Source organism: Callorhinus ursinus, unplaced genomic scaffold, assembly GCF_003265705.2.
Source record: "Callorhinus ursinus isolate GAN/ISIS: 27379988/994484 unplaced genomic scaffold, GSC_fseal_2.0 scaffold75, whole genome shotgun sequence".
NCBI classification, from domain to species: domain Eukaryota; kingdom Metazoa; phylum Chordata; class Mammalia; order Carnivora; family Otariidae; genus Callorhinus; species Callorhinus ursinus.
Window position 1 is genome coordinate 1,378,294 of NW_027397137.1, and position 65,826 is coordinate 1,444,119.

The 65,826-nt window shown below is 45.2% G+C and overlaps 2 protein-coding genes across 4 annotated transcripts; both read left to right on the forward strand.

Annotated features, from left to right (window-relative positions):
* The first annotated feature begins 3,041 nt into the window (after positions 1-3,041).
* On the forward strand, positions 3,042-43,722 carry IGSF5 (immunoglobulin superfamily member 5). Of its 3 annotated transcripts, XM_025863576.2 has the most exons (9): positions 3,069-3,446; positions 6,757-6,835; positions 12,858-13,175; positions 17,856-18,155; positions 27,486-27,626; positions 30,457-30,481; positions 34,144-34,244; positions 35,750-35,823; positions 42,705-43,722. In XM_025863576.2, the coding sequence occupies exons 2-9, from the start codon at positions 6,778-6,780 to the stop codon at positions 42,798-42,800; spliced, it is 1,113 nt and encodes a 370-aa protein (XP_025719361.1). In that variant the 5' UTR covers positions 3,069-3,446; positions 6,757-6,777; the 3' UTR covers positions 42,801-43,722. The 3 variants fall into 3 exon arrangements, with proteins under 3 accessions (XP_073743151.1, XP_073743152.1, XP_025719361.1); XM_073887050.1 differs by lacking the exon at positions 30,457-30,481 and having other exon boundaries at positions 3,042-3,446; positions 27,486-27,651; XM_073887051.1 differs by lacking the exon at positions 27,486-27,626 and having other exon boundaries at positions 3,042-3,446.
* LOC112816827 (small ribosomal subunit protein eS27-like) lies at positions 39,601-40,091 on the forward strand. Its single transcript, XM_025863577.2, has one exon. It carries the CDS (start codon positions 39,665-39,667, stop codon positions 39,917-39,919), a length of 255 nt encoding a protein of 84 aa, XP_025719362.1. The 5' UTR covers positions 39,601-39,664; the 3' UTR covers positions 39,920-40,091.
* Positions 43,723-65,826: the final 22,104 nt, after the last annotated feature.

A 65,826-nucleotide genomic window follows, 5' to 3' on the forward strand; every position in this document is an offset into this window, starting at 1 on the left:
CAACCTCGGGCCCACAGACTGACGTTGCATGGGGACCGTTCACTTCCTACGTCCTGTTCTGCCTAATGAGTTGTACGGCCCGTCTCCTGCTTTGCTTTGGGTGACCTGCCAGAAGCCAAGTTCAACACATGGTGAGATGTCACTGAGTTTGGAATCTTGAACCCGCCCCATCAGCATGTTAATCTTGAGGACTGCGTAAAGCCGGCGTTGGGAAAGACACACCTTGTGTGTGCTCCTTCATAGTGTGCTCAAGACACCCCACGATCTTCTTTGCTCATTTCAAAGTTTTTTTTTTTTTTTTTTAACCACTTTTTCTGACATTCCTTTTTATATGTGAAGATAAAAACCCAGTTCTTGACTGTAGTCTTTGGTCTGGACCCTGCCTCTCTTCTGGGCTCAAGGAAGGACCTCCGCACCCCCCAACTCTTACCCCTTTGCATTCAGGCCCCACTAGGCTCTCCAGCTTCCGCAGGCTTGCGGGCCTCTGGCCACCTGCTGCGGGGACGCCCCTTCCCCTCCGCTCCAGGAGGCAGTCCTCCCCAACTCCACCTTCCTACCCAGTGATCTAACATGCCCACCCCCACCTGAGCTCAAACGCCATTTCCCCAGGGAAACCCCCTCCCAGCCCCTGCACCTTCATTAAAGCTTTCTTTAGAGCCTTTACCACAATTTGAATTTGAGTGTGAATGTTTTACGTAAATCTGAACTTTGTGATTTTCAAATAGCATAGGCTAAAAATATTGGTAAATCTGTCTTTATGCTTAAACTTTGAAATAATGCAAACTTCCCAAAGTCCCTCCTCTCTCCCCTGCAAAAAAAGTCCCTCGGGGCGTGCACAGCTTCATAGCTGTGTTTCCAGTGAGCTGTAAACTGGGTTTCCACTCTGGGTGGCTGTGCCCAGGGTCAGCTGCAAGGGCCCCGCATTTGGGTTACTCAGCACTGAGTTTCCCCTGCCTGTACGCATGCTGCCCATATTAATAAACTCTCATTATTCACTTGTTTTTCTCTTGTTGATCCGTCTTTCGTCAGTTTAATTTTCAGGGCCCAAGCCACAAAACCAAGGGGGATATAGGAAACATTTCCCCCCTCTCCTGCACACTTATTGTTATCAAAATTTAAAATTTCTAGAAGCTCTTAACAATATTCTCCAGTGGTCATGCTGAGGCTAAGACTGTGCTCTGAAGGCCAGTCCTCACGACGCCTGGTGCTGACAGAGACTCTAAATATTAGGACTGAACTGAGGACATTTTAAAAAGTATATCAGGGAATAAATCAGCTACACTGGCCTTGGGTTTTCATGTTGCAGGGTTCTTGTCTCCGAGTCGAAGAATGAATCTCGAGGACAATAGGGTGAAGTGAAGTGAAAGTTTACCAAGTGAAGGTGAGAACAGAGGAGGAAAGCTCTCTAGAGTGAAAGGTGTCCTGAGTGGGTTGCCACTGAGGGCCTTTATGGTGGGTCTTTTCTAGAAAACTGACCAGGGAACTTAAATTTTGACATCATCACTGGTAGATGTCATCCCTGGAGGCACCATGTCTACTTCTATGAAGTTACTTGGTAACTTTCAGTGGTCAATTTGTAACTATCATGAAAATATCTGTCTATATCATTTAAGACAAACAAGTGGTCTCCTTATGTCCCCTTCTCTCTGGTTTTGTACGCCTCAGCATTGCCACATCCGGATTTCTGGGAGCCTGGTCACATAGCCCCCTGTGGGAGTCTAGTCAGGGGAATCAGGGGCCTCCTATCTCTCCCTGCCTATATCTTAACCTTTTCCTTAGTCATTCATTTTTGTGGCTCATTGTTCTGGAATTATTTGAGTTTTGAATTATGCTTGGCCTTTAGGGACATAGCTCATAAATAAAACACTACAACCCTGGGTATATTTGGGAGATTATTTGACTCAAGCATTGCCTCCTGGAATCTATCTGTTTTCCTCACCATTTTTTTATCACCAGCTTCTAGCACAGGGCCTTGTAGGGGAGGAGGAAAAAAAAAAAATCTTTTCCTTTACCCTCTTAAGTGTTATACTTGGGACCTGTGCATTAAACTGACAGAAGACAGGTTAACAGGATAAAGGTTTATTCTGCGTGCATATGGGAACCAACAAAGGAAGTATCTGGCTCACTAAGTGGTTAATGACTTACATACTTAATTTAGAAGGGGAAAGTGAAGGGGCGAAGAAAGGTTTCTTATGGAAAAAACAGATTTTTTTTTTTTGTTTTTTTGGAAGGACAAATAGATTTTCAGGAGAACAGACAAGAGATGGGAAAGTCTGTGATAATGTTTACCTATACAGGCATGAGTGGTCTTTGGATCTTATTTACTGTCACAAACTCCCTCTGGAGAAAGAATCTGGAGTAGGCTTTATTTGTGTTCTCCCTTCTGGGGGTAGATCCACCCTGAAGAGGAATTTATGGCAGCCTTATTTCCCTGTAGTGGCTGCTTTTAGTCCAAAAAGGGAAGCTCTGAGAAGGCTTTGAAAAAAATCTGTTAAATGTCAAATATAATCTTTATGCTAAACTCGCTTCTTTTGAGGTGGTGTATTCTGACCCTGTTCAACATTTCCCCCTATTTACTTGTTTCAGCATCTTACCCTGAGTATATGATCCACATCCTCTGCTGGTGTCTATTCTGTTTCGATGCCCTTGACCCGGAGTTCCCTGACAAGAGGGAAACGCAGTAGGGGAGACAAGCTAGACGCTCAGAGAGAACCGCATGAGAGCAAACAGTTCAGCACGGTGCTGCGCATCCAGATTCTGGGGGGTGGTCTTTTCCAGAAATTGCCACAGTGCTCGGAGAAGCCAAGTTCCTTTGTTCACACAGGGTTGGGGGCGGGGTGGTGGTCACATTCCAGAGGGCTTCACCCTCCAGGCTTCTTTCCTTTCAGCAAAGAACCTGTTCTTGTGGAGATGGAGGTGCCTGGCCTGGAGACGGAACCGGCTGGCCCCGGGCCTGCGCTGGCGCCAGAGGGCGGCAAGGTTGTCCAGCCCCCGGCAAGAGTGACCGTCGGCCAGGCCTGCGGGGCCCAGGCGGGGCTTGGCTCTGCCGGACCGGACCAAGAGCGGCCCAGAGGAGGAGACTGGGCGGAAGCCCAGGGGGCGCGGTCGTGGCCCGGAGGCCGTGGCATTTCCAGCCCTGCCGCAATGCCCGGGCTGCTGTTTGGGGCTGGCTAATGATTAGCAGGAAAAATGTCACTCTGGGGCGCGCACACCTTCCGGGGGCGAGGGGCCGGTAGCATGCAGAGGCCACCTCTGTGTTTACAGCCTGTGACGTGACCGAGCGGGGAACTTCCTGTTAACTGGTGACGCGGGTCGGGATTCTCCGGAGGCCACTCAGCTGTGTTCCTGCGTCTGTGTGCAGCTAGAGAGGACCCTGGCCCAGATGCCTTTGGGATCAGAGAACCTTCTCTGAAGCCCCGAAGAGGAAGGAGGCCTTCCTGCCCGAGGTAAGCCAGCTCCAGCCAGTGGCCAGGCGTCTGTCCAGCAGGCTGGTCTCCAGGCACCTGTCTCGGGCTGAGAGGCGGGTCCCCGGCCGCAGGCCTCTAGCTGCGCTCCCGGGAAAAGTGTCCCACGATCAAACACCTAGTCTTTGTTGCCCAACTTCCACAAAGTTAAACATTAGAAGAGGGGGCTGCTCTGGGAGTTTAGGAATTCAAGATGATTTTCCATCGAGCGGGAGCCCCTTTCACAGTGCGCTGCGCTCGGGGTGCAGGGAAAGCTGAGACCCCGCTGGAATTTGGGAGGTCAGGATTCCAGTGCTGGAAAAAATCACTGCGGCTCCATTGTTCCTTCCATGCATCTGTAAATGCCGTTTGTCCTCCCGTGGGAAGGAGAGCTGCTCTGAAGTCTCTGGAGGCCCGCAGACGGCCCTGAGTGGGGCATGCAGGGCAGCCCTTCCGGACGTCCCAGTGGAGCTGTGTTGGCGCCTATTTATATTTACGCACAGACGTTTGCAGGCAGCCCCTTGCGTGGATTTTGCTGCAGCTCTTTCTCACTCACCCTGACAAGCACTCCTCCTTCCTTTTGGGTTTCGGCTTCATGCGGCAGCCCGGAACAGAACGTTTGCAGGCACCCTCGGATTTTACGATCTCAAACTACTTCCAGGGACCCAGAAATAAGGGCTTGTGTGTGTAGGTAATTAAGTGAAATGATAAAATTCAGCACTCTCCTTCCTCAGATCACTCCTTCCGACTATTTTTGCCTTGTCCCGGCAGTAGGGAATTGGTTGGTGGTTAAATCCTGTCTATTTCATAAAGTTTAATAAGGTGTAAGATTTTTAAGAAGACTTTGCAGTTTTTCACCTAGAAGTAGGTGCTTCCAGTCTTCCATCACAAAATGAATGAGAAGTTCAATCTCAGGGATCTGTCAGACTACTCCCTAGAGATATTAACTTGCAAAATACCTGCCACAGGTCCTAATTTAATTAAAGCGAAGTGTCTGATTTCAGCTAAAACTTGAAATCGACTTCCTGACGGTGTCTTCCAACACACACCCTTCACACCGAACCCCGCACGCATCAGCCTCTGCAGTAATCCTGCCATGGGGTTCCTGTAGCTCTCGGGTGCTCCTACCCCGCCCACCCTGTGGTTCTGCTGGGCTCTTTGGAAGCGGAGTCCCCCCTCCTTCGGAGAATAAGCCAGCATGGCCTGAGGGGACGGCGGCAGAACGGAGCCTGTCATAAATGCAGCAATCTGGCCTGACTCAGCTCGGTTATTGGTATCCCCTGGTGGACCTTAAGCTACCACCCAGTTTCGACAGCGCTGGCTGCGCACTTGGCATTTATTGCTTTCGGTGAAATGTGTAAGCTTCTGTGACGTGGTGGTTCAGCTTCTCCTCCAGCTGCTGCTGGGGTGTAGCGCTCTGGGTGACTGGTGCGGTGCCTGGCTTGTTGAGTTGTGCTCATGGAACTTTCACAGTTAGTAAATGATTTATTTGGTGTTTCTTAATTCGGGATCTGAAATCGGTCTGGGAAGGCTGTGATTTCAGTTCCGTTTGTGTACAGCTTGCTGCTGAGGCTTGTTTGTGGGGTTCTCTAAAGCCTGTTTTAGATTACGGCCGGGGGCGGGGTCCGCCGCGGCTGGGGGCGGGGCCCACGGGGGCCGGGGCGGGGCCCACCGCTCCCGCCTGCAGCACATACTTTGAACCTTACGTTATGCACACGGGTGGTTATAGTTTAGCACACATGCTGAGTTTTGCTTTCCCAACACACCCGAGAATCAAAGAGGGTGGAAAGCCTATGTTCCTCCTCATGAGCTGTGAAAACCCAGTATCTCTCCTGAATGGAAAATGGGTTACAGGCCTGAGCGTCTTTACGACGCTTCACACCACCACTCAGTTTTACTCGGCAACCTGTATGATGTGTGTTCTGCAGACTGAGGTGTGGCGGTTATTAATCTGTGCCCTGTTTCACTGCTTGTATTTCTGCTTGTGTGTTGCTGTGGGGTCTCTTTCGGTCTGTACCGGAAGAAAGGGGACTGAAGCCCTGGACAGGTGTCAGCTCATTACAAAATCCCAGGGGGGAGGCGGTGTCTCTCGCGGAACCCAGCGCCCCACATTTTGGAGGGTTTGGATGGGTTCCCCAGGGTTCCCCCCCACCCCCCACCGGCTGATGGGGCTGTGAAATCCGTGTGGATGCCAAAGCCACAGAAATCAATCCCCTGGTTAGGGTGCTGTGCACCACACGGTGGTGTTGAAGAATGTTTGAAAGTTTCTGAGGCTAAGGGGCTGTCGTTTTTGCGGACAGCTCCCGACCTGTTCAGTGGGTGATTTACCTTAAATGCTCCAGTGGGACCTCACGGTGCTGGCGACTGCATTGCATAGGCCTGTCACAGGGGAGAAGGGGGAAATCAAAAGACAACATGCGGGGATGGAGGGTGAGCCAGAGGATTATCCAAGAACAAGGGACTGGAAGGAAGGGCCAGGAGGTGTACATGACAGGATCCCCCTGTGCTGCCAAGGGGACAGTAAGGCCTTACTCAGTCTACCCTGGCCTCTAGCTCTGACCTCTCTGAGCCCTTTCCCTTGCCCTCACTCTGCCCCAGCCCCAGAGACCTCTGGAACATGCCAGGCACGGTCCCATCCCAGGGCCTTTGTACTTGTTGCTCCTCTGCTTGGAAAGCTCCTCTGCAGATAGCCCCGTGGCTGGCAACCTCTCCTCCTTCACTGTTCACAGAACACCTTCTCGGGAGCCTTTCTCCAATTTCCCTAGTTGTGGTCATAGCCAGCCCACCCCCCACACACAGTCGCTTGTACACACGCTCCTGTTCTATTTTTCTACATACCTTTGGCACCTTCTAATAAGTTTATGTTCTGTTTTTTCATTTTGTTGCCTGTTTCCCTTTCGATAATGTGAACTTGTTGTGGGCAGGATTTCTTTTTCCCTCAGTGATTAAAACATCGTGATTGAAATGAAGAGCCGTAAGCCCACGCCCTTGCATCTTGGTGAGGGCTTCTGCGGTAATGGTATACCATCTGCGTTCCATGATTTATACACGGGCTTGGGAGCAAGACCAACTAACACAGTGGTTCTCAAACTTGAGCACGTGCCAGAATTGGCTCCTTGTTGCATTGCTTACGCAGATTTCTGGGCTTGCCCCTGGAGCTTCTGATCCAGCAGGTGCGGAGTGAGGCTGTGACCATGCTGAGGAGCTCTGACTAACCCATCCACAGACACATGAGCTGGTAGGGGCTCCGCGTACTCTGAATGGCAAATGTTCATCCGTGGTAGATTGTGACCTGCCTGCTTTGTTTTCCCAGGGGTGAAGAAAACGTGTGGAGATGGAGGGCAGCTGGAAAGGCATCCCGGCCATGCTGGTCATCCTGGCGGGGCTGGCAGGTAAGGCTCTCCAGGGCTTGGCGGGACATTCGTAGGCATCCGGTTGAAGTGGGTGGAAGGGAAGCCAGAGGAGGCGGCCTGGACACGTGACTGCCAGAGGCTTCTTCCTTGGGCCCTTCTCACAGTGAGGTCTCTTCGGTTGGGCCCATTTCGTGCTCTGCTGACTGAGCTGTGGGAGTGGTCCTCCATGGGCATCTGGCCCACCAGTCCTGTTCATTGGTTTGTCCCTGGTGTGGGCGTTTGCCTTCTGTACCTGCCCAGGACTCATGGCTCTTGTTAAAATGTCCCATTCTTTGCCTGGTTTTCTCTTCTTTCATTTATAACTGGCCTTCAAGGAAGGCCCCATTCGGGCATCACCTCCTCCCTGGAGCCCTCCTGACCTGGCAGTGTTCAGGGTGATAATCCCAGCTCCCATTTATTGACGGGGGGGTGGGGCACTGCCTGTGAGACCTGCCATTCCTCTCATCAGCTTCTCCTCAACCTGGATCTCCCCCAGGGTGTCAGTCGGAATGGACCCCAGGGTGTCCCAGGCCAGGGTCTCCTGATCAGACTCTGCTTTGCAGGAGATGGAGCGAGCAGACGGTGGGGTCCTTTGGCTTTCTCGATTAGGTCTTGTCTAGATTGCTTTGCTTCAGATGTGTTTGTCTTGTCTTTCCAACTAGATTGTAAACTCCGGAGGGTATCCCTCCCGTATTCCTTATGCAGTGATTTTAAGGCATTGTATCGAAGCATAATGAACATAGAGAAAAGCACACAAGTCCTAGAGGTACACCTTGATGAAGTTTCACTGACTGAACACCTTCGTGTATCAACAGTGAGACCAAGCCCCTCCCACGAATGCCGCATTTCGGTCACTCTGATATCCCCTCCCCCAATATTCAATAGTTATTGAGAATTGGAAAAGGCATAAAATAGTATAGGGACTGTCAGAGTGTGTTATGGGCAGTAGGGGATGTTTTGTGAATTTTGGTTGGGGTGTGTGGAGATACTAAGCCCAGGGCACCAGGCTGTGGTGTTAACATGTATTTGGGCGCCACGATGTTTGGGAACTCCTGGCTTATAGTGCGCAGTGCCAGGTGTTTAGTAGGTGCTGCATAAACATTTGTTTGTAGAGTGGAGAGCGAAACTCCGTCCCTGCTTGTGTGGAGCTTAAGGACTCGTCTCGAGGCTAGCAAACCACACTCAGCACACATTTTAGGGACAAGGCTCCAAAGCGGCTATTTCAGCCACAGGGGCAAAGATCTCTTCTAGCAGCTCAGCGGGAAACCGATGTGCCATGGGGTCTTCTGTTTTTCTGAGGCAGTTTTCCCCGAAGCTGTTTTGAACAAAGGGATGGCTCTGGCTGAGGTCCAGAGTTGGCTGTTCCAGGAGGGGAGAGGGTTTGGGGCTAATTCTCATGCCCCCCTGGGGGATGGGGTCCATCGCAAAAGCCCGAGCCCCTTGGATGTTTCATCTTGGAAAGTCTTGGAGTAGAGACACCTTCATTTATAGACTTGGCTTTGAATAGCTGAGTGCAGCCTCCAGGTGCACCCAAAGGGTTCCTGCCAGCTCTCTCCTCTCTACCTTGCCCCAGTGTAATGGATTATTTGGAACTCAACACCCTTATTTATTTGCTCAGTGAGTATTCACTGGGGCCCTGTTATGTGCCCTTTAGTTGCAGGCACTGGGATGTGGTGATGAGCAAAACCAGGCACAGTCCCTGCTAACAAAGAGCTTACAGCTTAGCAGGGGAATCAGGCATTAGTTGAAAAATCAACATAAAATCACCATTGTGACAATTGCTTCGATGATTTGGAAGCCTGTTATAGTATAACTCAACCTCATAATCTGGGAAGGCTTCCCTGGGGAGGAGACAACTAGGCTGGGAGCTGAGGCGTAAGCAAGACTGGTATGCCAGGCTGATCGCGGCCTGTGCAAATGCCCTGGGGCCAGAAAGAGTCGGTGAGTTTGATAAATTTAGGGTAGTTTGGTGGCTGGAGGGTGGAGTTTGGGGCGGAAGGAAGTTAATGTGAGACTAAGTAGGGTCTTAAGATATGATAATGTTAAGGGTTATCTGGTCTTTCTCTAAGATGGATGTGTTTAAAATACTTAAAGTCTGAGTACGGAGGTGGGAGGTAGGGGAGGGGTACCTGATCACCCTGGTTTGCTGAGTAGATCCTGCTGGCTGGCTGCCATGTGGATAGCAGTTCTGGGTGCTGGTGGCCCAGCAGTGACGCTGGTGCCTCCTGCCATCGTCAGCAGGACTCTGCAGGCGCCTCAGGACCCCTCCCTCGCTTCTCAGTTTCCTTCTGACAGGCCCAACCCCTAACGTGTTCCGACTCCCATTTTCTTCCTCAGACCTGCCAGGCCAAACCATTTCTCTGCCGCCAAGTCCATTGCGTTTCCCTTTCTCCCTTCCGCTTTTAATTGTCTGCTTTTCTGTTCCTTTCCAGTGCTGAGTAAGAGCAGGGGGAAGGTGGGGGGCCCGCAGGTGCAGTGAGGAGCCTGCTGGAGGAAAGCGGAAGAATGGAGGGGTCTAACCCCCAGCGGGGGAGACAGCAGGCTACTCCTCCAGGGAGCCGAGAGAGAGCCTTCGAAGAAGGATGGTAGGATCCATGCTTGGGATCAACTGATGCAGGGCCGGCAGGAGGCACGGAAGCAGGCAGAGGGGCTACTGTTGGAGTGATTCCCATGTCGCAGACGGGAGGATGCAGTGAGTAGAAGAGATGCTTTCCAGTCGGGCTGGAGCCTGTCGTTCAAACTCCACCCGGAGTAGGATCCTGGGCGGGGGAGGAAGCAACTGGGTGGGGCTGCAGGTGCCGATGTGGAAGTTACAGTGTGAGTTAGTGAATAAGAGTCTTGCGGGTGGATCAACTCCTGAGTTGGGCGGCCACCACGGCTAGCGGCGGGGGGAGTGTCTGGGAGGGGGACCCTGAGCTTTCCCGTGGCTCTGCCCCAGTTTGCCTGTTTGCTCTACAGAGTGAAAGGGGGAGCCGAGGGAAAGGGAGGTTTTGTGTGTGATGAAAGGTCTTATTTACAATTTTCTCATATTTGTTCTGTGCAGGGCAGGGTTACACACACCAGAGCTGATAGGATTCAGGGAGAGGAAGGAGGCTCCAGGACCTCGCATTATCAGGGTATCAGGCTTCTGAGTCAGGAGGCAGGGCTGACGGCGCGTTTACCCATGGTGGGAAGCCAAGACTGCGGGTGATGCTGTCCGGGGAATGTAGTGCTTAGGACTGGGCGCCTCCTGTTTAATTTAGAGGTCAGGCTCAAACTCGAGGAGTTTCCATTTGGCCTCCCTCCCCCTCACCTCCCACCTGTGAAGTAAGGTATGTGGCCTGCCCGTCGTCATGGTCACATGTTGCAGTCTGCTGGCTTGAACAAACTCAGAGTGAGATAATCTCTCTACCTCGCACCAGGCGGTGAGGGAGCCATGGTTTCCGAGGGGCTTGCGTATTCTGCGGGGGCTGCTGAGATGAGCTCCTGGCAGGGAAGCCTGGGTCTCAGCCATCCGGGCACTACCCACGTCTGAGCCGCTGGGCTCTGGCCGCTTGGTTCTCACCGACCTGCATCAGGAGCCGGGGAAGAGGGCTGTCGTCACACGGTGGGGTCGGGAGAGGTCATCTCTTTCCTCAGGGTGCAGATTTGGCTCTTTGTTTTCTTTTGCCCTTCTTTTAAAAGATGCAATTCAGGGCTCATGGGAAGAGCCAAGTTGGACAGCGCTGTGGCTTCCCTGGGGAATCATTTCTGACTTCCCTACCCAAGCTTTTTTTCTTTTTCTAAAATCCCAGATCAAAGGGATCTTTGGATCAAGGAGACTTGTCCAGGGATAAGAGAGGATACCCAGCAGGAGCTGTTCTTTAAACTCTCTCTGTCTCTCTTTTCTTATCACACCCAGAGACAAAAGAGTAGCCATCATGTTTGCCCAAACACCACAGGAACAGTCTTAGTTAATTCTGACTTTTCCTCAGTTCTGCCTCTTTGGACCCCGCAAGACCCCCTCCTTGACCTTGACCCTGGCTGCCTCTCCCCCTGGTCCAGCTTCCCTCTGGGACACTGTCTGTGTAGCAGTTCCTACTCTCCCATCAATCTGTCCTTGTGGCCGGCAGCGCATGCTGGGTACTCAGGTGATGTGTTAATGTATTAATGCCTGTCTGTGGTGTGGTGTCTCCCCAGAAAACTATAGGGCTGTAATGAGATTCTTTCAGAACCTGTCTTACAAGTTGACCTTATGAGGTTGGAAGGAGAGGGGGCTGCAGTGATTTGGGGGCAATCGGTGTATATGGCAGACTGCCTGGTGGACCCACCGGAATCATAAAGCTCCAGAAGGTCAGAGGAACCTACTGCAGTCTTATTGCTGTGGCAGGTGGGGCTTGGAAGAAACCACAGGGTGGGGTCTGCCGGGGGTCATTTTTGCTGTAAACGCTGAGTGAGGTCAGAGGGGAAAATGGGAAAGAGTGAGAATGTCTGAGTTTGGGGCCCCGCTCACCGCTGTGGTCACAAGTCCTGGGGGATTGCTGCCCTTCATTTCTTCATTGTTAAACAATAGGTGGTAAAAAGATGAGCATAAGAGATTTCGAAGGCTATCCTTTGCTGTGCGAGTTCTACTTTGAATTTTTATTGCAAACGTGGGAAGGTCTTGAAAACTCTGCCTGCCAGTTGGCTCCTCTAAGAGGATTAGAACGTCAGTCCTAAATGGCCAAAAGATCTCCTGAGCTCTTCCGGCGTAGAGCATGCTCCGTCTCAGGTGATTATGACTGAGGTCAGGTGAGCTGAAGAGCCCTTGGTGTACCCCATGTGGAAGACCAGTCAGAGCTTGTCACTCTAGTTAAAACCGGTGTCACAGTGCATCTGGTGAGCTAAGGGTTGAATGTGGTGAAAAGTGTGAAGGAAACAATTTTACTTAAATCTGTGACATTCTTGGCTTGTCTTACCAATCAACACATCCCTTCTTGCACGTCACATAACAATAAATGCTTGCTGAGTGCTTGAGGGTCGTGTGAAGGGCTTCACGTGGATTGTTATATTTGGCTTTTGAAACAAGTCACTGTGGTACTAGTGGCCCAGTTTTGCAGCTGAGGGGAGTGGGCATGGAGAAGTTGAGATTAATTTGTCCAGTGAGCCAGCAGCCTCACCGGAGAGTCCGTGATCTTCTCTTGTGGGCCACCTGCCCGCCTGATGGGGTTTTAAACCCAGCACTCGGCGTGGTGATACTCGTACCAGGCTGCCAGACTCACCACTTGGCTGTTCTCATTAAGGGAGCCCCCTCCCCTACATCCTTCGACCTTTCCTTTTCCTCTCTTTGTATGTCCCCACTCACGTCTCTTCCGGTCCTTAAGAGGAGAGGTGTGGCCTCAACGACAGACGGTATGGTTCTCTTGATACTTGATACTGACTTACCTATTACTCCACGAGAGGGTACTCAGGATGCAACTTTTGTCTCTCTCCAGCTGGATCTCTTCTCTGTCAGCCTTGTTCCTCCAGCCCCAGACACCGTCCTGAGCATCCCATCTGGGGGCTCTAAGGGTGCAGGGGCGTGCATGGGGCTGTGATCACCACATGCTGGGGCCCCCGTTCTCTTTGTGAAGAGAAGCTGCTCTCCACCTTCCTCTCTGAGCCTTGGGATTTCCTCAGAGGTGGGAATCAAAGATCCTTCCCATTTTACTGGGAGGATAACTCTCATTTCATAGTGAAGGTGAAAAACTTGCCTTAAATAACAGCTGGGCTAGCGGGGATGCTCTTGGGGCCAGGCTGGGATCAGGTATTTGAGGTAACATCTCTCTGGAGGTGGAGGAACGGCATTTTTTTCTTCCAGTTTTGCCGGGAGTGCTGAGAACTCCCGGTGGAGGGAGGGATTCGAAAAGAGGGATGGGTGGCTTCCTGTCCAGTGGGGGAGACGTGGTGTTGGAACCAGGAAGACATGGAGTCTGACCACTGGATATCCAGCGGTCATAGCTGGTACACATTGAAGGGTTAAGCCATACAGTTGACTTGCATAGATCCATTCACTTGCCGCCTTGAAAAACTGGCTGTCTTCCAGCTTCTGGATCCAGCTATCAAATCATAGAAGGTCCCAAGAATGCAACGGTGCTGGAGGGCACAGAGGCTCGCTTCAACTGCACCATCTCGCGGGGCTGGAGGCTCATCATGTGGGCTCTGAATGACACGGTGGTGCTGAGCATCACACCCACGGAGCCCATCATTACCAACGACCGCTTTACCTCTGCCAGTTATGAGGAGGGCAGCAACTCCATCTCTGAGATGATAATCCATGACGTGCGGCTCCAGGACACCGGGCGTATTAAGTGCAGCCTCCAGAACAGTGACCGGGATGCCTCTGCTTTCCTTTCCGTCCAAGGTGGGTACCCAGGTGGGTCTGAGTGGAGAAGGGGGTGTCTGCTGGGCCAGACGCCAGGGGAATGGAAGGACCCTTAGGAGTTCACGTCGCAGGTGATGACAGGGCTGCTGTCTGCTGGAGTTACACTTGGAATGGATGATTCCAAACCAACGAATATCCATTGTTTTGTTATTTGTGATTTCTTATCCCCCTTCCTCACCGATTCTCCCTCTACTTCCCTTCTTTCTGCTTCTCTTGTCTCTCTCCTCCCTTCCCTTTTCTCTCACTAAGATTCTTAAATACAGGGCTTACCGCTTTTCTGTCTGATCTGTGTCAGTACTGATAGCCTTCGTTCTAGCCCTGGCCGGTTGCGGTCACTGCTCTTTGATTTAGGGGGGGCTACCAATCTTTGCCTTTTCTCTAGTTTCTTATACGCTTGACTCTGTCTCTTTGCCTTATGTCATGTATGCACTTTGAATCATGCTTTACCCTTTACCTCTTTCCAGCTGAACTCCTCCAATCTTTTATTCTTTCCTGCCTCCAGCAGTTCTTATAGTCAAAGGTGTGTGTTCACAAAATACACCAAGTGTTTTAGAGAAGAGTAAATGAAATTTATCATAATGGATGACTTATTTTTCATTCTTAGAGGGAATTGTGAGGTGCTCCAAATCATGCTGTTTAGTGAAAAAAAAAAAGGATGTTTTACAAGAATTCAGAACATCTTTATCAAAGTTTAATCACTTTGCATTCCTTATGTAATTAGATGGTATTTATAGACCCACTGGAGGTGGTAGAGCTCCTGATTTCTGTGGCAGCATTTCTTACAGCAGACCACATCATGTTTTTGAAATTTTTCTTATGTCTATTTATTTGCTTGTCTAGGAGAAATTTTCAAACATTGGATTTGTGTTAATGTTGCATCGAATCCTGTTTGATGACATTTGGTAGAGATGCATGCCTACCTATTTCTACTTGCCTTTTTTTTTTTTTTTTACTTAGCCAAATTGTTTTCTCTTTGCTTTTGTGTGTCTTTAATTTTATGAGGTTTAATGATATTTTCTAAATAGTGATTTTATGAGACGACCTGGATTATTGGCTTAGTTTGCATGACTAGATTCTTATTATAACAATTTGAGGTATAAGGGAGAGAACACGGGAAAAACGGAATCAAAGACATGAGTTCTGGTCTGGCTTTCATCATTTACTAGCTTGAGGACCCCTGAGGTGACTCAGCTGCTTCATCTCTAAAATGGGGATAAAGCTCCCCTGCCTACCTCACAGGTTTACTGTGAGGATCCGATGAAACAATGACGGAGGATGGTTTGAAGACTCCAAAGTCCTGTCTGATTCAGTTCATCACACACACAGTCGGGAGCCAGAGTGGTCTAGTCGTTCATGATGCAGGCTAGGGAGCCCGAATGCTAAGTTCAGATACCAGCTTTATCACTTACTAACTGTGTGACCTTGACCATGTTATTTGATGACCTCAGGCCCTAGTTTCCTTATCATAGGGTTGTTGTGGGACCACATGAGTAGGTTCACGTAAAGCCTTTAAAGCAGCACGTGGGTCCTAGCAATCTCCCTATAGCCAATTGCTGTTATTTATTGCATTCCCAAGAAGAGCACACCCTTGTGTTAGGCATCTGAAAGGGGACTCAAAGATTAATAGGGTAAGGCAGAGTCCTGCCCTCAAGAACCTTACCCGAAAAGTAGATAAGGCAAATGCATGAATAACATTGGTGCACCGGAGAGGCTGGCAAGGACTCTGAGGGGGAGACAAGCTCAGGTTTGAACTGGGAAGGGGGATGAGAGACTAAGGAAAGCCTTCATGGAGGACTCCATGGTGAGGTGCCCTTGTGGGCTTCGGAGGTCTGGGGACGATAGGCAAAATGGAAAAGCGAGAGAGGAGAAGGGATCAAGGAAACAGGGTCAAAGGCATGACTTATTTGATATAGCATATCAAATTCATAAATCCATGTGGTTTTATAGCAGCTTTTCTCTAAGCTATGCATCTGTAAAGTTGTCTGAATATGCCTAAACATGCATTTTTATATGTTGGTGATTACTGTAGCTTTTGGCTTTAATACAGACGGAAGAACAAGCATCTAGGGATGTTACATTCTTTCCCAAGGTCATGCGGAAGGAACCCATAGACCGGGGACTGAACTTGGTCATATTACCCAGGTTGCAGTGTTCTGAGTGGCACTTTGTTCCTAGAGGAACAAATGTGCTCTAAGCAGCACACAGATCTCTTTCAAGGGAAAAGAATCTTTAAAAGAAGAGGAGACATCCATTTTATTTTTAAAACGAATTATCCAAAGATTTATTTTTTTCCTCCTCATGTATCAGCAAGAAAAATAAAGACAGCTTACATAACTCCATACTGAGTCATCCAAAATCTATGTGAATGTTCTAGTCATCACCCTTGTATCAAGTGTTTGTCGTGCTACTAGATAAGCTTTGTGTAAGCCAATGGGAAAAGTTGAATCACAAATATATAGAGAAAAAGGAAATGCTTCAGACTGCTTCACTTGTCCAGTCTATCAATCACACACCAAATTCCAGACCTCTTGTGTTTTGAGGGCCACTAGGTTTGAGTTCAAGATCGTCCCTTATTAATTGAGGTAATACCGTTGTTTCCAGTTTCTGTCATCTTAAACCTCTCCTTCAAAATGAAACAATGAATGAAGGAAAAAGAATAAGGACAAAACCCTTTAGCTTTGAGGGACAGATCCATTCTCCACTCATTGTTGCATTTACAGTAACCCTTGCATTAGCAGAGGTGCTCTACTGATTCCCAGAGACCATTGAGGAAAGGAATAATTGGAAATTTAACATTTCAGAATAGGAAGAGCTTTCAGAGCTGATCCAGTTCCATCTAGTTTGGGCATTCTTGGGCATCCCCTAGATCCTTTCAGGGTCTGTGAAGTCATGACTGTTCCATAATAACACTAAGATGTGAGTTGCCTTTCCTACTCTCATTTCAGTGGTGCACAGAAAGGCTTCCACTGTGCATTGGGAAGGTCTGCATAGACCCGAGGATCCGCATTTCCTAAATGACCAACGAATAATGATACAGTGTCATGCAAGAGTGAAAGATCAATCAAAGTGCCAGATAGAGCAGTGGGTTTTACTGTAAAAGGGAATGAAAATTCCTTTATATAGTTACAGTTTCCACAGTGCAACTAACCTGTAAGAAACCGCTGCTTGCCAAGATTTGGTACAGTATCAAAGACTATCCTTGTTTATCTGAAAAGCCTTCTCATGGTTCCACCTATATATCCATGGGGGGGTCAGATTTTTTTTAACATACTCCAACTAAAGCAATATATTTTAACAGATTGAATGCAGAAGCTGATATGAGAATCCAACCAGACGTTAAAGAGATTTGCATAGCACTGGGTGTTATATGAAAACAATGAATCGTGGTTCATCACATCAAAAACCAATGATGTATTTTATGGTGACTAACATAACATAATAAAATAAAATTAAAAAAAGAGAGATTTGCATAAATATAAAACAATGTTTTTAATAATTTATTTTGGTTTAAAAGTATTTTTTTCATAATAATATGTTAATCTATGTTAGCCTGTAGTGGGTTATCACTGTTATTATAAAATAAATACTTAAAATTTCTAATTTCAAGTATGGTAAATATTGGTAGGTAGGATCCACATAAACAAAAGGTCTTTGGAGTCTTCATGATTTTTAACCTTGTAAAAGGTACTGAAACCTAACATTTGAAAACCCCTGATCTAGTCAAATTGTTTCATTTGACCAGTGAAAAACAGAGAGCCTGAAAATGTCAGTGACTTGTTCCAGGTGATGGCAATTTTGCAGGAAATCCAGGATTGAGAACAGAGTTTTTGATTCTTAGTCCAGTGTTCTTCCCATTACATTACGCAGCAGGGAGGCTATTTTAATTTGGATGTTCCAGTGTTTATGTGTTTCACTAAGGCTGTGTCTTTACTGGAGCCAATCCTCAGGTTATTTTGTTAATATTAACACACACAAGCACTATTTTCAGGTGGGTTGTTTACAGTGTTCACATTGGCATATGCAGGTGGGTCCTTAATAAAAACTTTAAAATACTTTGAGTATTCTATTCTGATACGTGATTTAGGGTAATTATTTTTCTAATTAGATTTGATTTTGATTTAATTTGTAATTGGAAAAATACTTTAAGGAACTATCATGGGAAGTTATGTTTAAAAATGTGTGACCCCAAAAATAAATAAAATGAATCTGACTGACCAAAGGCCAGGAGAGACTTGGTTTCCATAAGCCTTTGAGATGTGTTCTCCTTACAGTGGAAAGAATGTAAAGGTTTTTCCCTTCTCGCTTTGGCTCCCAGGACAACTTTGTAACCCCACTTCAGTGGTTGTGTAGCCTTTAATGGCAGGCACATTTGCCCTCTTTCCCATATAATTTATACTCCCCTGGATCCTGATTTTTCTTTATTCATTTTCTCTGGAATAATCTGTTTTCTGGTGAGCAACCTCACCTTCTTTCATGAGCCTGGAAGGTATAAATAAAAACACAGCTAAAACCTGAGTTAAGGTTCTTGATACAGACATAGCCAGTTTGGACTTGGGAAGATAGCACTCATGAAATGTGATTTGAAGGAAAAATTAAAGAAAACCTGGAACCAAGAGAGTCATGGTCACTCCTTCAGAACATTTCTCTTTTCTTCTCTAGTTATGGGGGAGTTGCTCATTCCCAGAGGCAACCTTATAGTTCCTGAGGATAAGCCCTGTAATGTGACTTGCCATGCATTGGGCTGGATCCCTCTCCCGGATATTTCCTGGGAGATCGGCATGCCGGTGAGCCACCCAAGCTATAATTCTCGTCCGGAGCCCGACGACGTCCAAAGTGCAGTGAGTGTCTTGACTCTCACACCACAGGGCAATGGGACTCTGACTTGCCTGGCTAACATGAAGGGCCTGAATGCCCACAAGTCTGTAACTGTGAATCTTACTGTGGTTCAGCCTTCTTGGGGTAAGTGAAGACATTTTGCTCTCTATAAAAAAACTACTGTTACATGCTTATACTTTATATATGGTGTTCTTAATCAACAATGCCTAGGAAAATTGTATAGTGACCTTGACTTTGGGTAGGGATGGTGACGGAGACAATCAGCATCAGCTTCATGACTCTGTGATTCCACTTGCTTTTTTTTTTTTAAAGATTTTATTTATTTATTTGAGAGAGAGAGAGAATGAGAGATAGAAAGCACGAGAGGGAAGAGGGTCAGAGGGAGAAGCAGACTCCCCGCTGAGCGGGAAGCCCGATGTGGGGCTCGATCCCGGGACTCCAGGGGGTCCTGGAGCCGAAGGCAGTCGCTTAACCAACTGAGCCACCCAGGCGCCCTCCACTTGCTTTTAAATTTCATCTTCAATGTGTCATTCTTTTCTACTTATGGAAACCATTAAGAACCTTGACAATTATTTATCACAAAGCAGCATCAATTCAGTGATAAATATTTGAAGTCAATGTTTCTCTGTAGCTTTTATCTGTTGTTCTAGTTTAATCCCATCCCCTGGGCCAGTATGAGACAAGTTCTTGTAATATTTGAGGAGGGTGTACAGGTGCTCTTGGATTCCTTCCAATCTTAGTAGAATTATGGTTTCATTTTTTTTTTTTAACCTGGCAAATCCACAGTGTATTTGAAAGTACCAAGTCTTATATTTTTTAAAACTCAACTAAGTGACATAAATAAGATGAAATCAGGGGGGAGACAAACCATAAGAGACTCTTAACTATGGGAAACAGACTGAGGGTTGCTGGAGGGGAGGTGGGTGGGGGGTGGGGTAGCTGGGGGATGGGCATTAAGGAGGGCACGTGATGTGATGAGCACTGGGTGTTGTATGCAACTGATGAATCACTGGACTCTACCTCTGAATCTAATAATACACTGTGTGTTAATTAATTGATTTGAAATAAAAATAAACTATTTACAGTTTAGATCCCCAAGAGAACCTACTGTAGGCCCCTCAGCATACCAAATCTCCCAACTACACAGCCTACAGGGCTGCAGAGCCAGCTTCAGCTCTAAGTCAGCCCAGGCCAATGAGAAAACATGGGGCCCAGAGCTGGAGATTGACTTTAGGTCCTTCATTTTGCAAAAGAGGACAGAAAGGGAGGCCCAGAGAGGTGCTGTGCTCTATTCCAGGTCATGCATCACGTTGAGGTGGAACAGGGCCCAGAAGCCAGGGAAGGGGTTCCTTCTTGGTGCAAAGATTTTCCCACTACAAAAACACCTTTATTCAAAGTTCAGAACAAAGCTACAGCCAGAGCAAGACTGATGAAGAACAAGAAGAAAAAGAAGAAGAGGAAGAGGGAGACGAGGAAGAAACAGTGTTTCACGGCATTTGCCAAGTAAAGGCTCCCTTTTAAGTGCTTCTCCAACGCTAACCAAATTAACCTGCACAACAGGTCTATGAGGGGGTCCTCATGCAGCTAGATGTCTGAGATCAAGGTGTTGGCAGCGTTGGTTCCTTCAGAAGACTGTAAGGGAACGATCTCTAGGCCTCTCTCTTAGCTTCTGGTATTCGCTGGCAGTCTTCGGTGTTTCTTGGCTTGGAGAAGCATCAGCCCAACCTCTGTTTTCATTTTCACATGGTGCTCTCTCTGTGTGCTTCTCTGTGTCCAAATTTCCTTTTTTTTTTTTTTTTTTTTTCAAATTTCCCTTTTTTTTAATAAGGACTCCAGTCATATTGGACTAGAGGAGCCATCCCATCCAGTATAAATTCACCTTAGTTAAATTATGTCTGCAATACTCTTATTTCCAAGTAAGGTCATATTCTGGGAGTACTGGAGGTTAGTACTTAAACATATGAATTTTAGGGGGACACAAGTCAACGCATGATAATGTCTCCATGAACCCGTAAAAAGCCATTCAGAGTCTACCCTGTGGTCAGTACCAACAATTCTGTGCTTTGCACTGCAGGGATTGATCCTCAGTGCAGTGAGCAAAAGCTTGCTCCCCTGTTCTTAGGACTTTGCCTCCCGTCTCTGACTCAGTTGCCCCCAGAGACCGGGCAGACAACAGAAATGAAAGCGTGAGTGAATACATGGTAGAAGACTGAGTGGAGTGGCCCACTGGGAACGAGACATCATGCTCCATCCACATGGAGCAGCCAAACCAGTACCAGCTGGTTGTTGCTAAGAGGAAAAGGGATCCAGGACTGCCAGATCTTTGATGTGGATCTGGTGAATATCAATGCTTTTGAGGGTGAAAGGCACAGAAATCTGTGTTTCTTTGATTTTAAGTCAAGATTAATTTATTTTAGCTTATTTTTAAAATTTTTTTATAAATAAATAAAATGATTTTATTTATTTGAGAGAGATAGAGAGAGAACACAAGCAGGGGGAGGGGCAGGAAGAGGGAGAAGCAGACTCCCCACTGAGCAGGGAGCCTAATGTGGGCTCAATCCCAGGACCCTGGGATCATGACCTGAGCTGAAGGCAGACGCTTAACAGACTGAGCCACCCAGGTGCCCCTCCAGTTTATTATTTTTAATAACTAAAACCTTTAGAAAAGTTGCAAGACTAGTACAATGAATACCCATGTACCTTCACCTAGATACAACAAATGTTAATATTTTGTCATGTTTGCCTTTTTCTCAGCCTTTGTTTTTTTCTGAGCCATTTCAGAGTTTATGACAATTTACCCCTAGATACCTCAGCGTGTATATCATAAGAACGAAGGCGTTCTATTTAACCACACTTGATGCAGTTGGCAATCAGGAAATGTAACATTGACACAAGACTGTTATATAACACACAGTTCATATTAAAGTTTCACCAAGTATCCTTTATAGTGATTTTCTTCTCCAAACCAATGTCTGGTCAAAGGCCATGCATTGCCTTTGGCTATCAGGTGTGTAGTCTCCTTACTTTACTCTTGAATGCTTCCCTCACCTTTTCTGTCTTTCCTGATATAAATATTTTTGAAGGGTCCAGGCCATTTTTGCAAGATGCCCTTCAGTTTGGATTTGTCTGAGGTTTTCCAACATACTTTGATTTGAGGCTAAATATTCTGGGCAAGTCGTGGGTAATGTCATGTGGGGTCATGTTGTCAATTTTCTCTATCATTGGTAGTAAGTTTAATCATTTGGTTAATGATTTCTCCATTGTAAAGATCCCTTTCTCCATTATAATGAATATGTAATCAATGAATACTATATGAGTATCCCAGTGGTCTTTCCCCTAATAGTTTTTGCATTCATCGGTAAGTCATTGCCCAAATCTGTTGTTTCTATGGTGATTGTAAAAGAATGATTTTCTGGCTCCATCATATTTTTATATTCGTTGGTTGGTAGTCTTCTGTAAAGAAGAGACTTCTCTCTCCTTTTGTTTTTCTTTTTTTAAAAACAGTTTTAGTATGGACTCATTTTTATTCAGTACACTATAAACTGCTCCTGTCATTATTCATTTTGATGCTCAGAGTGCTCCAGATTTGGCTAGTGGGAATTCTTTCCAGCTGGCTCTGGTGTCCTTTTGACACGGCCGTATTAGTTTTTGAGCACTTGGCCCAATACGATGTTCTGAACTCCCTTTCATTTCCCCTGTTCTATCCTGGAATCAGCCATTTCTCCAAGGAGCCAATCCAGCTGGCTTTGAAGCTATTTAACTATGATAAATATGGTCCAAGCTTTGAAACGGAAGATTTAAAAAAAAAAAGTTCCATTAGCACCAAATGGAATGAAATCGACTGTTTAAATCACACATCTTAACAAGGTAACAGTGCAACAAAGAGGGCTGGTCTGATTGATGATGCCCCGTAGAGATGGATTTTAGAGATTCACTTGCCTGCAAAGTTCTTCTTTTGCAGGGAAGGGCAAGGGGCACTTAATTTCCCTTGATCAGGTTTAATTCAGTGGAGTGCTTCCTTCGTAGGCTAGGACTAGGGAAGTTAGAGGCCTTAATTATGGCAGCTAGAGTCCCTGCAGCCTCAAAGGGAAGCACAGTGGGTGCCTTGCAATGAGTCTTACTTTATTGGACCCATTTGGAAAAGGGTAATTTGTTTCTAAATTATTCATCAAGATCCAGAGCAGCTGGTGGCTGGCTGCATGTTGTGTATTTTATGCAAGTTTTAGTAGCTGAAGACCTCATTACAGACCTGGCTGCTGGTGTCAGGGAGGCTTCTAGGAGCACAGCCGGGGGTACGGAGAGCCCCAAACGAACATGCCTGTGCTGTGCAAGCTTCTCCAGGCATCGATAAACACCTGTCCTGCCACCCATTTTCTCCTGAAAGTGCAAGGAGTCTGTGTCCATTGTGTTCCTTTCTGGAACAGTCCCTGTGAGTTGTTGCAGGAAGGAGAGTGGCAGTTGAAGAAAGGCTAATTAGTTCAAGCCTAACAATCATTGATTCTTGAAAGAAAAGCATGCTGAAAGGGGTACTGCTAATGATTTTGAAAAGATCAATTTTTTTCGATTCCAGAAGCAGCACAGACTTCCAGCACTGCAGACACAGGTACAACTGGAAGGTGGGAGCCCCTCTCCTGCCCGCCTGAGGAAGAGCACTGTCCATCCTCTGTGCACCCAGCTGCGTTGCTTTCTCTGTTTTCTCACTCAAGTGAAGCGTTAGAGCAAAGCAACATTTTTAGGACAGGGGAGCACCTGGTAGAGCGCAGTGATTCCTGGTTATAACCTTAGTTTTGTGAGGAGTGGCAACTTGGAGGGCAGACCAAGTGGGGGGAGTGACAGTCCTGGGTCACAGCCCTGGGTCCGGCTGTGAGACTCTGGGCAAGTCGCTGACCTCTGCGGCTCAGTTTCCTTGTCTGTAAAACAAGAGGGAGAAGAATAGGGCGGAAGTTCTCTCTCCTGGCTGCCGTTTAGCCTTCAGGACCTTTGACCCACGGGATGGGCTCAGGCCCCACCCCAGAGGTTCTGATTGAATTGGTTTGTGTGCAGCCTGGAAATTGTCATTTTTAGGAAAACTCCCAGATTATTGGGCAGTCAGACCAGGGGGCTACAGAACAGGGAGATCCTGAAGAAGGCCTTGACTCCTGACCCAGCCTTCTGACCCAGCCTCTTCGGATGCTACTGTCCACACGGACTTGGACAGCAGATAGCTTGGGCTCCGATCGCAGCTTGCCTACTTACTTGCTGTGTGGCTTTGGGCAAGTTACTTAACCTCTCTGTGCTTCTCATCTGTAAAACTGAGATGATAATAATAACTGCCTCACGGGCTTGTTGTTGGTGTGAGAAGTAAGTGGGTTAAAACGTCTGACACTCAGGACAGTCCCTGCCACAAAGCCCACGGGGCAGGAGAGGGGACAGCTGCTCTCTTTTGTTTCACTGATTCAGAGACCTCCTGTGTCCCCCCCCCCCCCATCAGCACCGGAGCATGCCTTGCACATGCCCCCGGTGACATTTTGTACTGATCCAGTTGGTTTCGAGGAATTCCGTGTGACCTTTTAAAACTGAGCATTTCTGTGAGAGCATCTGGGAAGCACTGTCTTCCTTTTCTGCACAGAAGGACATAAATTCAGTCCTGCGGTGCCGACGTGCACAGTTGTGTGAGGGGGCGTAAGGAGGAAAGCAAGAGGCGTTGAACCCGGAGGTCATCTTCCTGGGTCACCAGGTGCCATACACATCCTTTCTAGCGACTCTGCCATTTGCCTTGAACCATTATGTCCACACCCTTTGCCAGGACACAAGTCAGGGACCAGTGCCCACCTGGACTCCCCGTTTCCCGTAAGACCAGGGCTGTACCTTCCCAGGAGATATTCCAAGTTGGACACACAACATGAATAGAAAGACAAGAGTCACAGCGCCGGGTTTCTGCTGGTCTGAGTGCCCTTGTCCGGTTCACTGAGCTTCTGTGTCCCAAGAGTCTCTGCACAACGAAGGGGCTGGATTACGGACAAGGTTATTCCAAGGATCCATGCTTTCTGTCCAGTGTCCTGCTTTTTATCAATATATGACCATCATTTATTTTTCTTTCAATCCACTGTAAATGTACTCATTTAAAAATCAGCATCCCACTGAAGTGTCTATGATATATATGCATGTGTGTATTCACGTATATGTCATATATGGTAAACTAAAAATTATTTAAAATAAGACAGATTCTTCCGTGCAGCTCCGGTACCAAATTACACCTCCTCATGGCTCATACACCATGCTTCTTTGGCAGGGAGGGGGCTCCAATGGAGTAGAGACAGTAAGTCTTCCCCTGGTGTGGAACTCCAGGGGAGATCTGACCCCCAGCGGACTGTGGTCACAGCATATAGGAAGCGGAAGAAAGAGCCACGTGGCTTCTGAGACCAGTTTCTGTTTTGGTGAGAGTTTGGGGCTTTTATGTGAGAGCAGGCATCACTTTGCTAAACTTGGTGGTTAAATTAAGAGCCAAGAGAGTGAGTGATGTCACGATATCCCCTGGGCTCTTCCTTGTTTTGGTCACCAAATCCACTGAGGTGGCCCTTCCCCCCTCCCTTTAAATAATAACTCCTCCCTGAGGATAAGCAGCTGTTTATGTACTAGATCAGAGGAAAGCTTGCCACGTCCAGACTCGGGTGACAGAAGCTTGGCACCCTGAACATTTTCTCCAGTAGGGGAGGAAGATGCCCTCATAGGGAATGTTTGAGTAAGTCAACAATGTGTGTTGACTTTTCCCAGTATGATTTTCAAGCCCATCTCTTGAGTCTTGAGGCCAGACCTTAATGTTTAACCCCAGCTCTCTCCCTGATTATGAAAGCTTCTAATATTTGCAAACTTCAATTTGTAACAAGTTCCTCAGGCTGATTTAGGATGACGTCAGCAATCTTGACTGTGTGTGTCCGTGCACACATCCTGAGTCACTGAACAGCCTGGGGGGTGGGGGGCAGGAATTGTTGTGGGTGAGTGAGCAGAAACAGTGCCCATGCGACTTCACTGAATCCATTGACAGGAAGCCCAAAGCTCTTTGTCGGTCATAAAGTTTCCATGTGGTGATCTGAGTTTAAACTCCAGTTTGTGATTATCATAAATGTGATTTGGAACTTAATTTTTTTTTTTATCACATCCATAGGAGGGAGGTTATGGGAACATCCTGTAATGTGGCAGTTTGTTTGGGAAACATTTCCGTTTTGGGCATTCTCAACGTGTGGGTCACCAACCACTTGCATCAGAATCACCTGGGGTGCCATTCCAGACCCCCTGACTTGGCACCACAGCGGGCGGGCTCTGAATCTCCTTGTGTAACAACCATTCCCGGCGATGCTTGGGAATTTTGTTCTCTGTGTAGCAAGTGGATAACTTGTGTTGCTCTCTGGATGTGAAGAGACTGGCTTGTCGGAAAGCTCCAGTTGCAGGGGCGCCTGGGTGGCTCAGTCGGTTAAGTGTCTGACTCTTGTTTTCGGCTCACGTCATGATCGCAGGGTCGTGAGAGCAGGCCCTGTGTTGGACTCTGAGCTCAGTGCAGAGTCTGCCTGCTCCTTCCCTGGCTCTTTCTTTCTCTCTCTCAAATAAAGAGATAAAAAAATAAAATCTTAAAGCTCCAATTCTGGGGCTGAGGAGGGGTGATATGGGAAGGGTAGAATACTGTCCCCACCACCTCCACCTTTCCTGGGGAACTCTTTTCCTATCTCTATCTGTCCCAACTCATCTTAGAAAAATGGTGGGTGATGTGGAGATCCATCCTCCCCCCACTTCCTGTCCCTCGCTCCATCTGTTCATCCAATGTGCCCAATATGTGCCAGGTGCGTGGGATATAAGAAAAATAAGACAGTCCTTGACCTCGAGGGGACTAAATTTTGTTTAGATAGTAGCAGATGTGTGAGAAGAACTGGAAGTGATAGCAATTTCACAAACATTTACGGTGACAATGAACAGGAGATGTTTAAAAAAAAAAGGAAATTTAGAAAAACTATCACAGGTAATGCAGAGAAGCTTTGCACAAAGAGCAGAAGACGAGTATCTTTTTATATTATGTAATTCTTCAAAGCACAGTGTTCTCTGAGTTTTAGCACTTGCTTGGAGATCAGTCAGTCCTTGTATTATTTTGCAGTGGAATCCTTACTTGTCCGTGAGTCACAATCCAGGTGGTTGATGGTCGTAGAAACCAGGGCATTAGTGATCATCTCTAACCATTACCACAAGGTACTCTGAGCCTTTAACTTTGACACAGGATTAGCGAATTATGATTTCAAGGTCATTTTTCATGGGAAACTCCAAGGGAGAACACCTAAGAACTATTTTCCTCCTATAAGCTCTGGTTCCAGTGTGCTGGAAAGGCTGTTGATTTACAAACTCTGTCTTCCTTCATAGGAAGTCTGTTGTTTCAGTATTTTCTGATGACTTGCATTTAATAAAATAGCACTCATTCACGATGAGAGTCCAACCAAGCGCTCAGGGTTGAGTGGCAGAATTTACTGAGTAGCTCTTCACATTTGAACAGATCAACTTAAATGCGGTTTTTCCTCAGCATGGCTCAGGAGGGGAAATGCAATGCTGGATAGAACCTACTTGCAGTTCTCACAAACCCGAGGCTGGGCAGTGCTGTCTAGCGGGACGTTCTGTGATGAGGGCAATGCTCTTCACCTGTGGGAACTGAGCCCTTGAAATGTGACGAGTGTGACTAAGGAGTTGAGTATTTAATTGCATATGATTTTGGTTCATTTAATTTGAATTTAGATAACTGCGTGAAGCGTGCTGGACAGCCTTGGCTAAGACAGGACTGCCCTCCATCAAAATGGCTTTCCCCTCTCCCTTCCTTCCTGCCCCACTCCTTTTCACTCCCTGCTGGCCCCTGCCTATCCATTCTTTTCCCAACTCCATGACTACTGGATACAACAAGAAGGCAAAGCAGACCTTAAGGAAGGTGGCTCCTGAAGAGCCGTGGGAAACAGCAATGAGCCGATGAGGAAGGCATTCTCCGGGGTGTGGGTGGGCCGGGGCTGAAAACCTTGCAGTACGTTCCTTTAGATGTGACACCTCTTCAGTTCGTCCTCATTTCTTTTGGACTCGGGACCCCTGATGGGTGGGAACGTGGAAGGGAGAACCAAACTCAAGTCTTGCAGTAGCTGCCGTTCCTTGCCACCTACTTTCCCTTTAGGACTGGTAGAGGCGCTAACCAATGGATACTGGGACTGTGTTGCTCAGGGGTATTTATTGGCAGCAATAAGTATCGTAGTGGAAGATCCTGTAGAGTATTGAATATCTGAGCACGCTCCAGAGAAGTTGGCTTATGACACCCAACTGTAGCAGGCCCAATAGTTATATTATCAGAAAACAAAATCTGACTTACAGGGTGGTACAATCAGTGATTACGTACCTTGGACAGTAGCAAGCCCCACTAAATACATTTTTTTTTTTTTCTCTCTCCTTTCAACCTTACAGGCAGCATTGATAGAGCAGGTACATCCTTGCCTACCTGGGCCATAGCTCTGCTTGCAGTATCTTTGTCATTGCTTTTGATCCTGATAATTGTTCTGATTATAATATTCTGCTGTTGCTGTGTCTCCAGGCAAGAGAAAAAAGGTAATTTTTTTGTTCATATAGATTTGTATGTATTTTTGAACTTTTGGTACAAGCACTTGAAGTTCATTAGCTCCTCAGCAATTTTGTAAGATGCATTGACCTTCGGAGCATCCTTCACTTGGAAGTGGACATGTGAGCTTCAGAGAACGAAAGGACTTTCTGAAGAAGGGATACATTCCTTTGGGGTCAGGTGTAACCCCTCCGGGGAACACCGAGATCTTCACACTTTTCCGAAGGTGAAGAGACAGTACCTTTCTGAGCAAAGACACTGACTATTTGAATTTGTGCATGTTTTCGAGGATGTAAGGGCATTATAATCTGCCATTCAGATGCTATGCTCTTTTTTTCCAGAATAATACCTATCTGAGCACATTAAAAGATTATTTCCTATTTTGTATAATTCCAAATTGGCTTTTGTAGGCAAATGTTTTAGTGGTAGGAAGAAAAAGGTCTTCTGTCAAGTAAAAATAGTACAGATAAAATTAATAAAGATAATTACACCTTTCTTCTGAATGAGGTCTCTTGAGGTACTCCAAAAACAGTGGCCTCATTTGGGGGTCAGGTTCAAATTCTTGGTGGGCTCATCAACGTTGTGGTGGGCTTGTCATAGAATTCAGCTGTTTGTGACTCCAGAAACCAAAGGATCTTTGTCATGTGGTTGGCTCAGGACTTTCCGAGTGCTGAATGTGTGTCCAGCCTTACCTTTCTTTGTCTCATAAAACCTCACCTATGCCTATTTGAATATTTTCTACAGTTAAATTATTTTTCTTAAAATCAGACTTTTGATATTAGGCTACGTGTCAGTTTAATTGCATTTAAAATTTTATTAACACTAATTGCCATTTGATGAGCACTTTTGTGGCTGTGTCAGGCACCGTGTTAATTACCTTACATGGAATCCCTCTCAGTGAGATATTCTGTGTAAAGTGCACAGTTAGGCTGTATCTAGGCTAATTGTCTAGCCTAAGCCCCTGCGTGGATTTGGTTTGGCATTGGGAATTAATTCTGTCATACAACTTAATTCCTTAGGAAACAGAACATGAAAAGTAGTAAGCCTCTGTTGGCCCAGATTTGACGGAAATTTGCTTTTACCTGGGAGTTACCCTATAGGCCACAGAAGGATTACTCAAGTAAAATACACTGGATTTTAAAGGAAAACTATTGGATAACTTACATTTTAATTGAGAAGTGACTAGGATTGTTCAGTGCCTTCAGATTATTATTTTCAACATTAGCTACTGTGGTGTTGTTGGAGGACATTCTGGTTATTTGGACTTGTCCTCTTCAGCTGTTTTTTTGTGTGTTCCACAACAGCCTAGTAAGAAGGTTGTGAGGGTTGGTGGCCCATGTAACATGTACACCAGGGTGACTCTCTGATTCTTAGCATCCTCATGAGATAGGAGTAAGTACTATCCTACAGATTGGTTGCGAGGACAAAATAAAATGATATAGGAAACTGTTTCCACCCTAGATTTTATCCTTTATTTAACTTTGAGATGAAAAGCTCATATAAGAGTGAGCTGTTTTTATTGCCCTGGTTTTTAACAGGTCTAGGGCCTGTGACAACCTATTTATCAAGGCCACCGCATTGGGTGGAATTCACAGTGGACACTACACTTCACCTTGACATAAATGTAAAGGACCCAGGGAGGTCCTGGATTTCCCCATGACAATCGTCTCCATGCTTAAAAACAACAAGCATCAAGTTTCTTCAGAAGTATTGTCCGGCACTTTGCTTTGCCAGTGCCTGGAGAATTCTCAGTGCTCTGATTGGTTAACTGGGGACCGCCTGAGGAGAGGTGAGGGCCCCACTCCGTGTGGTCTGAAGGCCTTGGGATTGCTTCTGCTAATAGAACAGAGAAACTGGGAGCCCATCTCTCAGAGCCCATCCTTATGGGAACACTAGTGATATTCCAAACTGTCTCTCTTTTTCATTTCAAATAAGATTGCTTCTGAGGTCCAATTTGGGGTGTGAATTGGCAGATGTTATTTCAACTGGAAGTGAGAACATACCTAAAAATAAGGAAGATGTTTTTTTTTTTTTTTTTTTTTTTTTTTTTTTTTTTTTAGATTTCAGTAAAGCTTGATGAATAGAAGGCCTAGACAGGACAGCAGAGTAGCAAGGAACACTGGCTTTTGAGAACAGATGATTGGGGACTGGGGTGTGGCCCTCTTACTCCCTATTTCCGGGTTCCCCAGGTCCCCTCCAGTCTAAGAATCTATTGATTAAAAACATTAGTATTTTAATGACAGCTTCTGGGGGTGGATGCAACTCTGTGCATTGATACCATTGTTACATATTGATTGAAAATATATCTTAGAATTAAGGAAGTACAGTGCTTACACAATGTAATTCCTTATTTGTTAAAGTATGGTGATAAGATATAATAGTGTCTAGTTTGTTAAAAATATGATGACACTCACACCTACCTCTTGGGTTGTTGTAATGAGTAAATGAAATAGTATTTTGCAACGTGCTGGCACACAGTGAGTACTGAATGAATGACAATAGGGATTGGGAATGCAGAATGCCTCTTCCTGGTGAATCGAGTCTTCATATCTTGCTGGTTAAATTCAAGATTCATTGAGAACTTATTAGGTACCTACTATACTTTAGGTATAGTAGTTATCATAGGAGAGTTAATAGTGAATTCTACTTGCCTTAGGCTTGAAAGTCATTCGGTAATTTGGTGTGGGGGTAATTTCATAATACCGAATGGGTCACAAATACTCAGCAATGTATTTAAAATCAGGGGGGTCTATAAGAATTGATTAGATTTTATTTTCAGAATAACTAATACTAATGTGATTTTGTTCCTTTTTTTTTCAGAATCTAGTTATCAAAATGAAGTAAGGTAAGTTTGAAATCTCATCAATTATCGGAAAACAAAAACAACTGAAAAACAACCAAAAAACACCAACCCTACAACTGCTAACACACACAGAGCTGTGGGGTTTTAGGATCATGTTACTCAAAATTTAGTACTGAAAATGGACAACTTTGAAAAACACGTATGCCAAACACAAACTCATATGGCAAAATTAATTGTAGAATAAAATAGAGGATGGGGATCCTGCCTACATTTGACTTGCCCCAGCTCACTTAGGAAAATGGAGATTTTCTACTGGGTGTCTGGCATTTGCAACTCTTTCCACAAGAGGACACTATGCACCGTGACTGTTGTCCCTCCTGTTTTGAGTCAATGCAGGGGACTTGAGGACCATTTCAAGGATAAAGAACCAGGCGGAGGTCCTGATTGGAATTTCTGGGGCGGTGGAGAACAGTAAGGCCAGCTGGGTGGCTTCAGGCACATGAAACTGACCAGGCAGACAAATTAGGTAGCGTTCACTGCTTGTACCACTAATGCGGGAGGGGACAGAAAAATCCCAGCCGTTCCCATGGCCGTCCAGAAGTAGCTGCAAGCACTTCTAAGGTAGCTATACTTACGATAATACAATAACCAGTTTAAATGTCTGCAATGTTTAGACAAGTATAAATGCACTAAGGGGAGGGACTTTTAGACAGTCGTCATTATGCTGGGGGTGTTACAACAAAATCATAGCTAATTTTCAGTATCTTATTAGATAATTTTAGCTTCTGAAATGCTGAGATTTTAAAGTACCTTTTGGTAACATGTGGTGAATGAAGATGTGTGTAATCACTGTATAACAGACACTAGCTGTTCTCCCTTTGACCCCAGTCACTCACTGGTGATAATGCAGTGTTGGGAGAGGCGGCTGTGGTCTCTGAGAACACTACAAAGCGTCAGTCTGAAACTGCTCCTCCTTTGGGGCCTGACAGAGGGCAAGAGGAGAGGAAGGCAAATGGACTCCAGGAATTATTCCAGCATTTCTCTAGAGTGCTGTTTCCAGCAGGATGGCAGCCTGGAGTCTTCTGTTCACCATTATGGACTTTGTAACATCTTTTATTTCTCTTCTCTGGGATCTTTGATGATTTTAAAACATAGTACAGTGGTCAACAGCTACTTGGGGTCATGGATAGAGAATAAGAAGAATAATGACGACAACAGCAATAATATGACAGTAGGGATGACAATCGCTAGTATATGCTGAGTGCTGAACATACATTAGGTCCAGGGAGGAAAGACGGGGAGACTCACTGGGACCCCGTATCCTACCTGCTTTCCGCGCACAGTGGCACCTGTGCAAACTCCAGTTGCTTTGGGCTCCTTCTGCCGTAGAATAACACATATTCCTTCCTACAGAATCAATGCATTTTTTATATAGAAAAAATTAAAATATACTTTCAGGAAATGATTTTGAGAGGCTCTGGGGGATGCAGTCGGTTGAGCATCTGACTCTTGATTTCTGCTTAGGTCATGATCTCTCCGTGCCCAGTGAGGAGTCCGCTTGAGACTCTCTCTCCCTTTCAGTCCGCCACTCCCCCCTAAAAATGAATGAGTAAATCTTGAAAAAAATAGAAATGATTTTCAAATCACCCCAGTTCTATCGTTCAGAAGCAGGCATTGTTATGTAAGTATGTATCTGCTCACACGCATGTGTGTTCGCATAGATACATGCACATATGCATTTTGTGAAATGTGCATCAGCATAAATTTTATTTTGTAGCGTGCTCTTCTCACTTGGCACTATTCTGCAGATTCTGTTAATAAATTTCTGTAATAAATAAATTTCTGTTAATAAATAGTAATAGTAAATTTCTGCTCAATAGAAATGTCTTATTGAAGTATAATATAAGTTCAGAAAAGTATACAAATTGTAGGTGTGTAGCTTGATTCCTTTTCACAAAGCATATGGGCCTTGAGTGGGGACATGCAGAACTAGAGCACCCCAGATCCCCAACCTCTCCATGCCCCTCAAATCACTGTCTGCCCCTTCCTCAAAGGTCATTTCTTTTTCTTTCTTTCTTTCTTTTTTTTTAGAGAGGGAAAGTGAGAGAGAGAGGGCCAGGGAGGGGCAGAGGAAGAGGGAGAGAGAGAATCTTAAGCAGGCTCCACGCCCAGCGCAGAGCCCAACGCTGGGCTGGATCTCACAACCCTGAGCCCAAATCAAGAGTCGGATGCTTAACCAACTGAGCCATCCAGGCATCCCAAGGTTATGTCTTCTGACCTCCATCCCCACATCCCCAGAGATTATATTCGTATGAACTTTATGTAAATGGAATCATAGCATGTATACTCATTCATTTTGGTTCTCTTAAGTGTCACACTGTGAGATTGGTCCATATTATTCAATGAAGATGAAGATGTAGATGGTTTATTATTATATAATACTACACTGTGGGTATATATACAATTTATTTTTCCTTTAAATGGGCATTTGGATAGTTTTTGGGGTCATTATGAATTCTGTGGCACTAAGCAATTTAATATGGATCTTTGATGACGTGTTCGTAAGTACTCCTTCCTGTGTTGTATTCAGTTGGGTGTATGTCTACCCGTGAGAGCTGGGTAGGTAGAGTCTCAGGGTAGGTAGGGCAGACAATACTGCCATATGCTTTTCTGAAGTGGGTATGCCAGTTTATACTTTCACCAGCAGTGCATGAGAGCTCTCACCTGTAATAATTTTTACAGGTGGCATGGAATTTCATTTTAGAGATGTATTGTCATTTTTTTTTAATTTTAATTTTTATTATTTATTTATTTATTTATTTGACAGATAGAGAGAGAATACAAGCAGGAGGAGTGAGAGAGGGAGAGGCAGGCTTCCCGCGGAGCAGGGAGCCCGATGCGGGGCTCGATCCCAGGACCCTGGGATCACGACCTGAGCCGAAGGCAGACGCTTAACCGACTGAGCCACCCAGGCGCCCCGAGATGTATTGTCCTTTATTTCACTAGTCCCCTATGGTGGGACACCTGGGTCATTTGCACTTTTTGCTATTATCAATAGCTCATGAATGAACGTTCTTTCAAGTAAATTTTTGCACATATCTTTGGTTATTTCCCTATAATAAGTTCTTAGTGGTCAAGCGTGAATATCTTTAAATATTTAGGTATCCATTGCCAACTTTTCTTTCCCTGGGAGGCTACATAAATTTTTACTTTATTTCAGAGATTAGCACACGTTTTCTATAAAGGGCCAGAGAGTAAATATTTTGCTTTTGTGGGCCACGCGCTTTCTATCACAATTACTCAGTTCTGTTGTTGTACCATGCAGACAACCATAAATAATATGGAAGCAGACAGGGGTGGCTGTGTTCCAATAAAACTTTATTTATATAAAAGGGGGGTGGATTTGCCCTGTGGGTCATAGTTTGCCAGCCCTGCTTAATTTGGTCCCTGGCTTCTGGGGGTTGATTATCGACCGGGGAATGGAGTCCATGGGCCTATCTCTCTCTATCTCAGTGGGAGTGTGAGCAGGCAGACCACCTACAGAGTCATGTTGGTGGCTATGAAGTGTCCCTCCTGACGTTGTGGTGGGTTCAGCGTGCAAGAATGCTCTGGGTGGAGCAGACTGAACCGAATATCCACTGCTGATTAACCTTTGGCTTTTTAAAATGGTTAAAATAAAATAAAATAAAATGGTCTAATTCCAGGAAATCTGCAAGCATGAAGACAAACAAAGAAACTTCGGAGACAAACGTAAAAAGTGGGAGTGAAAACAATGTCTACAGCCCAGATGAGCCCAGGACCGCCAGTGAGTGGGCGGGTGGGGCATTCCGAAGACCTGGAGGGGAGTGTGGGGGAGGGGCTGACTGACCCTGACCAGCACTGCTGCACACTGGCTGCACCAGGCAGGGGACTCAGCCCTTGCTGGTCATTATTTTTTGAGTAATTTTCAAGAAGAAGGAGAAATGTCAGGACTAGAAATATTCTAGGATATAGAAATATTCTATAAAGAGTAAAAATCCACCTATATCTCCAAAGTTTAAAATAAAGTGGGATGAAAATTTAAGGGCTTTAAAATAAATTTTTTTATGCTTTCTCTTTGTTAAAGCCTTCTACCTTTATTTTATTTATTTATTTATTTATTTGTTTTATTAAAGATTTTATTGATTGATTGATTTGACAGAGAGAGGCACAGTGAGAGAGAGGGAACACATGCAGGGGGAGTGGGAGAGGGAGAGGAAGGCCTCCCTCCCAGCAGGGAGCCCGATGCGGGGCTCAGTCGCAGAACCTTGGGATCATGCAGGACCCTGGGATCATGATCTGAGCCGAACGAAGGCAGACACTTAGCGACTGAGCCACCCAGGCGCCCCAAAGCCTTCTACCTTTAGTAAAGCATATGAGGAAGCATTTTAATACATTGAGGATCACTTTCCCAAAATGTCAAATAAAACCAAAACTCAGAGAGAAATCTGTTCCTCTTGAGCTTTGGAGGGTGTAGGAGAATGTTGAAAAATGAAACCCAATTTTGAGAAGTCTTTGTAGCACCCGAATGTCTTCCCTTTCGAGGACACAGTCCTGGTGGGGGCTCAGCCACTGGCAAGGGGCTAAGGGTAGGGTTTGATGTGAGGTCCTTCTGGAAGGCAGATGAGAGAGGAGGAGAGTACGAATGGGTGGGAGAGGGAGACCTGGCCCTAACAAGTTGCCTGGCAAAACAAATTCCACAGAAAGACGTTTCGTCAATCAGTTCTTGCTGAGAGCTGCCCCCGCCCCCCCACAAATTGTTTTCAATAAGATTAGGGCTGCCCTCCTGGCCCATTTCTCCCATGGTGGCCTCCCACGTTCATTCCAAATGGCTCACTTCAGATTCTTAAAAATTCCACGATGCTGTTCTGATCATGGCTTACAAAATTTCCTGTGGGTGAATATTTATTTATTAGTGTTTTGAGTAGTTAATCAAGTAGCTTGACCAAAATCATGGCTCAAACCAAACCTCTCTGTGTTTTTGTCCTTTTGTATCCTGTGTTTATATTCCTTGGTCAGCATTAAAGCTACAGATTCACCTTGTCTCTGGATGAGACTAATGAGTCAAGGAAGGACTGGATTGTGAGTTTGCCATACTTTTATTTCATTAGAAAGATAAGATTTGAAAAGTATATAACCTCAAGGGAACTCTAAAAACAAGTTTATGGCTAAGGATTGCTTTATGCTTGGGTTACTGTATAAAAGCAAATGTGTTTCCTTATAAATCAGAATTGCTAGAATATTATTTGGGCTTTGTTACTTATCACTCTAAAAATCATTCTTCTGTTGCAGAGCTTGCTTCTCTCACTTCAGAGTCCCTTGAATCCAGTGTTTGGGAACAACACAGAAATGGGCAACCTTATCAGGTGACTCAGACCATTTTCCCCATTTCGAGTTTTTTTTTTTTTTTTTGTCATTTAAAAACACTTGCCTGGTGGTAGGTGATTATAAAATGGTGCTTGTTTTATGTTCATGATGGAAGAACGTGGCCTTTGCTCACTGGTTAACCTGTTAGCATGGAGGACATAGTATCTCTTGCACACAGAAGTGTAGGTGGGGGCTTGTAGATCTTGGGGTATCTCTTACATGCCCACTTAGAGATGCTGAGTGGGCAGCTGGATGTACAAGTCTGGAGCTCCAGGGGAGGAACACTAGTTGTAGATATTGTTGGTTGTTAGGCAAACTCTGATGGGCTCCATCCTTCCAAAGAACATGAAGAACACAGTCACCCAGGAACCGTGAGGACATGGTATGTTGCTTTTCTGACACGGAGTTAGTGTTGGTTGCCACAGATGAATGAATTGGAATGCATACACAGAAAATATGATTCTTTATATCCACAGTCATATTAGGCAAAATATGTATTTTCTGACCTCCTCAAAGACACCTTCAAATGAGAAGCACTTTGATGTGACTCCGCGATGCTGTGCCTGATATGTATGGATGTTCTCCCCTTTAGCTTTTGGAAAAGGCCCGCTTGCAGACTAGGTTCCCGACAGCATGTGGCATCTGAGGTCTTGGCTGTGTTCTGCCTATGAGTCGCTATCTGTTTGAGGTGCTGCCGCTGGGAGTGCTTGCCTAGACCCATCGTTCTTTCTTGGGGTAGTTATTGACTTAGGTTTCCGGGCAGCTCCAGGCCATCATATTCCTCCCTGCAGTTGGGCTTCAGCTCAATCCATATGTCTTGCCAGTGATGTGTTTCTCCCAGGGCTTTGTGGGGGAGGCGAGCTTCGACTGATGCTCAGCCATGTATCGGGAGGACCTAAGTGATGCCTTTAGTGGAAAACCAGTGGTAGCCAGATGGGAAGACATATGAAGGGTCTGTGGCACCAAAGAACATTGGCCTAGGTGACAAACTGTTGGGTTCCTGGTACAAGTTCAGGCTATATCCTTAGGCTGGGTGGCAGGAAAATGGAAAGGTAGATTTCTTCCCATCAAGTCTGCTGTCTTTGGCACATGTGTCTTCTGATGCATTCAGTCTGGCCCTGGGAGAGATGGCAATAGAGATGCAACAGGTTCTCTTCCGAGGGACCATCTCTTGAGTAAGGGGTAGCTGGCCAAAGGGAGTAATCACCAGGCTGTGAAGGATGTTTCCTGTCGAACCTCCACAACTGGACCTGAGTGGGGCTGTGGGCTGATGGAAGGGTTCTCTTCCCAGAACTAAGCATGGTCACCCAAGAACACATTTCCTCCAGCCTTTATTTCTGTGGCTTTTCTATGGTTACCTTTTACTGTCACGTGTCTTTCCACCAGACAAGCCAAAGTGCTTACGTCTGGGGTTGGGGGCATGGAGTAGGCAGGGAGGGAGTCAGAAAAGGTCATGTCAGATGGTGCCCTCCTGAAGTAGACATGAGGACAAAGGGGAACTCTAGATGCTTTTGGATACAGGAATGGAGAATGACATTTTGGAGCTCGGAGTAGATGCTTCTTAGGCTTGAAGTGTTTTGAAAATATGCGGGGAGAGAAACTTAAGAAGTTTCTGCTACTTGAACATGTAACCAGCTAATAATCTATTGGTGGAAAAAGAACAGTCGCCCGGAGGTGCTGGGCCCTGGGGGATGGTCACGTATATCTGCGTTTCTTGAAGTGTCTGACAGCCTTCTAGGGGAGGTTGTATCTCGACCCAGAGCATCAGGGTCCTTAAGAAACCAATGGAAGACAAGGAAGATGAGCTGTTTTTGCCTGGGATAGAGACTGGGAGGGGGCTATTTAAACAGCTGGATTCTTCTACTTAGAGTTGGGGCACCTTAGTGCAAGCACAGTTTTGAAGCAGTCCATCTCTGTTTATGAACCAAGGGGTGCCTCTCGGGGCACCCTCTCGGGGATGGGCCTAGGCCCTCCCTGTCTGCAGGTTGTCCATTTGGAGAATGTGGACTCGAGATGTGGGCTACACTTTTCGTGAGCACGTACGGAAGGGAGGGAGCAAGATGGATGGTGGAGGAAGTGGCTGGGCCTCGGAGCCCACGGCCCAGAGAGGACATAGTCCTGCATGTGGGCAGCTGGGCCAAGTGGTCAAACCACTGCCTATAGAAGAGGTCAAGGTGAGCTGTAGCACAGAGGTGACTTTAGGACTTCCCAAGGCCAGGCCTGCAGCCATGCCTGGTCCACGCGGCCGAGTTCTCACTGTGCAGGAGGACCTTCCTCAGAACGCTTTCTTTTCCTAGCCTTTCTCCATCCTGTAGGGAGCCTTGACCCCTAATGGCCCAGGAGAGGCAGCTGAGAGCTTCTCAGAGCCCCTTTGTTTCTCTTTCATCCCAGCCCTCTCCCCATAGGCCTCAATGTGCCTCCAGCCTGTGACAGAGCCACCCGTGCTGCTGTGGGGTGTGTCCATGCACATGGGCTCCAGTGGGACTCCTGCCCGAAAAGCTGGCTTGTCAGAGTTTAGGGTTGTTGACTCCAGACTACACGATTGTGCAGAATATCTGCACTAGCCTCAGGTCCTGAAAACCCTGTAGCTCCAGCTGAGAGATTTCCAGCTGGGAGTGAGCCTGCAGCCAAAACTCTTCCCAGTCCCCGTGGCGGTGGAGCTGGTGGGGGCAGACGCACGTCCTATCCGTGGAGGCCAGGCGCGGTACATCAGCTGCCGAGGCTCCCATTTCGTATTACTAGGTCTCACAGTGGGGCGATCGTGGCTTTGCCAACAGCACAGCCACTGTTGAGTCCGTGCCCCCGTCCTCCCTTCACGCTGGTTTTCTCGTCTGCTCAACCTGCTGGTCTTATTTTCGCTCAGCATTTTTGGATCTTAACTAACGGGTGGCCACGGACCACGTGCAGTCTAGCGCAGTATTCCCAGGTGCTCATTAAAAAGTTATTTGTTGAAGTGGAGAATGTCTCCAATGCCTAGAATTATGCTGTCACAAGCTAGGCAGTACAAGGCGTGCGCGTGCAGTAGGCACGGTCGCTTTGCGGATAATCACAATCCAGTCATGACAAGCAATATTATTAGACTGGTATAGATGAATATGCTGCACAAAAACGCTGTGTTTTGGGTCACTAAAAAAGGTATATAATTCCACATCACATTGCCACTTTGCTCATTTGCAGTCTTGGGCACTTTGGTTTTTTTCAAGGGTATTCTGTTCAAACACAATCCAAGGAAGGGAAAGTCTGAAGGGCCAGGGGCTCCATATGGGAGCTGTTGACGTGGCCTTTAGGATGCCCAGATTCTTGGTCCCACCTGTGGACCCCCCTTGCTCAGTGGACTTGGGTGCAACCCGAGTGTGTCTGAGTTTTAAGACAACATTGAGTGATTGTCTAGGTGACTAGGTCTAAGGGTAATTGGCTACCTCATAGCAAGATGGACATGAGGGGCTGCTGGGACAGTGTGACATTGCTGATGACCACCTTGCCTACTTTGTAACTTCACATCGCCTGTGAATATGATTTGGCTAGTGTTCCAGGGCATTCACGACACCCATGCTAAGTACATTGGGTAGGGGTTGCACTGGACCCTTTCCAGGATTGGAGGGTTCCTGTGCCCTTATCGGAATCATGTGGGTCCCCTGTAAGTAGAGGAGGGTCCAGCCCTGAGCCTTGAGTGTGTGCCCACACCTGGCTCAGGGACCAGTGAAGTGCTCTGAGGAGCAAGCAGTGTCTTGGGGTCATTTTCATCCTCACCTTCAAGACCACAGCTTCCAGGGATCGCGTGCTGCTCGCTAGGGGTGTCGCCTTAAAGATCGGGACTGGCTGGGATTGCGAAAGATCAACATGCCTTTGGCTAGAGATTTACTACACCCGTCCTTGGAAGAGGAAAAGAAAAAACATAAAAAGAAACGGCTAGTTCAGAGCCCAAATTCCTATTTTATGGATGTAAAATGTCCAGGTTGCTACAAGATTACCACGGTTTTCAGCCATGCTCAGACGGTGGTTCTTTGTGTAGGCTGTTCAACAGTGTTGTGCCAGCCAACAGGAGGAAAGGCCAGACTCACAGAGGGGTGTTCGTTTAGAAGAAAGCAACACTAATGATCCACACAGCCTCTCGAATTTGTGTTATATCGCAGAAAGCCTTATCAGTTCAGTAATTCCAGTTATCTACCAAGATAATGTAATTATGTTTAATTTTGTAAGGTTTACAACAGTGATGTCCTATTTTGGTGTCAGTTTTTCAATAAAGTTTTGATTATGGGCAAAAAAAAAAAAAAAAAAAGACCACAGCTTCCAGCCCCACCCAGAGTTCCACGTCTATGTCTGATCTCCTGATTGTGATGAGCCTCCAGGCACCACATCATCATGCAGCACCGGGCATGATTTTAATTATGTCCTGTACCCAACAGTTACTGAAACAGGAAGCTGGAGTTTTAACACTTAGGATGGGCTACAAACCCCATTTGTTGCTGTACCAGCCTCCATAACTCTTGCTCCATCGGTACCCTTCTGATTGAGGTCCAGAATGCCAGAGCCCCACAGTCCCTTGGGGAAGATCAACCTGAGATGTCGTGGGGAGCCTCTTTTTCACATCTCTTGGTATGTCCAGATGCTTTCAGTGCTGACAGCCCTGAGAAAGCTTCAGAAGCGTGAGGGCTCTGCTCAGGGACAAGCTGGCATGAGTCAGGTCTGTTGGTGACTCTGGGCTGTAAACACACAAAAAAAGTACCTGCTGGCTGCCTGGAGCTCCCTGCCTTGCTCATCCCCACCTCTAAGCCCACTCCCCTGCTAGGGTTCTCCCCTAAACATGGCACTTTTCACCAGAGGCTGAGAGATGGGGGGCAGTCCCTGTTCCTATCACTAACTGGCAGAAAGGAAGGATGTATTTCCAGTATCCTGGATCCCAAGGAATGCTTGCTGAGCATGGAGGTACATCCAGTCCCTCTAAGCTTCCGTATCTTGGTAACTTGCTGCTTTAGCAGTAGTTCTCAAAGGAGGGTATACCTGAAGCTCTTTGGATGTTTGTTAAAATGCAAAGTCCTGAGCCTCTTCCAGCCTTTCTGGATCAGAATTTCTGGGAGATAGGGCCAAAGAATGGATAGTTTTGCCATGTTCTCCAGGTGATCTGCTTTGAGGACAATATTTTCATGGCCCAAACATGACAGCGTAACAGACAGGCACAGTACTGTTCCTAAGGGCAAGTCATCACTGAGTGCAGGGCTTTTCCTTAGAACCGTGCGTGGGGAATGACTTCTACTCCACAAGCTTGCCACAAAGCGTGGAGAGAAATTTGGGGTGTGATGCTGTGATGAGTGTCAGATGGAAGGGTCTTGATGCTGAGGCTCTTCACAATCTAGGCTGCACTGTCGTGGGGAAACACTTTTTAGAACCTGTGTTTTAGGTGGGTCCTAAGGCACATTACCTTCACTGTGGATGAAAGAGAAACAGGATTTTAGGCTGCAGAGACCCCACAGCATGTAGTAAATTGTAGGAAGGATCAGAAAGGAAAATAAGAAGTGACATTCCAAACTGATGTATACCAAAATGTGACGCTTCTCTCCACTGATGATTCCTATCCAGGCTGGACTTACACTTAGGGTACGTAATACTGACTTTATTTTCTAGAAAGGAGTTTCTGTTGGTGAAGTGCTGTAAATGCAGGTATAACTGCCAACAGAACACGTGAGGACAACACTAATAAATAAAATTAGAAAGTCTTACTAACAATTACAGCTAATGGGAAGGGCGAGTACCCTTTGTTTTTATACGAAGTCATGGGCTTTGCAAATGCTTTACATCTTGGTGAATAGTTAATACAAACAGCCCTCCTTTTCCTCTCCTCTTTCCAGGCCTCAACTCCCTGATAGTCAATTTTTCTGTTTATTTTGGGCAACTCTGTTTCTTTCTCTCCCAAGCCTGTCAGTTTTGAAGGGTGAGTGCATGAATGACTTGAAACACTGTGGATCGAGTCTTCCCTGCTAATCACCCCTCTCCCAAAATAAACAGAAATACAACCTTAATAAATTTAGAAAAACAGCAACGCATTTGCACAGCCCAGCAGGGAAAACAAAAGGCAAACAACAACTGCAAAAATGTCAAAGCATTTTCACAGCAGAAGCCTGGTTCTTAGAGCACGGTGGTGAGGTGGCTCCAGCAGGCTCTTGTTCTCCCTGCATGACGGGGACTCATTAAAATTAAGACTGTGAGCCAGAGTGATTTTATCCTCAAGACTTACTGACGTTCCATTGCAACATAAATAATGCATGGTGCCCAGTTACATTATTTAGGATGTGCAGTGCAGCTGAGTCAGCAGTCTCAGGACTGGCAGGAAAACATATTACATGTTTTGCAATAGGGCAGTACTGTTGGGCAGGTACTGGCCCCTCTGGAGGAGTATGTGGTTTGCTTGGGGTCACGTTACCCAAGGAGAATGGCAAAGACCACATTTCTGAGAGGAGGCACAGCACGGCCTCCCGAGGAGAGAGCAGGTGGACCTGTACAGTCAATTCAACTTTGTCCCTCGCCTTTAGGAGGAAAGTATGTTTTTAAAGAAGTTTAGACATATTTTATATTTTCATACAGAAGTTAGAATTTCCATAGGAAGATTAAAAAAACAAACAAACCAGAATAGTGCATCTTTGCTGTCATTTGCCTTCATACAAACAAATATGGGATTCTTTGAACTGCATTACTCGTAAGGCCCTGAACTCAGAAACTTCTGGAGGGTGTGGTTATTGAAAATAATGCAATAAAGGAAGGACATCTTTGGTTCCTCTCTGGGCCCTCACATTTCTTCTTATCTGATGAGTGGAGCTGTCAGCTCAAGTTTGCCTTTTATATTGCTCTCCACTGATTCAATGCACCCCCTTCCCTTTGTTACCAGGGACCTGACCACCGGTGGCCGGGACCCGCAGGTCGCCCGCAGGTTTCCTTCATCATGGCCAGTCCTAAGACTGTCAGGAACGTAACTTTGGTCTAGCGAAGATGTCTCTCCAGTTCCATTCTGCACGTGGCTGATGACCTGCATCACACCAACATGGGATCATCCTTCCTCTCTGTCCCAAGGCTGGGCTCCCGCTTTGCCAGTGTTATGGGGACACAGCGAGGCAGAAATAATCAGAATGAATACTTCGTGGGGGAGAGAAGGAGTCTGTTTCGCACCTTTCAGAGTAGAATTTGGCTTTTGAAATGTTTCAAGATTTTCGTGAATTCCACCAAGTAACTAAGTGAAAGCTGCAAATTCATCATCTTAATTTACTTGTCACTCGACACTCCTTGTGAATCCCATCAATGGCGGATAAACCTCTATCTTACCATGACTTTTAAAATATTTTTGTTATCTTACATAATATGAAGACAATATTTATGTATGTTTAATATGTGGGGCATTAATGTATATTATCCGTGAAAAAGGAGCATACACATTAGGATCAATCCGAAATCTAAGATTTCCTGGAAAATCAGAACTTACAGGTTAAGAATAAGATTAAATTCAAAGCCGATGTGCACACTGTGAAATATCCCATTATTGGATATTTATATGAAGACATTCACTGTTATCTGCTCCTTGTCAGGCTTGCTCTCATGTCGTCTGATGAGTTAGATGTGGATTATGCTTTGTGGGGGATGTACCTTACATACCACAAATGCCGTGAAAAAAACTGGAAATGGGTAACATGTTCTTTAATAAATAAAAGAGAAAACACCAAAGAATGTTACTGCCTTTCTGAGTTCCTTACTATACAGGTGGTAGTTTAAAGAATCCTGATGCTTTGGAGACGTCTATAAAAAAAAGCACATCTCCATATTAGTCTTTGATTATTGTACATTTGCCCCATGAAAGTTAATATGAATGTTGCTCTGATGAATAAAATTGCTGCCTTTTCCAGATATTTTTTTCCGTGTGAATATTGTCAGTGCATTTCCTGCCCACCCATCTCTTCATGTTTACCCCAGAGGCAAGACTGTTATTTGGCGAAGCGCTGTGCCAGTTGGTACAGATTTCTGTGATGATTAGTAATTAAAAACTGCTCAGTAATTAACAACATGCCCAACCTTAGTGCTGCTAATGTGGAATGTGACTCTTAAAATGTGTTAAGATTTTAGTGCTGCCTTAGGGTTAGTCAGTAGGGATGACAATCGCTAGTATGTGCTGAGTGCCGAACATATGTTAGGTCCAGGGAGGAAAGACGGGGCGACTCACCGGGACCCCGTATCCTACCTGCTTTCCGTGCACAGGCTCCTTCTGCAGTAAAATAATATATGTACTTCTTCCTATAGAATCAATGCATGTTTATTATAAAAAATTAAAAATACACTTAAGAAATGATTTTGAAATCACCCCTAATTCTATTGTTCAGAAGCAGGTATTTTTAGGTAAGTATGTATCTGCTCACACACACATGTGTTCACATAGATATACACACATACATATTTTGTGAAATTTGGATCATCATAAACCTTATTTCATAGCTTGCTTTTCTCATTTGACACTATTCTGAGGATTATTTCTATTAATAAATACTTGCCTACAACATTTTGCTTCATTTGCTTAGTAAAAATATCTTCTTGAAGTACAAGTCCAAAAAAGTACACAAATTGTAGGCATGTAGCTTGGTTACTTTTCACAAAGCATATGGTCCTTGAGTGGGGACATGCAGAACTAGAGCACCCCCAGCACCCCAACCTCCCCACGCCCCTCAAAACACTGTCTTCCCCTTCCTCCAAGGTCACCTTCCTTGAAGTTTCCTTAAAACGTGTTAAGATTTTAGTGATTCCTTAGAGTAAATGTTGTCAATTCATCATGGTGATGTTTCTCATCACTGAACACTCCTGCTTGCTAATCCACTCAATGGTTGACAAACCTATATACCACCATGATTTATAAAATATTTTTATGATCTTAAATCCCATTCCGCCTCTACCTTGAACCCCCTCGTGTGAATCAACCACTAATTCCAGGGCTGTTTGCTGGCACACATGGGGCTTTGTCAGGTGTCAATTCTGATTCACTGGCGCTCATAAGGCTATCTGTTCTGAGGTGCTTGAGTTCATGCTGTACAGGTTGTCAACTATTTTAAGTATCACCACTGCTTAGAGGATCCTGAAAAAGATGTCATCTCTTCTAGGACTGTGTCCCTAAGGGGAGGGAATTGGCTGCCTATTTCCTTTGAAGTAGAGCTAAAATGCAAAATGTTTGAAACCCATGATTACTGCTGTATCACTTTCCTAAGATATCTTTATATGCAAAAACACTGCTAATTCACCAGCTTAAAAACTAGACTCTTGCTTATTATAACTCCTTTACTCTGTGCCAGTGTGGTTCTGTCTCCCAGCACCATCCTTGGATGGGTACAAGTCAAGGGGAAAGACAAGAGTGTCACAAGACCCTTTGGGCAGAGTTGGTCAGTGAGTGAACTCCATACTCTTCACTTCATGGTTTGCTCTCCTTAAACCACCACAGAGCCCCGACCCAGAGACAAGGCAAATGTCATGTCAGTTATGCCTTTTGTAACCTTTACAGAAGCTAGCATTCTGTATGCATTTGGTAAATATTGAGATCAAGCAGGTCAATATTGAGAAAGACAGTATATCGAAGTGTAACGAATATTCGCCACCTGCCTGCTATAAGAATCGTATTTCTGTGGTTGTTTTAGGAGTCAGTGGGAGTTGCCTGTAGACTATCATTGAACTTTAAGTTTTGAACTCTGCAGAACAATGCCAAGGAAATTTCATGGAAATGTCTCCAACTTAGGTTGTGCCTGCTGAATCACTCTCAAAATATTTATCAGACTCTGGGAAGTTTTTCTGTGTCACTAATGGACTACTTTCTTACAGTAGCTTCTTCCAGAAGTAAGGTTTCTCAGCCAGGTTTTATTGCACAAGAGGGGGCAATTATTTGAACAGAACTATCTATAGCTGCATGGTCCAATATCTTAGCACATGTGGTTATTTACATTTAAATTATTTGAAAGTAAATAAAATATAAGATGCATTTTCTTGGTCCCACTGGCCACACGTCAAGTGCTCAATAGCCACACGTGGCTAGTGGCTACTGGTTGGGCAGAGCAGATGGAAGGCTTTGCTGCTGCAGAAAATTCTACAGGACAGTGCTGACCTAGAGCTAGCTACTTGGAAATGACCTTGATGTGTCAAAGATGGGCTCTTTTATACAAACACTCAGTTGGTGTTTTCTGTTAGTGTTATGTCTGTGTACTTGCCAGTTTCTATTTAGGAACCCTGTAAACCCCAAGGCAGCTCTCAACTGAAAATGGTATTTTGCTGATGTGGTAAATTCATCTCTTCCTTCTGCAGTGCAGAGAGCTGAAGCAGGCTCAGGGGGATGCAGTGAGAGGGATCAGTCACAGCAAAATGTCACCGCCAAGGGTGTTCCTCAGAAAGGCAGAGGGGGCTACTGCTAAGGAGTGGCTGTGAGGTGCAGGTTTCCTTAAACCAGTATCTCTCACAGGTGTGTGTCACAAAAGCTTCGCTGTGGAAGGCACACCTGTCCATCCTTCCAGGCATCTTTGACCTTGGTTCTTCTGTCAGATGCCAAGCCTGCCCCCTGAACTCAGGGGTCTTCCACAGTTTACTTAGAGTAGGGCATAAGTGGTAATGTCAACGCACGGAAGATAATTGGAGATCTTAAGTAGAAACGCTTCCTTAGCTCTGCGTGGCTCTGACGGGGGGCTTTAAAGTTGCCTTGCCAGATCCTGGGAGTGTGATGACCCAAAGGGTGAATGGATGCTGCCAAACCTATAGGAGGCGCTGTGTCAGCAACCGGGTCTTGCCATGTGAGTGCTCCCGATGTCACTGGGGAAGAGCACTCTATCCTGTGAGAAGAGGGAGGACGATCCTCCCCGTGGAGCACCTGAGAACTTGCAGCAGAGATGAGAGGGATGGGCAGAGGGGAGTGAAGGACTCGGAGGGCAGCAGACTGGGACAGACAGGGGGTGGAGCAGGCCTGAGGAGCTGCGACCATCCCCAGGGCTGATGGGACAGGGAGAGGCGGCTCCACTAGTATGGAGAGGCCCTTAGGTACAGGGACGCTGCCAAGTCCTGGCCGCCTGGCCGCGGAGAGGGAGGTGGCCAAGACTCCTCCCCACTCTTCTGTCCACACCGCCCCTTGACCAGGCACGACCAGAACCAGAGGTCCATGGGGCCCTCTGATGTCGTCCATACAGGACAGAGAAGGGCAGAAAACGGATGTGGATGGCAGGCAGGCAGAAAATATCGAACCCGGAGGATCTGGCAACATTTGGGACACAGAAATCAAGGAATGGAGAATGTGTTTGTAAAGTTACGGGGAAAGGTGTGTGGCTGAGTTGCATTCCACTTTTGCCTTTCCTTAAGGATGAATCCATTTACCCAAAGGGGACACCATTTGGGGGAAAAGAATTTGGCTGCACTGAATTTGAGTAGGTCACATCTTCGGTGACACACCAGTAAAACAAAGGGATGGATGGTGGGCCCCTGAAGTCTCTTCTGGCACTTACCTTTGTAGAGATGCACATACACACGCGTGCGTGTGCGCACACACACACACACACACCTGCCCCGTCCTCACCTGACATGGCCCAGCTGCTGGGATTGAAGCTGCTCCCACGTGAGTGTGTGCAGACGTCCCCCATCCCTGCTGCGTGGGGAGAAAGCTGTGCTTGTCTGCAGATGGTAAATATTTAACTCTCACCTAGTTCAGCCTGTAAATCACGCCACGGGCTATGGCCTCGGGTGAGACACACTCTCCAGCATTTCTGAAGCAGGCGCTCCGGCGTCTCCCTGGACCTGGGTGAAATGCAGAGTTGGAGGTGGCAGGCTGGGTTCTGGGCTGTGAGCTACCCCACATTTGCCTTCCCTCCTTTGTTGGCGGAGGCATGTTATTTCTCGCAATACAATGTGATTTGGAACCCACAGACTGATGGGAAGATTTGTGAGAATTACTGCCCAGCCAACGGCTTCAGACTGAGAGATTCATGACCAGTATGTAATCCTACTGGGCTGACAGAGCAGAAAATGAATGATTCCAATAAAGTCTGTGGGGGAAATACAGTGCAGAATATATTGATTATATTTCTGTTCAGAAACCTTAAGAATGTATGATATTTTATAGGGTAACTTAATCTGAGAACAATTGGCAATATTATGCTTCAATTTCATGGCTCATAAATCTGAGGTAGTTCAAATAATAGCAAATTATTGTCTAAATCAAAAACTAATTCTAAACCTATAGTTGGCCTAGTTTTTTTCCTTAGAAAGTGCAAGTAGGGTGGGATTAGGTGAAATGTGGTTAGCCTGAAGGCTTGTACCCTTGCAGCAGCAGGTGGTGGAAGAAAGTGCCCATCCCTTCTGCATCTTCACAGTTATGGGGTGTGTGGCTGTGTGTGTGCGCATGCGTATGCATGTGTGTGGTGTTCATTGTGTGATGTGCGTGTGTATGTATGTGTCTTTCTGTGTGGTATGTGTGTATATGTGTGCATGCTTGGCATGCATGCATGTGTTTGTGTCTGTGTGTGGTATGTGTGTGCATGTGTGTGCGTGTGTGTGGTGTTCGTGTCTGTGTGCATGTGTGCGTGTGTGTGTGTGTAAGGATCAAGGAAAGGGGAGAGACACTTGTTTAGTGTCGACTACAGGGGTCAGGAGACTAAAGCCCGTGAGTCAAAATCAGTCTGCTGCTTATATTTGTATGGCCTGCAAACTAAGAATGGTTTTTAAATTTTTAAATGGTTGAAAAGAATCAAAAGAAGGATAATATTTCATTACATGTGAAAATTATATGGAATCTAAGTTTCAGCATCCGTAAGTACAGTTTTGTTGGTACACAGCCAATGTTTACGGATCATCTGTGGCTGCTTATAGGCCGCAGGGGCAGAGGTGAGGAGCTGGGACAGAGCCTGTGTGGCCCACAGAGCCTGAAGTAATTGCTGTGTGGCCCTTTGCAGAACGTGTGGTCTCCTGCACACAGGCACTTTCATGGGTTAGTTCACTTAATCCTTACTTAATCCTGTGGTGTTCTTTTTGTCTCCATTGTACCAAGAGCAAAGTGAAGTCACATGATACAGTTCCCAGAGTGACATGCCTGTCTTCTGACCCCAGGTCTTTCTGATTCCAAAACTGGTTCCCTGTCTTCTCTCTGTGCTAGGTGACATCCTCCCCTAGATCTCCACCACTCTTAGGATAAAATCTAAAATCCTATTATGGCCTGAGGCCCGGTTGGCTCCACCCCAACTCTCCCCGGCCATGTACCACTCTCTCCAAATCACACTCTAGTACAGGAGATTCCACAGGGGTCCATGGTGTGGCTCACCTCAGGGCCTTTGCACATGCTTAGAACATTCACTTCCTCCCTCTTCACTTTGTCTGACTCCAGCTGATCCTTTGGATTGTCCTTGGTGAAGCCATCTGTATGGTTTTGTGCTAGGTCCACTAGCTACTCTTCCCACTATGGTTCTGGGTGGGAGTTGGCCACAGAAATGTGCCTAAGATCTGGAAGGTAGATATGAAGGCCCAGCTACTACATGCTCAGAAGGATGATGCCCAGATGCCCTGGAAGCTCACACATGCCGGCCCTCCAGTACCCTGGCCCTCCTGGCCTCCTTCTGCCCCTTTGGGTCCTGGGCAGGGGTGTGTGCAGGCCCTGAGGGGCAAGGGGCTGGCTTCTGCAGGGTGTGTGTGTCATGGGAGTTAGGAGAGCTGGGAGAAAGGCAGGGGTCCCAGTTTTTCTTCCCAGGTCCCAGTTTGCCTCCCTGCTGTCCTATTCTTTTTGCTGATGGCAGTGACGACAGGCCCATCCTGGATGCAGAGGCGGGAGCTCCTCCATGGACTTCTCATGGGCTTCCCTTCATAATCCCTGGTGAGTGATCCTCTCTCCTGATCCTCTCACCGCCTCTTTCTGGGCCTTTACTTCCCTGGCATCTCCTATGATTGTGTGAAGTTGAGTCCCTATAATGAACCCCTTACTCTGTGTCACTGGGAACATTCTGCTTCCCTGATGGAACTCTAACGAACCTACACCCTGTTGGGTTAATGCCTTGACTATGTTAACACATCACCTTAGACGTCTTCATTGTGCTACCTAGTGACATAATTGTTTGTATGACGAATTACTGAATGTCTCCTTTCCCATTCAATTCTGTGAAGGTGGGCAGCTCCACGCTGCCTTGCTCTCTGTGTAGCCTGGGCAGGCACATTCCATGTGGTCCATACATACTTGCACAATGAATGATTTATGTCAAAAGCAATGAGGGGCACGTAAACATTGATTTTGTTTTTAGGCAATTGTTCACATTGTTTTTGGAGCCTCTAGGCAGTCAAGGTCCATGCGCTAATGCACGTTAGTGGCCACTTTCCACTCATTGGCTCACCTGGTGCCAGAAACAAAAGGGGCACAAGCTCTCACCTGCTGCTGAAAGGCACGCACTGTTAAGGTCATCACCATGAGTGTTTTGGTCAGGGGGTCATTGTTGAGTTGCATTTTCCTTCTTGGGGGTCTGGAGTCCCCTGGCAGCATGATACAGGGGAAAGAGCTGGAGAGAAGCAACTGGGCTTGCTACCCAGGTGACCTTGGGTGCGTCACCTGACTCATGTGAGCCATACCGCATTGGTAAAAGGTGTGACTGTGGGTGGGTGCTTGACGCTCTTAATGACTCACACGTGCCAGTGGCTTTCAGTTGAGGGCAGGTATCCTTAGAAGCCTGCAAAACTTTCACTTGATGGATAGTGAGAGATATGTTTATATGAGCTTATGTTTCGCTGTAAATATTTCACAATAAATAAAAGCATAAAATGTGTTTGTCGTGCATCTAAGGCACTGAATTTTCCACGAATGCAATGACCTTGGAAAGATTAAGGTTGGTTTTGCGAGGAGCTTCATCCAGGGTGGTTTGCCGTTTTGGCAAACTACATCACCAACAGCACCACCACCTGCAGTCTCTGAGTTGCTGTCATGAGACACAGGATCGCTCGAGAGGTATAGCTGCTGCATTCCTGGTGAGTCTCAGTGTGGAGGCCGGGATTTGACTACTTCCTATGTCTTGGGTGGAGTTCCACGGAGCATTGCATTTGCTCTCTTATAAACAGCTTCCCTGTTAAATCTCCTTTATACCATATACGGGGCGTTATGTTGGAGTTCTTTTTTCATCTTGAAATTTAGGTATCTGAGTTATGTTATCTATGAATTTAATTTCAGAATAGTAAAACAGGCATTGCAAAATAATTGTTATTCAAAATGGTGTTTCATTCAAAAGGATAAGAGCCTTCAGACTGTCAATGTCCTTCTCACTTCACAGTATCTCTGCATCTCCCCCACTCCCACAGCATCACACTTGACTTCTGGAGGAGGTTTGGGAAAGGGCAAGAAGAGCAATCCTCCAAGTTAGCACGTTTGGGTATGGGTTTCTTCTCTTTCCATCTATTGTTCCCTTTACCTGGGTGTTTACCCGTAATTTCTTTTTTTTTTAATTTTATTTTATTATGTTATGTTAGTCACCATACAATACATCCTTAGTTTTTGATGTGGTGATCCACGATCCATTGTTTTCGTGTAATACCCAGTGCTCCATGCAGTACGTGCCCTCCTTAATACCCATCACCGGGCTAACCCATCCACCCTTCCCCCTCTCTCTAAAACCCTGTTTGTTTCTCAGAGTCCATAGTCTCTCATGGTTCATCTCCCCCTCCAATTCCCTCCCCTCATTTTTCCCTTCCTTCTCCTAATGTCCTCCATGGTATTCCTTATGTTCCACAAATAAGTGAAACCATATGATAATTGACTTTCTCTGCTTGACTTAGTTCACTTAGCATCATCTCCTCCAGTCCCATCCATGTTGATGTAAAAGTTGGGTGTTCATCCTTTCTGATGGCTGAGTAATATTCCATTGTATATACGGACCACATCTTCTTTATCCATTCATCTGTTGAAGGGCATCTTGGCTCTTTCCACAGTTTGGCTATTGCGGACATTGCTGCTATGAACATTGGGGTGCATATGGCCCTTCTTTTCACTACATCTGTGTCTTTGGGGTAAATACCCAGTAGTGCAATTGCTGGGTCATAGGGTAGCTCTATTTTTAAATTTTTGAGGCACCTCCACACTGTTTTCCAAAGTGGCTGTACTTGCATTCCCACCAACAATGTAAGAGGGTTCCCCTTTCTCCACAGCCTCTCTGACATTTGTTGTTTCTTTCCTTGTCCATTTTTGCCATTCTAACTGGTGTAAGGTAGTACACGTAATTTCTTGAAAATGTTTTGAGCGATAGAGAATTATCAGTGACATCAGAGCTTCGTGGGAGAGCTTTAGAGCACTGTGCTTGACACTGTTTGCGAGATACATTTCTTCTGGTACTGAATTCAGCATTTACACGCAGCAAACTGGCTGCTTAACATTGGATAGGGGCTCCACTTTTGCCTGGGGTGTAGATAGCTGGAAAGAATGTCATGCAGACTTCAATGAGAAAATGCTGGAGAAAGTACAAAATCGTAGCTTTTCCCGAAGCCATTAGGAGTCAGAGATCTTAGGATCACAGGGCAATGGAGTAGCCTGAATCCAAAGAGCCAGAGCCCTTCCCCCAGAAAGGAAGGACATTAGCAGGGGGACAGAGCATAGGAGGAAGTCCCTCTACTATACAAGTGTTTCAAAGAAACCAGCTAAAATTTTAAGTGATTGCTCCTGGCCTGGGGTGGACTAGCATGCCAGCAGAGAGACCCCGGGAGCAGCAGATGCAAGAGGGTTCACACTCACTCACAGACTCTGTTCCTTGCACCTCCAACAGGGACTCTCCAGAAAGACCAGGGTGGGAGGCTGGAGAGAGCCTTGTTGGCTTGCGGTTGGCCACCTTCTCCCTGTATCCTCACGTGGTTGTGCCTCCATGCATATGCATGCATGCGTGTCTTGGTGTCTCTTCCACTTCTTATAAGGACACCAGTCAGATTGGATTAGAGTCCATCCCTTATGACCTTATATTACCTTTATCACTTCTGTAAAGGCCCCATCACCAAAGACAGTCACATTCTGAAGTACTGGGGGTAGGGCTTCAACATATATGGCTTTTCGGGGGAAACAATTCAATCCATAATGATAACAATAACTAAAACAACCCAAACCCAGTTCCATCCTAACTAGATTTACCAAGCCTCCACACTTAAAAAAAAAAAAAACAACAAAAACCTTTGTCATCCTATTATTAGTGTTTCCCTACTGCTGCAGTCACTACGGTTGCCATGATTAAAGGCTACATAATAATTTTTTGAGTGGATTTGTCATTCCTATGTCCTCTCCTGCTGTTGCACATTTTAGGGTTAGTTCCATTTTTTTTTTTTTTTGCAAGGAAAAAAATTTATGCACCTATTTTCTATAGTTGGGAACAGTGTATAAGGATAGATTCTAAAAAGAGAAATTAGTGCATTGAAGGGGATGACCCTCTTCGTGCACTAAATTGTGTCCCCAGGAAATTCATGTATTGGACCCTAACTCCCATTATAATGGTATTTAGAGGTGGGGCCTTTGGGAGGTAATTAAGGCTAAATGAGGTCATGAGGGTGGATCTCTAATCCGATGAGACAGGTGTCCCCGTAAGAGGAGGAGGCACCAGTGCCCCCTCCCCACACCCTGCCCCCAGCGTGTGCCCACAGAAAAAGGCCATGGCAGCACACAGCCAGAGCAGACTGCTATACCCCCTTTGACACATTACACATCTGTCAGTCCTCGTGCCCCTAGTAAAGTCATCTACCTTTTCTTCTGGCCACTTACATAAAGTTCTCTGTGTGACCTCCTCTGAATGACTTCTGTCATCTATAAACAAGATATTCAAATGTACTCCCTCATTTAAATAATTTATGCAGATATATGTCAGATCCCATCCCTGACATCCCACAACTAAAAATCATGAATTTTGTGTCTTTAAACTTATCAATAATAAAACATGACCCTAATTCCAACATTTCTTTCTTTTATTTTTAGATCAGCCCTTTCTTGTACTGGGAAATACACATATGACCAAATGACCAAAAAAAACCCCCAAACCCAATAAAGCCCCAAACCCTCCAAACTAAAAAAAACAAAAAAAATAAAAACACCCGAAGTTACAGAAATTCATGCCTAAACCCTATAAATATTTTATCATAGCCATTTTCCCAAATTATATTTTTTTGTATCTTAATACACAAAGAGTGTTATCTGAATACACGTTGCTTTAACACGATTTGTATTAGTTTAAAACGTGGAGAGGAAAACTTCAATGAAACACTTTAAACACACTTGTCACGTGTGTCGTCAAAAATTGGAAGTGAGAGTTATGTAAAAATCAAGAATAAATAGCCTGGGAGAGACTGGCCATCGTTGGATGATCTGACTTCTCTGATCATCCAAACCCTTGGTTCCCCCTGGGATATGGCTTCTCTGAGACCACAGGAGTATCACATGGATGGAAGGTCAAATTTTGCTTCAGAGCCTTTGTTTTGCTGTCTTCAATCGAAGCTAAAGAGTCAGTCAATGAACATTTATTGATTTTCCAAGGTTTCTTAGGATGTGAAGAATAAGATAGTGTCTGTGTGGACTTTTTGAGTCATTGGTTTTGTCAGTGTTGTTCTAAGGCTGACTACTTCTCACGATGGTACCCTGGGGACCGGCCCTGGATTCTCACATGAGTTATATCATCTGAAAGAGAGACACATCTTCTCTGCTTCTCAGGTCTGTCTACTTTATATTTACTCAATGACTGGCTATACTGAGCCAATGTACAGATCAGGACTTTTTGAGGGAGTAGGGAAATTTTCAGATGATCCCAGATTGTCACTTAATGTTAAAATGGGCTCATCAAACCAGTTATCTCCTGGCCCAATTTCCTGACTTACACACACAGCAAAATTGATGGAGGGGAGGGTTTTAGTTCAACTCTGAAGAAAGACGATTTCAGGAAGCAGGAGTTAGGGAATAGGAGAGTGAGGTGGGGAGGAGGAAGGTAGCGGGTATGGTTATATTATCCATAATATGCACAAACCAATAGGGCTTGCAGCTGTGACAGTGAGGGCTGAGGCTGGGGCTGCTCCTGCAAGAAGCATGGTGCCCCCAGAAAGGCCCCCCTGAAGGCCAGCAGGTTTATTCACCTGTTCCATTCCCACTGACTGGGGACATTAACATCCTCCTCCCTTCCTCCCAACTACTAAGACGCTGGAGTACAAATGAGGGAGGCTCAGCAGGCTGCCTGAGGTGGGATGCTGCAAAGTCCAGGATGAGTCTGAGCACACCGGGAACTCTTCACCACATCTGGGACGGTGCATCGGGGAGACGGACTTGGGGTGCCAGCAGCGTTGGCCTCAGTGACTTTGTCTCCCCCTTCCTTTTCCTATCTGACTCCATAACCGAACAAGCGAAGATCAGGAGCGGGTAGGGGGAGGACTCAAGCTTCTGATACCAAGACTTGAATAGTCTAAATCTTGCTTTTTTGGCAAACTGCTGAGAAAATGTGTGGTACTTGCAGCTGCGCTTAGATCATGATAATTAGGAGGAAACAGATTAATGAAGAACCTGGGGGTATTGACGAGATTCTTCCATTGTCATGGATATGCAAGTGATTCTCTTCAAGACCTGTAGGACTCACTAGACTTAAAAATTAACCAGAGTTCAATTAAAAAAGTAAACTCATGTATCTTTCCAGGGCAAACAAGGGCAGGTGCAATTGCAATCTGCAAAACACAAAATTTGGATCTATTCTCTGGAAAATGCACAACTCTAAGTTTCAAAGACCAATGGCCAACTGTGGTGGAGGGCAACTGTATGGCTACAGTTGGCCATATTTTAGGATAGCACCAATATACCCTCGACTTTCTATTTCATCGTCAAGATAAAAATACTAACATCTGTCTGAATGTGATACTACATAATATAAAGCCGTGATTTGTGCCTTCTTAAAAACTTAAAATATAGAGGACACCACTGAGAGGAGAGGCTAAATAATGTAGAGTCAACCAGGAAAACAGTTAAATGAATGTTTAAAAAAGTGAGCTATTAGCCTCATTACCAAGTGGCAAGGTCGTGAGTGTGCTTGCGAGTTCATATTTTGGGGAGGGTGAGTGGGAGATTTTGCTGTTGTTTTCCTGTAGTGGTGAGTTCTTTGGGAGAAATGGGTTTCAAGGACTGCTTATATTTAGGAAGAGGTGAGGATAAGAGAGAGCATCCATGGCTAGAGTGGGACCCCAGGGACGACTTCGAGATGGAACTGTGGCCAACGCCCCACTGAGTACACTGAGTACATTTCTGGAGAACACACACTTTAGGCAACTTGAAGGAGTTGTTGTCAGAAGGTGGGCTCTTAGTAATGTTGGAAGAATGGATGAAGACACACGGTGTGTGACATGCATAAGCCCAAGGGAAGGCTGGAAGACGACAGTGAGGTAGTGGATTTTGTGCCTATTTACTGTGCAAGGGAGGAAGGGCACCAAGGGGAGAGAAGTCACCAGAAGAGGAAGAAACATTACCAGGGGTCAGAGGACAGCCCAAGGGAAGTCTAAGCAGCAGACAGTGGTCCAGTGAGGAATAGGTGTCAGTGAGGAGCAGGGTGAAACCCAGAGTGCGGAAGGTGGGAAACACTAGGAAGGACCTACCCTTGGCTGGGTCTTCCATAATTTGTGCATAATGGGTTCCTGAGGATCTTCTGAGGAGACGTTCTGAACGGCCAGATTCTCTTTGGAGAACTTTGACCATGAATCCTTTTCCATTATGTAACCAAAGTGCTGAATTTCACCTCTCATTCTCTGGGTGGTTGCTGGTGACTTAAGCTGAGTCTGCATGGAAACGGGCTGCCTGTAGGAGCCCCTCGGCGGTGGCCAAATGCTCAGCTTGCGATTTCTGCAACTACCTGTCTCTGGCACATGTCTCATTACAGCATTTAAGGGGGAGGGGCACACAGGATGCGGCAATCCTGGCAAGACCTCCCCTCCCCCAGCCTCCCTGCCTGAGGATGAGATGAAGGCTGTTTACCTACTTTCTCCTAAAAGATCATCAGGAATAATCCCATCGCTTTGTATGCATAACTCTCTTTAGGTCAGTCTCCACCAGAGCACCAAGGCTTTTAGGTGGTCTTTTCCCACCCTGATTTGAGCCTCATAAGGTTCTTTATAACCCTTAAGAGGACTCAGTCCCCCACCCCTTCCCTACCACTCAAAATGTTGTACTGTGTCCTCTGCAATCTGGTCTGTCACCAGAAAAATCCCCTGGCCCTTCAAACTCTTCTCAGAAAGTTTCCTTCTTTCTCAGAATGGGATCTGCTCTCCCCCGAGGGCACAGTAGTCCTCTTAACTGTTCTCTCCTTCCCCATGGAGCACACGCCTGGGAGGGGGGTGGGCATTCTTTGTGCTTCTCATGGCCTCCTTCCCACCATTTCCTTCCTGCTTTCCTCAAAAATTCTGGCCTTGTCAGGTAGCTGCCATTACCATAGGTATTAGTCTGGATTCTCCAGAGAAACAAAACCAACCTCCTCTAATTGAAAACATTATTATGTTATATTATAATATAATATATATACATATGATATATTGTGTATATATTTACTATAAGGAAGGGCTCAAAAGACTATGGGGGAAGGCAAGCTGGTGCAACCCCTCTGGAAAACAGTATGGAGGTTCCTCAAACAGTTGAAAATAGAGCTACCCTACGATCCAGCAATTGCACTACTGGGTATTTACCACAAAGATACAAATGTAGGGATCCGAAGGGGTACGTGCACCCCAATGTTTATAGCAGCAATGTCCACACTAGCCAAACTGTGGAAAGAGCCAAGACGTCCATCGACAGATGAATGGATAAAAAAGAAGTGGTATATATACACAATGGAATATTATGGAGCCATCAAAAGGAATGAGATCTTGCCATTTGCAATGACATGGATGGAACTGGAGGGTGTTATGCTGAGTGAAGTAAGTCAATCAGAGAAAGACATGTATCCTATGACCTCACTGATATGAGGAATTCTTAATCTCAGGAAACAAACTGAGGGTTGCTGGAGTGGTGGGGGGGGGGAGGGAGGGGGTGGCTGGGTGATAGACATTGGGTAGGGTATGTGCTATGGTGAACGCTGTGAATTGTGTAAGTCTGTTGAATCACAGACCTGTACCTCTGAAACAAATAATGCAACATATGTTAAGAAAAAAGAAAAAGAAGAAGATAGCAGGAGGGGAAGAACGAAGGGGGGGAAATCGGAGGGGGAGATGAACCATGAGAGACGATGGACTCTGAAAAAGAAACTGAGGGTTCTAGAGGGGAGGAGGGTGGGGGGATGGGTTAGCCTGGTGATGGGTATTAAAGAGGGCACGTTCTGCGTGGAGCACTGGGTGTTATGCACAAACAATGAATCATGGAACACTACATCAAAAACTAATGATGTAATGCATGGTGATTAACATAACAATAAAAAAATAAAAAAAAAGATTATGGAGGAGTCCAAGAACTGTAATGGGCAAGTGAAGACCCAGGAGAGCTAAGGGTGTAGTACTAGTTTGAGTTCAAAGGCTTGAGAACCAGGAGAGCGAGTTTGTATAAGATCCTGTCTGAATCTGAGTCTGAAGGCAGGAGAAGACTGATGTCCCAGCTGACAGACAGTGAGGCAGACAGAAAAGATTCTTTCTTATTCTGCCTTTTATTCTATCTGAACCCTCAATGGATTGGATGGGGCCCACCCTAATGGGGGGATCTCTAGTTTACTCAGCCTACTGATCCAAATGTGAATCTCATCCGGAAACCCCCCCTCACAGACACACCCAGAACAAGGTTTAGCCAAATATTGGGGTGCCCTGTGACACGTACAGTCAGGCATCATAGCATACTGTCCTGTCACAGTCCTCGGCTGGTCTTCTGGTCACTTCTCCTTGGTCATGGAAAAGTTGGACACTTCATCACTATTATTACCTGGGGAACTATAGAGAAAATATTTTTACGTTTCTGCACAGTTAGAGCATTCTGAGCAAATTTTATTAAACTTGAGGCCTGGGCTAACAGAACAAGCCTTGGAAGTTGAAGTGTGATTAGACAGGGAGAATTTCCGGAGAGATTTGCTTCCCTGGAAGTATATGTTTACAGTTCAAGGTGGGGATGAGACCCAGGACCATCCCTGGGTTCTGAAGCCGGAGACACTAATGTCTTCTTCTTGGAATCATTTATTTACATTCCACAGGGTGAGAACCCAGGATCCTTTCCAAGGAGAATTTATTTATATTAGGGAGTGACAAAAGATTCTTTGCTTGACCAAACTTTAGTCAGGCTCCTGAACCTTCTCCTGGACCCGTCTGTGTACTTCCTTGTAAAAGTTTTAGCAAGGACCCTGCCCAGTCAGTTTAACCAGCATCCCCCACCCTGGATGTCTGGTCAGGTTGCCCATCCTCCCCTCTGGCCCCAGGTGGGGTCTGATCACCTGGCCTGCCTTCAGCAAGAATCCCGTTAGGTCAGTTTTGCCAGAATCCCCCTTAGCCCTGGTGTTTCTTCTTAGAAATTTTTTATCCATTGCCTCACACCTGCTCCTTGGCTATAATTTCCACTTGCCTATGCTATGTCAGAGTTGAGCCTGGTCTATAGTCAAGTCTATTTTCCCCTATTTTAATAGTTCTGAATAAAATCTGTTTTTACCACTTCACCTACTGTCCAACTCTGGTTTTTCTTAGACAAGAAATAAGTTTTATTTTCCTTTTTCAGAACGGGAGGAGGACTATGAAACAAGCCATCCTATATAACCACCCAGATTTATATTTTTATTTGTGGACCACAGTGTGTGGGGGGACATCTGATGTAGCTCTAATTGCATCTCATTGTATTACCCCAGGGGCAAGAATCAGGGTGTGAGGAAGGAGGGTGGTTATTAGAAGTAATAATTAATCTGTCTTTGTTCTGAAAACTCACAATCAACTTTGAATGTGAACAGCTATGGTTACTGCACACAGAACATTGTCTTCAACACTGCTCCAGCATTCTTGGTGATTGAATACTCACGTCAAACCACCACATTCAGGCTTTTTGGGTCCTTCATTTCCTCATTATGCACACACGTTTTTTCTCTACATCAGTCCCTACCCACTGCTTTGATCATTTCTTAGACCTCCAAAATTTAAACTCTAAACATATTCCACTCAGACTCAGCACTTCTTTTGTTTAAATTTTTTATTGTTATGTTAATCACCATATATTACACCATTAGTTTTTGATGTAGTGTTCCATGATTCATTGTTTGTGCATAACACCCAGTGCTCCACACAGAACATGCCCTCTTTAATACCCATCACCAGGCTAACCCATCCCCCCACCCTCCTCCCCTCTAGAACCCTCAGTTTCTTTTTCAGAGTCCATCGTCTCTCCTGGTTCGTCTCCCCCTCTGACTTACTCCCCTTCATTCTTCCCCTCCTGCTATCTTCTTCTTTTTCTTTTTTCTTAACATATGTTGCATTATTTGTTTCAGAAGTACAGATCTGTGATTCAACAGTCTTGCACACTTCACAGCGCTCACCATAGCACATACCCTCCCCAATGTCCATCACCCAGCCACCCCATCCCTCCCACCCCCCACCACTCCAGCAACCCTCAGTTTGTTTCCTGAGATTAAGAATTCCTCATATCAGTGCGGTCATAGGATACATGTCTTTCTCTGATTGACTTATTTCACTAAGCATAACACCCTCCAGTTCCATCCATGTTGTTGCAAATGGCAAGATCTCATTCCTTTTGATGGCTGCCTAATATTCTATTGTGTATATATACCACTTCTTTATCCATTCATCTGTCGATGGACATCTTGGCTCTTTCCACAGTTTGGCTATTGTGGACATTGCTGCTATAAACATTGGGGTGCACGTACCCCTTCGGATCCCTACATTTGTATCTTTGTGGTAAATACCCAGTAGTGCAATTGCTGGATCGTAGGGTAGCTCTATTTTCAACTGTTTGAGGAACCTCCATACTGTTTTCCAGAGGGGTTGCACCAGTTGCATTCCCACCAACAGTGTAGGAGGGTTCCCATTTCTCCACATACCCGCCAACATCTGTCGTTTCCTGACTTGTTAATTTTAGCCATTCTGACTGGTGTGAGGTGGTATCTCATTGAGGTTTTGATTTGGATTTCCCTGATGCCGAGCGATGTGGAGCACTTTTTCATGTGTCTGTTGGCCATTTGGATGTCTTCTTTGGAAAAATGTCTGTTCATGTCTTCTGCCCATTTCTTCTTTGGATTATTTGTTCTTTGGGTGTTGAGTTTGATAAGTTCTTTATAGATTTTGGATACTAGCCCTTTATGTGATATGTCATTTGCAAATATTTTCTCCCATTCTGTCGGTTGTCTTTTGGTTTTGTGGACTGTTTCTTTTGCTGTGCAAAAGCTTTTTATCTTGATGAAATCCCAATAGTTCATTTTTGCCTTTGCTTCCCTTGCCTTTGGCGATGTTTCTAGGAAGAAGTTGCTGCGGCTGAGGTCGAAGAGGTTGCTACCTCTGTTCGCCTCTAGGATTTTGATGGACTCCTGTCTCACGTTTAGGTCTTTCAACCATTTGGAGTCTATTTTTGTGTGTGGTGTAAGGAAATGCTCCAGTTTCATTGTTCTGCCTGTGGCTGTCCAATTTTCCCAACACCATTTGTTGAAGAGACTGTCTTTTTGCCATTGGACATTCTTTCCTGCTTTGTCAAAGATAAGTTGACCATAGAGTTGAGGGTCCATTTCTGGGCTCTCGATTCTGTTCCATTGATCTATGTGTCTGTTTTTGTGCCTGTACCATACTGTCTTGATGATGACAGCTTTGTAATAGAGCTGGAAGTCCGGAATTATGATGCTGCCAGCTTTGCTTTTTCAATATTCCTCTGGCTATTCGGGGTCTCTTCTGGTTCCATACAAATTTTAGGACTATTTGTTCCATTTCTTTGAAAAAAGTGGATGGTATTTTGATGGGGATTGCATTGAATGTGTAGATTGCTCTAGGTAGCATTGACATCTTCACAATGTTGGTTCTCCCAATCCATGAGCATGGAACGTTTTTCCATTTCTTTGTGTCTTCTTCAATTTCTTTCATGAGTATTTTATAGTTTTCTGAGTACAGATCCTTTGCCTCTTTGGTTAAATTTATTCCTAGGTATCTTATGGTTTTGGGTGCAATTGTAAAAGGGATCGACTCCTTGCTTTGTCTTTCTTCTGTCTTGTTGTTGGTGTATAGGAATGCCACTGATTTCTGTGCATTGATTTTATATCCTGCTACTTGACTGAATTCCTGTAAGAATTCTAGCAGTTTTGGGGTGGAGTCTTTTGAGTTTTCCACATACAGTATCATATCATCTGCAAAGAGTGAGAGTTTGACTTCCTCTTTGCCGATTTGGATGCCTTTGATTTCTTTTTGTTGTCTGATTGCTGTGGCTAGGACTTCTAATACTATGTTGAATAGCAGTGGTGAGAGTGGACATCCCTGCCGTGTTCCTGATCTTAGGTGCAAAGCTCTCAGATTTTCCCCATTGAGAATGATATTTGCTGTGGGTTTTTCATAGATGGCTTTTATGATATTGAGGTATGTACCCTCTATCCCTATACTCTGAAGAGTTTTGATCAAGAAAGGATGCTCTACTTTGTCAAATGCGTTTTCTGCATCTATTGAGAGGATCATATGATTCTTGTTCTTTCTTTTGTTAATGTATGTATCACGTTGATTGATTTGCGGATGTTGAACCATCCTTACAGCCCAGGGATAAATCCCACTTGGTCGTGGTGAATAATCCTTTTAATGTACTGTTGGATCCTATTGGCTAGTATTTTGGTGAGAATTTTTGCATCCATGTTCATCAAGGATATTGGTCTGTAATTCTCTTTTTTGATGGGGTCTTTGTCTGGTTTTGGGATCAAGGTAATGCTGGCCTCATAAAATGAGTTTGGAAGTTTCCCTTCCATTTCTATTTTTTGGAACAGTTTCAGGAGAATAGGTATTAATTCTTCTTGAAATGTCTGATAGAATTCCCCCGGGAAGCCGTCTGGCCCTGGGCTTTTGTTTCTTGGGAGATTTTTGATGACTGTTTCAATTTCCTTAGTGGTTATAGGTCTGTTCAGGTTTTCTATTTCTTCCTGGTTCAATTTTGGTAGTTGATACATCTCTAGGAATGCACCCATTTCTTCCAGGTTCTCTAATTTGCTGGCATAGAGTTGCTCATAATATGTTCTTATAATTGTTTGTATTTCTTTGGTGTTGGTTGTGATCTCTCCTCTTTCATTCATGATTTTGTTGATTTGGGTCATTTCTCTTTTCTTTTTGATCCGTCTGGCCAGGGGTTTATCAATCTTGTTAATTCTTTCAAAGAACCAGCTCCTAGTTTCGTTGATCTGTTCTACTGTTCTTTTGGTTTCTAGTTCATTGATTTCTGCTCTGATCTTTATGATTTCTCTTCTCCTGCTGGGTTTAGGCTTTATTTGCTGTTCTTTCTCCAGCTCCTTTAGGTGTAGGGTTAGGTTGTGTATTTGAGACCTTTCTTGTTTCTTGAGAAAGGCTTGTATTGCTATGTACTTTCCTCTCAGGACTGCCTTTGCTGCATCCCAAAGATTTTGAACAGTTGTGTTTTCATTTTCACTGGTTTCCATGAATTTTTTAAATTCTTCTTTAATTTCTTGGTTGACCCATTCATTCTTTAGTAGGATGCTCTTTAGCCTCCATGTATTTGAGTTCTTTCCGACTTTCCTCTTGTGGTTGAGTTCTAGTTTCAAAGCATTGTAGTCTGAAAATATGCAGGGAATGATCCCAATCTTTTGGTACCGGTTGAGACCTGATTTGTGACCTAGGATGTGATCAATTCTGGAGAATGTTCCATGGGCACTAGAGAAGAATGTGTATTCCGTTGCTTTGGGATGGAATGTTCTGAATATGTCTGTGAAGTCCATTTGGTCCAGTGTGTCATTTAAAGTCTTATTTCCTTGTTGATCTTTTGCTTGGATGATCTGTCCATTTCAGTCAGGGGGGTGTTAAAGTCCCCCACTATTATTGTATTGTTGTCAATGTGTTTCTTTGCTTTTGTTATTAATTGCCTTATAAAATTGGCTGCTCCCATGTTCGGGGCATAGATATTTACAATTGTTCAATCTTCTTGTTGGATAGACCCTTTAAGTAGGATATAGTGTCCTTCCTCATCTCTTATTATAGTCTTTGTTTTAAAATCTAATTTGTCTGATATAAGGATTGCCACCCCAGCTTTCTTTTGGTGTCCATTAGCATGGTAAATGGTTTTCCACCCCCTCACTTTCAATCTGGGGGTGTCTTTGGGTCTCAAATGAGTCTCTTGCAGACAGCATATTGATGGGTCTTGTTTTTTAATCCAATCTGATAGCCTGTGTCTTTTGATTGGGGCATTTAGCCCATTTACATTCAGGGTAACTATTGAAAGGTATGAATTTAGTGCCATTGTATTACCTGTAAGGTGACTGTTAACTGTCTGTTGTCTGTGTTCGTTTCTGCTCTTTGCTGCTTTTAGGTTCTCTCTTTGCTTAGAGGACCCCTCTCAATATTTCTTGGAGGGCTGGTTTCGTGTTTGCAAATTCCTTTAGTTTTTGTTTGTTCTGGAAGCTTTTTATCTCTCCTTCTATTTTCAATGACAGCCTAGCTGGATACAGTATTCTTGGCTGCATATTTTTCTCGTTTAGTGCTCTGAAGATATCATGCCAGTCCTTTCTGGCCTGCCAGGTCTCTGTGGATAGGTCTGTTGCCAATCTAATATTTCTAGCATTGTAGGTTACATATCTCTTCTCTCGAGCTGCTTTCAGGATTTTCTCTTTGTCTCTGAGACTCGTAAGTTTTACTATTAGATGTTGGGGAGTTGACCTATTATTATTGATTTTGAGAGGGGTTCTCTGTGCCTCCTGGATTTTGATGCCTGTTTCCTTCCTCACATTAGGGAAGTTCTCTGCTATTATTTGCTCCAATATACCTTCTGCCCCCCTCTCTCTTTCTTCTTCTTCTGGGATCCCAATTATTCTAATGTTGTTTTGTCTTATGGTATCACTTATCTCTCGAATTCTGCCCTCGTGATCCTGTAGTTGTTTCTCTCTCTTTTTCTCAGCCTCTTTATTTTCCATCATTTGGTCTTCTATATCACTCATTCTCTTTTCTGCCTCATTTATCCTAGCAGTTAGTGCCCCCATTTTTGATTGCACCTCATCAATAGCCTTTTTGATGTCGACTTGTTTAGATTTTAGTTCTTTTATTTCTCCAGAAAGCGTTTCTCTAATAACTTCCACGCTTTTTTCAAGCCCAGCTAGTATCTTTAAAGTCATGATTCTGAACTCTAGGTCCGACATCGTACTAATGTCCGTATTGAGTAGGTCCCTGGCAGACGGTACTACCTCTTGTTCTTTTTGCTGAGGTGATTTTTTTCGTCTTGTCATTTTATCCAGAGGAGAATAGATGAATGAGAGAACAAAATGCTAACAGGTTAACAACGTCCCCAGCAAATATACTCTATACAAATCAGAAAAGACCTGAAACCAGGGGAAAAGAAAGGGAAGGAAAGAAAAAGAAAGAGAAAAAAAAAAGAAAAAAAAAGATAAAAACAAAAACAGAACAATACAAAAAAAGCAGAATATGATCAAATATGATCAGGGTAGTGCATAGATCAGTGCCACACACTAGATTTTGGGCGTATTTTGGTCTGTTAGAAAAAAGTGCCTCCTAAAATTTTAAAGAAGGAAGACATATATGTACAAAATAAGGGTTGATACAATGAAGGGATGGAAGATGACTGTAAAGATGAAAATTATAAAAGATTTTATAAAAGGAATTGATAGGAAAAGTTGTTTGAAAAAAGAAAGAAGAAGATTAAAAAAAAAAAAGGAAAAAGGGAGAGAATGTGATCAGGCAGGAGACTAGAACAAAGCCATACACTAGTGATTTAGGGTATATTTTGATCTGTTAGAAGAAACCGTATCTCAAAATTTTAAAGAGAGAACAACTTATATATATATGCCAAAAATAAGGGTAACTACTATGAAGGGATAAAATATGACTCTAAAAATGAAAAATAAAAA

What these genes read in the sequence shown, in the direction of transcription:
- IGSF5 (XM_073887050.1), top strand. Translation starts at nt 6,778, where the DNA reads ATGGAGGGCAGCTGGAAAGGCATCCCGGCCATGCTGGTCATCCTGGCG. An exon ending in TGCTTTCCTTTCCGTCCAAG is followed by an intron (nt 13,176 to 17,855) that starts GTGGGTACCCAG and finishes TTTCTTCTCTAG; the next exon opens with TTATGGGGGAGTTGCTCATT. An exon ending in TGTGGTTCAGCCTTCTTGGG is followed by an intron (nt 18,156 to 27,485) that starts GTAAGTGAAGAC and finishes TCAACCTTACAG; the next exon opens with GCAGCATTGATAGAGCAGGT.
- LOC112816827 (XM_025863577.2), top strand. Translation starts at nt 39,665, where the DNA reads ATGCCTTTGGCTAGAGATTTACTACACCCGTCCTTGGAAGAGGAAAAG.